The 72,089-nt window shown below is 31.5% G+C and overlaps 1 long non-coding RNA gene across 1 annotated transcript; it reads right to left on the reverse strand.

Annotated features, from left to right (window-relative positions):
• Positions 1-14,521: 14,521 nt before the first annotated feature.
• On the reverse strand, positions 14,522-20,432 carry LOC127721704 (uncharacterized). Its single transcript, XR_007991405.1, has 3 exons — positions 19,296-20,432; positions 18,338-18,433; positions 14,522-15,668 (listed from the first exon to the last, which is right to left on the reverse strand). It is a non-coding gene; the product is annotated as an uncharacterized LOC127721704 (long non-coding RNA).
• Positions 20,433-72,089: the final 51,657 nt, after the last annotated feature.

The raw sequence follows: 72,089 nt of genomic DNA on the forward strand, positions 1-72,089 counted from the left end.
AAAAATGTAAACAAAAATTGACTACGACCTGTTAAATCTCTTTGCCTAAGTCTGTCAACAATAATGCATTTTTGTCGCCATATTTGTCATTAATTTTGCAAAATGCGAAAATGGCGACCATTAGCGGAAACCCTGATTGTTAGCAGTAGCACTCTCTCGATAAATCATGATAGGATACATGTGTCATGGTATATTTACCAGCAAATAGATACATACTTAAAGTGCAGACGCTTCTTGAATGTTACTTCATAGTTATGTACAGGTCACAATTTGAAAATCAAAATTAAAGCAAGACCCTAACAGTTTTTCTATACTCTCATAATAAATGTATGCCACTTGCTATAGTGATCATCAACTGACAATCATTCCAACATTTAAGTTTGTAATATAATATTTTTTTCAAAACTTACCAGTGCAAACCATTGATAGTATATCATTGTATCCTTGACTTACTAAGTCAGAATAACTAGAGATCATCAATACATAACTTTCATTTGATGCCATCTTATTGAGTTGAGTTATGTCAACATTACTACCGATACATACTGCGAACACAATGACTCCAAGCTGATGAAGTACACTTCCGGTATATTGAACTAAAGATCGACCGTCTGTGAAATATATTCAAATTTTTAGTGAGAAGTGACGATTTTCATTGTTGGTTTGAAACATATTGTTTCTTGTGAAATTTAATGCAATTTCAAAATCTTCATTACCGGAATTTATATTGTCTATTTTAGATTTAATGCTGGCTTTATCGTTGCAGTAACTGAAATAAAAACCATTCCCTATAAGCTGATGGAATGTAAATACACTAATTTTTACATAACTGTTCCCAATATCAAAAGCGTCCACACATTTCTTGACAAAATCGAGATTGACATTTAAGTTAGTTTGACCGACACTTCCTGACTCGTCAACTAGAAATCCAATATCTGCTGGTTGATCGGAGCACACTGCAAAACAAAATTCGAAATTTTAAAGTCAAGTGATGTATGAATAGATGATATGTACATAGACATAATTTGATGAATATAGAGTCTTCAACAATAAGCATGTGTCTAGCCCATACTCTGTAAAAGCGTGGAATGATTAAAAAAATAAAAGTCTAAGATTAACCACCATACTCATTATCACACATTATATTTAATCATCGAAATAGTGAAAAACGTCAACTACTGACTAATCCATACTACAATAGGTACATAAAAATATGGCAGGGTGTATTATGTTGAACGCATCTATCCCATTCAACTAAAGACAAAGGATACAACAGATACAGTTAAGTCTGCCTCATATCTTGACTTACATCTAGAAATTGACAATGAGGTTCGGTTGAAAACAAAACTTTACGACAAAAGAGATGTTTCGAGCTTCCCAATTGTGAACTGTTCATTTCTTTGAAGCAACAATCCAGCAGCGCCTGCCTACGGAGTATATATCTCCCAATTGATACGATATTCCCGGTCTTGTATTTCCTTGTTAGAGGGTTGCTGCCCACAAGGTAGCTATTAAACCAAGAGTTCCAAATGGTTATGTTGAAATCGTCCATTCGTTATTTTTATGGACGCCATCACGAGTTTGTTGACCGTTATGGAATATCCGTTTCACAGATGATATCGGATATGTTCCTTATTTCTTAACTACAATCCATTCCATTTTCACGAATGTGACCTACCGAATTATACTATTTAGAGGATTTGTAATAACATAAGCAACACGACGGATGTCACACGTGGAGCAGGATCTGCTTACACTTCCGCAGCACCTGATATCACCCCCAGTTTGGGTGGGGTTCGTATTGCTTAGTCTTTAGTTTTCTATGTTATGTCTTGTATACTATTATTTGACTGTTATTCTTTTTCTTTTTTAGCCATGGCGTTGTCAGTTCATTTTCAAACTATGAGTTTGAATGTCCCTCTTTTATCTTTTGCCCCTCTCTTATGTTAAACAAGTTTTATCCATCTTCCTTTCAAATTTCTATTACATGTAGTATATTACAAATATAACATTAACGAACATTGATAAGGAAAATCACTAAGGTCTAAAATAATGTTATAACAGAAATATACAATAAACTATAACAGAATTACTAAAGAAAAAAACATACCCTCAACAGCAATAATTCCTGACAGAAGAAGAGGGAGAAGAAGACAAACAATCATCATTTTTATGAACCTTGCTGAAAAAAAACCAACACAATGTGAGTGTGATGCATCATATTTTGAGAATTTGTGAAAAATTCATTGAAATTGCCAATGAACATAATATTTTTTTTTCTGAAGTATAAGTCCGTTTCCATTTCTGTTACATGATATCAACGTAAGAATGATCTCGTACTATTGACCTGATAATCAATTTCCTGGATACGTTTTTTTTGGCCATCTCGTATACAATAAAGCACAAACTTACCTGTTGTTTAAACAAAATTAAAAACAAAACTTGAATAGTCTGTATGAATATATATGTTCTGACCATTAAAAACTACTTTCAGAACTTACCTGCTTGATAAACATCCTCATAAGGCTCAATTTAAGAACGAATTATGTTACCAATTATCATTATTTGCATACCCAACAATACATTGTCGCACAGATAACTGTAAACTCACAGATTATTGCGAGGTATTTTATCAATGCGAATAATGCTAGGTTATGATTGGAATAATAGGGACTTCCATTCTAATGTTTGATATACATATCTATATGCAGGTTTTCTTCAAATCGCAATAACTAGTTTCACACTGTTGCCCGTTCTTTACAAATCGCAATAATAAAGGCATGCAACAATTTCTTATTTTACAGTATATGATGTTTACTCACATAATAATACTTCATGTTCATGTAAATAAAATTGCATTATATATATATTTATTGTTAGTGAGACTTTTTACCTACAGAGACACTGAGTTACCGACCTATTTTTACAGATCAGGGGATAGTAGTTTACTGGTGTCGTAAATTGATTAAGATTATTACATTAACTTACAAAAATTGTAGAAAAAAATGCACTCAGACAGGGGTGAGACCGGTTATGCGTATCCTGATATGCATGCACCATCCTCCATTATTTAAGAATTGAACGCTTTTTTTATCTAAATTCATTGGGGTGTAAAAGCGTTGACCGAAGTAAATTTTGTAATTACATGTTTTCGCTATGGTAATGAAAACACGATTCCTGTAAATGTTTTCCTTTTATTTACCTGTGCACTTCATTATGGAAACGTGTGTCATCATACATGTTTAATTCATGCAATTAATTTAGAAATGAAGAATGACGCGAGATTGCTGTTAGCCAATCAACATAACGTATAATAATGAAAAATACTTCTAATGTAATTATAAATCTTTACAAATCAGTCTATGTTCCTATCCTGCATGAGACACTAAACTATCAATATAAAGCACGCAGTAATAAAATGTGACGTACAAACGGTTTCAGTGATAACCTACATGTCCCTAAAGTCATATAAAGAACAAACAACTAGGACACGATCAATAATAAGCTTCTTCATTACTAAAACTATCCATTCAGTCGGTGTTTCTTTCAAGAATGATAGGCGTCAAGACACATGGTCATGAGATATTATGCAAATCAGATTTCAGTGAAATTATACGTGTCACTGCAGCTATAATACATACAAACGCAACCCAATGTTTAATAGCGACTTTCCTAACATCGAAACAACCCTGTTTGCAAATATCGGGTCTGGTGATTTTATATAATGTTGCAGTCAAAACTAAATGTATTTGAATATTTCTAAAGCTGTGATTACCATTTGTAAAATAATCATTTCTAAAATAGATATAGAAAGATGTGGTATGAGTGGCAATAAGACAACTCTCTCTCCAAGTCATAATGTGTAAAAGTAAACCATTATAGGTCAACATGTCTGGAAAGTAACTAAACTGTACGCAATGCACTGCATATAAGAAACTCTTAAAACATTATATCCGACTTGTTTTATGTTTTTATGTGCCTGTTTTAAGTCAGGAGCCTGTAATTCAGTGGTTGTCTTTGTTACTGTGCTACATATTTTTTTCGTTCATTTTGGTTTTTTTTTGTACATAAGTCCCAAGTCAGGAGCTTGTAATTATGTGATAGTCTTTGTTGCTGTGCTTCATATTTGTTTTTTATTTTTGTTTATTTTTGTTCATGCATTAGGCCGTTTGTTTTTTACATTTTTCAAATCGGGGCCTTTTATAACTGACTATGCAGTATGGGCTTTGTTCATTGTTGATGGCCGTACGGTGATCTAAAATTGTTAATTTTTGTGTTACATGTATGTGGTCTCTTGTGAAGAGTTGTCTCATTGGCAATCTCACCACATTTTTTTTTATAGTTGTACATGAGATAAGGTTTAGATCAACATTTCCGTATCAGGTTAATATTTTTACTAGTGATTATGATTTACTAATAACAATCGTTTTATTTATTTGTATCACTTTAATGTTTGTTAAAACAATTTACTGTGGATTCATTTATATCGTGGGAACCAAGTTTTTTAGTTTGAGGAGAACTTGCATATTCATGGATATTTAATTTCGTGGTTTTAGTAAAGTCTAAATATATTCCTTTAGAACATTTGCAATTCGTTGAACATTTAGATTCGTGGTTCCCGTGTTCCCACGAAATCCACGAAAATTGGTATCCAACGAATATTATTGAATCCAAAGTATAAAGACTACTTTGAATAGGTATATTGCATACTGTTTTCATAGCAATCCGTGTGGATGGCCGTTATATAGTATAAACATAAGTTTTATGAGATTTAAGATATATACGATTGATGAGTTTGACTGTCCCTTTGGTATCTTTCGCCCCTCTTTTTGAAGAATGATATCTGTTTATACATGTTATAGAAATTCTTTAGAAATTTCCAGAGAACAAAACATCGTTGTTATTGTTTTTTTTTGTTTTTTTTTGTTTTTTGTTTTTGTTTTTTATTTGTAGAATCTTAGTTAAATTACCTTATGATGCTTGTTTGCGATTAAACACTTTCAATTTATCATCAAGATAATTTAGTATTAATCCTTACTTAGGACAGAAACATACATGTCATACATGTACAATTGAGAATGAAAATGGGGAATATGTCAAAGAGACAACAAGCTGACCAAAGAGCAGAAAACAACCGAAGACTACCAATTGTTCTTCAACACAACGAGAAAATCCCGCACCTTGAGACGTGCTTCAGCTGTTTAAATTTAAATAAATTACAAACACGAAACAGTTCGGTTTCTTATCTCATATTCCATAATGCAGTTTTAAAAGATAACTGTTAGTTGTGTTTACTAACTTATTATAAATTGAGCATATTATCAATGCTCTATTTTGGAAGCTTACTTTAAAAAGAAATGTTTTAATTATAATTGCGTTCATGAAACATAAAAGTACAAGTCTTTTGAAAGGTATATAAGACGTCGATTTCTCGTTTTAAATCAACTAAAAAATAGTCATCAAGGAAGTGAAGTTTCTCAAATCAAAAATGGTCTGCATATTGTATCGGTTTATTTTTCTCGTTTTTAATATATCTGATCTCCTTACAACATTTACACAAATGACCAATAGTACACCTGTCATGCATGATAAGATACAAAGTTTGTTTAACTGTTTTATCTATTAAGGCATATATTCAGCAAAGTTCTTAACCATATCTTTATTGAAACTCAATAACCTATAGGCTTTAATTTTAAAGTATATACAGTTTAAGCTTATACGACGTATCGCTCATTAAATACGACATGCTGCTTGCATAATCTATGTTTTTTGAAAAAAAATACTATTTGGTTTAGATAATACTGTATGGTTACATATTCGATTAAAGATATTACATGTATCTGCATTACACATCAACGATATTATCTGAATATTCTCTATAATCATATATATTTTAATCACTTAAGCCTACTGTTAAGTCTTACCTGCTTATAAACTAGATTAGGAGTCGTCCGCTTGAGGCTCAACTAAAGGTTCTCATGTCATGATTGATAAGATTAAAGAAAAAAAAAAGAATGAAATAAATTGTCAATATCGATTAAGATTTACATTATGATGTCAGCAATTATGATTTTTAGATCTTAATGCATATCTCCAGTGGCAAGTTTTTCATGTTTGTGTCATCTTATTTATATTTTCATAAAAATGTATTTAAAATTAGACTTATGATAAAAAGTTTTAGTTTTAAGTCAACATCGTATGTCTCTAACTGGATACACCATGTGGATCTGGTTAACATAAAAATTAATAATGTACAGCTTATTTAAAGTTATAACTGTCTGTTAGCATAATCGTTCGAAGATCAGTATCAATGTTCTTTAATTTGCTTTTAACATTCATGTTTTTCTTTATATATTTTGAATTATCCTATATGCCTTAAACTTATAATATTACCTACTGTATAATATTACCTGCTTTATAAATTGAATTAAAGATCTTCCGCATGAGGCTCAATTTAAGAATGAATTAACTTACAAAGTATTGTAATATGTGTACATTTTTACAAAGCTGATATCTGTTTACATAATTCATCATTGTACATACTCTTAACAATATTCAAAGATGTATTTTGCGTGAAAAGAAGTATTTATTTCGACAGAAACAATGGGAAGTCACTGTGTAATGTTAAACTACACAAATCAATTCGTGTTTTTATCGAGCGTGATACATCATGTTAAACAAACGCATTCATAAAAAAAACTACGTAATAGTATATAATGTTTCGGTGATATCCTCTGTGTCACTGCAGCCATATAATGCACACTAAAATTGTTTGGAAAAATCTGAGTTGATGATTTCTCAAACTGAATATATATGACAGTCAGTAGAAAAACAATTTGAGGATTTCATAGCAGTTAATTAGCTGCCTACGATATTCCAAACTATATGAAATGAAAAAAAAAATCAAACAGTATTGAAGTTACTACCAGGTAATCATCTTGTGGCGCAGGATCTGCTTACCCTTACGTAGCACCTGAGATCACCCAAAGTTTTTGGTGGGGTTCGTGTTGCTTAGTCTTTTGTTTTCTATCTTGTGTCTTGTGAACTATTATTTATATGTATATCTTTTTCTTTTTTAGCAATGGCGTTGTCAGATATTTTCAATATATGAGTTTGACTGTCCCTCTAATATCTTTCTACCCTCTTTTGTAAGTTCTTTAACAATTATATTTGACTTGTATTCGAAATAAGATTGTTATCATAATTTACGTTTCAGAGTATTATATGTTTGGTTCCTCAAAACTATCGTCAAATGCTACAGAAAATGGGTACATTTCGTACCGTTCTTCAATAATTTTAGCAATTATTTAGTATATTGATCAGCGTCGTTCAATGTTACTTTTCAGACAAATGTCTTCCAGGAATTGTCTTTTGAATTATGTTGCTGGTACTATTTTTTAATTTAGAATGAAAAAAATAACCATTCTAATCAGTCAACAATATATAGCTTATTGGATATGCTTTATATAATAAAGAACTTTTCTATTTGCAAGCACAGTTTTTTTGTTGTAGTTCTTCTTACATATTCTTAACATTTTCCCCAGAATTAGTCCATCTGTAAGGTATTTCCTTTATTTAATTGATAAACCGTGTTGTGTTATAACTGTTTTTACTGTTTATTTATAGATCATACAATGTTTACCATATAGATAAAACATAACAATCTATGTATTGAACTCATGTCTATGAAATAGTTTGATAGATACATCTGAATTTGCATAGCTTCAGTAAAGATCACGCTTTTAGAAAACTAGCTTTCTATAACCAGGAACAATCTTGGATTGTTTCTATTGTTTTTATGTTAGTTGTTAATCCCCGTACCGATTGTTTTAGTTAAGCCTATTGCAACTCATGTGTATAGTTTATTGTAAGCTTGTGCTAACACACCACTGTTCCAGGTTAGGGGGAGGTTTAGCACGGACATATATGTTCAACACCAAACTAGTGGATGTATGCCCCCACAAAGACATCCTGTAAGTCGCTCATGTAAGAACAGATTTGGTGATAAATCTAATTCGGTAGATCATATTTGTAAAACGAGGAAGGAAAAATGATTACTATATATCATTTGTGATCTGTGAAAGACATATTCCACATCGGTCAAACTTATTGTGAGTAATATTTAATCAAGGAATCTAAATAGTCAAGACAATATTTAGAACATCGTATTAACTTGGAGATATATATGCTGTATATGCATGCGCTGATGGAATATTGCCACTTATTTGATGTGCTTGTGCTTTTGATTTTGCCATTTGAATACGGACTTTCGTTTTGAATTTTGCATTTACCCCCAAAAAGAAGAATTTGTGATTTCACATGTCAAACTTATTATTTTTATCTGAAATATCTATATTTTTATAAATTGATCCTTCTGTTACCTGCTCTTTGTTTGAGTAATGTTGACAGCTTCAAATGTATGTTATCTAACAAGTATTTAGCCAAATTTCCGGAGTTTTTTTTGTGAATTTGTTAGGTCTATTTTCTTCTGAAAGAAAACAATGGCCCGAATGATCGACCAAAGTTGTTATACAATGTTGTACAAATGTATCAGTGACACATGAACGTCCTTGAATATGATCATTGCATCATCTGAGTAAATGATAATTTAATTAGTATTACAGATAAAAAGTATTTGTAAATTTTAAATAAAATAATGGGTTTGTTGAAAACAAAGGTTCGAAATTACTTACTATAAATGGCATTGTGACACAGAGGCAAGCACATGGTTCGTCAATTATTCCGTTCTGATAAATATTACCTGTCGTGTACCGTATCAAATTTAAAAATGAACATGAACATATGATATTGCTATTTTTACCCTTTAACACGAAACTATGCAACGCAATATATTGATTAAATATCACTATGAAAGTTTGACATACAATGTCCGCCAGATAAAAGTAAAAAGTGTAATTTGCGATACAAATTGTTTATCTAGATTTTGTTTCGTCTTCAAATTAGAAATTAAATATACCCCTGTATGATTCTTTAACAATTATAGGCATCTCAATATTACTGATACTAATATCTTAATGTTTGTGTTAATAAACAACAGGCGTTGTCATACTTCATAGAAGTGCTATAAGTAAAAAAGAATGAAAAGAAGCTAGCATTCCCCATGTGGACTTAACTCCAAGTTTTGCTTTAAGAATTTTATCTCAATTTTTACTTACAGTGCCTTTATTTAACTTTTCTCTTCTATCGAATCTAAAAAAAGAATGTAACTGATAGAGTTAAATCGGCTTCATACCTTAATCTCCATCTCTCAATTAACCACGAAGGTCAGTTGAAAACATAATATTGACGTTAAAGATGTAGAAAGCTCCCAATCTTTTAACTTTCTGTTGTAAAAAGTGCAAGCATGGACTACATTTGTGGTTTACTTCTCCTAATTGAGAACAAATTTTGTCTTTTATATATTCATTGCTTTGATATAAGATTCCTAATTACAAGGAATTGTCAGAAACAAAAGCGAACAATTGTCGAAGTCATTCGTCCGGAGGTTTACTGACACCATTAGGAGTTGGTTGACCATTATGGAATATATGTGTTACAAATTACCACGTAACATCAATTTAACGAGTGTGGCATCATCAAATGAGAGGTATCATCTAATGTGTAAATACCATTGCAAACATAACGGGTGTAACTAGTGGAGCATGGTCTGTTTAACCTTCAGTGGCAACTAAAATTATCTCTATCTTTTGAAGATTTGTTCTGATATGTGTTTTATTTTTCTACCTAGTCTTTGTCGTTTTGTCGTTTTTTTGTTTGTTTTTGTTGTATTTTGCAATGATGTGTAGCCTTTGTGTCGAATAAGGAGTTCTGAATATCCACGTTTTATGTTTGGCTTCTTTGTTTTCATCTACATTACGCATTGATATTGGTGTGTTACTACTGAAAAATTTGAACTTGATAATAGGAAAAATTGATTTACTGTCAATCTTTAAAGAAGAAAAAAAAACTATCAAATAACGCAAAATGTAACATACCGCCAATTGGTCTCTTATATTGCCATCAGCATTTCATCAAATGTATAACACGTGTGGCAAAAAAAAAAGCAAACTAGACAAGATATCAATATTTGTTTGGATTCATTGATATATTTAATAAATATTATTCATGTTCGAATCTATTCGTTGTTGTACATGTTTGTAAGGAAACATACATTAAACAGACAACAAGTATCGTTGTTATTATTTTTCTTAATTTTTGTTTTAAAGGCATTTATTTTAAGTAGCTTACACAAGAGTATTTTATTAACAAATATAATGTTAAAGATGATACCTACTACGCAGATAATACTTGTGAATATCTTATCGGAAGAAAGTAAAACTTGTAAAAATATGTCTGTATCATTTGACAAAATAATTAGAATATTGTAAACTTTATTAATATTTCCTTCCCATTCAATAGTATTCTTATTGACTGGGGATCAAGTAATGGTTATCACTTTTCAAGATATCACGGTGTTTCCTTGTACCGAAAAAATAAATTTGATAGAAACATAATGAACACATAAATCAAACATTGTTAATAACACATATGACAGATAACATTTTAGGAACCTAACGCTTTTCAAATAATGTCATGATCCAACAATGAAGATAAAACCTCGCCCATAACATGGATTATGATATATTACAGGCTAATTGTCAGAGATATATAAATTTAAATATTATCTTTCAAAAAGCTATTTATAAAGTTACAGATCATCTCGCTTATTTGAATCAGACATATAAATATCGTGAACGAATATTCCTTAACCTATTCATTTAATTAAATCCAAAAAAAGGGAGAAAAAATCCCTATGATGCTGAATGTTTAAGCCATGTCACCCATCTGTGAAAGGCAGTATTTCGCAACAAGCATCATTTTGAACTTTACACAACAGCAATTTCAAAAAAAATATCTAATGTCATCACACACCAACTATGGCTTTAGAAGGGTTTTATTTCCCGATATAGTTTCCAGTCTTTTAAAAAAATGTGCATAGCCATTATGCAACAAAAGACACACATGCAAGAAATATGACTATCATGAATTGTTTCAAAATTATATATCATTAATCATGTTGTTCTTCTGAATAATCTATTGAAAATTATTTGGAGACAAATAATTTATGTTTTATCAACAAATTGAGAACCTTAAAACATTATGGAAAACATGCAGTATTAAAAAGTCTCGGAATGGCAAGAACGTCATCGTTGGTGGGATTCGTGTTGCTATCGTTTTCTGTTGGACTTTTTTTGAGCCATGGCGTTGTCAGTTTGTTTTCCAATTATGGGTTGGAGTGTCTTCTGATATTTTCCACCTCTCTTTTGTGTAGAGATTCAACCCTTCAGTGACAAAAGGAATGAAAATAACTATTTACTTAACAAGATGACATGAGATTCTACATGTTTTTTCATATATGTTCGTATATATACTTCAAATGATATAGAGGTCTTTGAACATGTACATGTAGTATTGGTCTTTAACGTAAATAATGTCAGACAGTAATGGTATTTACGGAAATGTGCAATTTCAATACTACATTAAGGCATGTCAAGCTAAAACTTGTCAAATTATTGAATATTAGAATGTTGACTATGTGTTTTAATCAAAATGTATGGAACCTTTTTTCATTGTGGCAAACCTGTTTTCCGTTACATATCGTAATAGGTTCAAATGCAATTTAGATATATGAGCTTTTAAAATGAAAAAAAAAAAAAGACAATTAACGCATTGTCTAGAGAAAACAGACATTGTTATGATCATTTTAATCGCATTAAACATGATAAAATGAAATATTTTCAAAATTTCTGTTCAAAGTAAAACAACGTAACGAACAAGAATGTGTTATGTCAAACAGTGTTATTTGTAATTATGTTATTACAGTTACATAACAACAAACATAAAAGCATTACAGTTTGTCAATATAAAGTATTTACAAAGTTAACTACAACCATAGACATGATAGAATCATTTTAAAGCACAAATATCGAAACTCATATATTAATACAATTTCAACATGTAGGATGCGTATGTAGGGATATTCAGTTATTCGTATTGAGATAATACAATATGTTACTACGTTTAAGTATGTGTCAACAAAAAAATCATATAAGTATGTGACAATTTTCCTATGGATGTTCTCCATCGGATAACTTTGGATAATACTAGATGCTAAATTCACAAATTACATTTGCTAAATTAAGCCTAAAATTGTTAGATCAGTAATGTTTGGTATTCGGTAGCAAATGATTGATGTTTACTCAGTGGAATTGAACTCATGCTTCTGTATAATAAACCAAAAAAAAGTCGGTGCCATTGTGTTTATCTGAAATCTTTTCTTTAACTGGTACAATTGAGGAGATGCATCTTGGTGGCTAATTAGACTATAAATGTATTACATGAGTAAAAAGGATACGGTATGTAAATCCACAATACGCTTTACCACCAACGACCAAATGACGCAGACACAAGCAAAGGTAGGTCACCATGATAAGCAAATCGTATACCACAGACAAGCTATGAAAGGCCCGAACACGATAAATTGATTGATTGTTTTGTGTTTAACATCACTTTCAGCACTATTGTTCTATTTCTTGGTAGTCAGTTTTCTATTGGTAAAAAGCAACCAACCTTTGGTAGGAAAGCTGACGATCCAAGTCAATTAATTTTGAGATCGAACGGACCTGATACGTGCAAAATTCGAACTCCCAACCACAGTGTGATACAATAGTTCGACTATGTAGACCACTCGGCCACCGAGTCCCCACCTAGACTAGAAAATGTAAAAAAATTCAAACTACAAAGCCGACTGCAAGATCGATGCTCCTAACCTAGGACAGAAAAAAACATTGGCGGGGCCCTATATGTTTGTTGGGATGAACAAACATGGGACAGAACATAGAAACTCAAAAGACAGATGGCATACCCAAGTTATTATTTAATATAGATTGAAATATTTTAATTGATTTTCAAATTAGATTTGAAAAAAATCTATTTAAAACTTAACATTTAGACTACGTCATCGCACGAAATACACGAAAGAGAGGTAACTCTACACTTTAAAAAAAAACCACAAGCATAATCAAAGTTCTGACGCACTGTTTACTCGAATAAACTTAAGATCTAATGGTTGGCTAATAACTGTTATATATTTCCATCTCCCTGTAGTTTACCAGAATAAAATTGATGTTTATTTTCATTAGCATGAACTTACAGTAGCTTTTCCAAGTTGAGTTTCAAACAAATCAGTGGCTTTTGACACGATAACATACAACATCTAAAATTTACCATTAATTAAATTTGCTAGGTATTATGGACTCTAAGGGAAAACTAGAAATGGATTTTTTTTACTGTTGGAGACTGGGAAATGCATTTAATGAATGTTCATATTTTCATTAGACGTATGTATAAATCAGACCACCCTTTTCCCAAACCAGACTGGAGGTGTTTAAGTGACTATAGTTCTGTATTCATGTGACGTAATGATTGTGTGAACATAATGTGTTGTTGTCGGTTTCCTTAACATGTCACAGCGTAGAGCTTTCTTATTTTCAGCATAGTCGTTTTTGTTTTGATTTCTTTTAAAATAGTTCTAATTTCAAAACCAAGACCACAATTGTTTTCTTAATTATATTATAGTATCATATTGAATTCGTGTATACTCAATGTTTTTTATAGTAATTGAGCAATCTTACACAAAAGGATTAACAGACCCTAGACATCTGTTAACTTTTTGAGATATTGACATTCAAAATCTATTAAAAACAGTGTTTAGGCTGTTTACATTTATAACTTGGAATACATGATTGATACAGTTAGGGGAGTGTAAGCTGTGGCAAACACTAGACTGCGCAAGGAAAAGAATATATGTTTTCTTAAGAGCCAATCTGCCAGAAGACCATGCAAAACCGTCCGAATGTCACTTTTTCCAAATGAGTTCATATTTGGCATATTGGTGCACCTTAGTAATGTAAATAACCACACACATTTTTTTGGGAAAATATTGAACCGATCTGGATATTTTTTGAGCGCCATGTTTTAACAGATGAAATTGCTCGAAAACAGCAAAAATAAGCCTTTTTTGGCATATTTCGCTGGTTTAAATAAAAAAATATGGTAACATTTATAATTTTTTGATAGTTGTTCCTAGTAATACATCACTTTAAGTGTAAGAATGCATAGAATTAACAATGCTGTCTATTATGTGTATGTATAATCTAACTGTTTCAATATGTCTTATTTAGCTACATGTCCAAAATGGCTGATTTTGGTCATCTTTCAGAGCCAAAATACTCCAAGACCCGTTTATTATTGTAAAACAACATATCTACTTGCAAAGTATAACTATATATACCCAATCAAAAAAAATATCAAGCTCGGCAAATAATGTTGGTGTCTGGTATATGCCACAACAAAATGGGGTAACCTGCATATTCAAATTTTCTCAATTTTGCCGTCTAATTTGTAACTACTGACATATGATAGGATCTGGACTTATAAATAAGTATAACAACAAATGGAAAAGAATAATTAATGTTTCATTTAATACATTAAGAAAATAATCATACATAAATACAAATTATTCATTATAAATCTAGAGGATCCCAGGAGCCGAAATAGATCGTATTGACAAATTGTGCACCTAAAACGATAAAAAACACATATTTCAAACGCAATCAATTTAAATTAGAAGTTAAACAATTCAGAATAAGTTCAGACTGTAAAAAAAAAGTTTCTTCTGACCACTTTTGCAATTTATTCTTATAATATATTGATATAGTTGTCGGATAGTAGCAGAAAACTGTGAAAATTTGTAAATTTACACATTTCAGGGACAATAGCTCATAGATGTTATGTCCAATTTTTCAGAAAAATGTTGGGTATTTAGATCTTGTCATGTTGATAGTTTTTATCAATATATATATATATATATATATATATATTGAAAAGTGTTTAAATTTTGTATACATATGTATATGTATGACACTTCTTCTAAAGTTATTAAGATGATGGTTTAAAAGTGAAAACTGTAAACAGATGATTTTAACAGACACTTGTTGATGGAAATTTTTTTATGCCCCTTCGAGCCTAGTATGCTAACAAGGCAAGATTTGCCAGGTACCTATATCTATGTTGCTGCAATGTGGTCAATGCAAACATGAAAATCATAAATGCTTCTAAAAAAAAATCCCATAACTAGACGAAAAACAAATTACTTAGTCTATATATACCAGTGCAAAATTTATAAAGAATTTTAAATGAAATTGGATAGCTGTTAAGATTACTGTACCTATAATGCTCTACATCACATCCTCGGAGATAACAGAATTAAAATAAGTCATATGAATCTTCAAATTTCAATAAAGTTGAATGTGTTTTTTTATACTTGAACGGCTATAGGTTTTACTATAAAACAAGTGTACATTAATTTTCTTCTAAAAGAAAAACCATAACATTAAAATCTCCATAAATGATGAACTGTTATTTTTTGAGACATCATCCCATGGAAGATTTAACTGATGTTTTAAAGTCGGAAAGTTTCTGTTGCTTGTTTGGTTGGTTGAGATTGTTTCTGTTAGAAACATTATCAGTCTCCCAATCTGATGTTGACTGCTGTGAAAGTTCAGTTGTTGTTGACACTGACAGAAAGGTTAGATGCGAGTCTAGATCTGAAAACCACAAAACATACATACATAAATCAGGCTGTTAGTTTTCATATTTTTTCATTTTCTTATTTTGGGGCCTTTTATGGCTGAATATATATGCAGTATAGGTCTTGCTCATTGTTGAAGGCCATATGGCGTATGAAGACCTATAGCTTTACTTCTATGTCATTTGTTCTCATTGGCAATCATACCACATTTTTTTTTAATTTCATATATACCACTGACAGGAAATAAAATTGACAACTTTTACTGTAAGTGGATGCAATTACAAAATTCTCCCAACTAAAGCCAAATCATTTTTGCAGAATAGTTATTATCCACTCCTTTTAAGCATGTCCACATAGCCCTTAACATCCTTACAATAATAAAAATTGCGTCCATTTCGTTTGGCATGTCAAATTACCTCTCAATATAATTTTACATTGAAAACAGACAATGGTGATAATTTGACCGCTTTTAGTGACAATCTTTGAAATGGTGGCCATCTTTATATCTGTTCTCTGTGTCAAAGTACAGCTAAATATCAATATTCTTTAAAATCAAACTCAACAAAATTGAAAATTTTACCCTTTATTTGCTGTGTCCATCTTTAAAAAAAAATTTCATTGTTTTGTTGGCATGTCAAAAGTGCTATAATTCCTTAATGTCAATTTTCATATAAGGCCATCTTGAAAATGTTTGCCATTTTGGAAGAAAAAACAACCTTACTTTGTTTAGCAAGTCAAGCTACCACGACTATCCCTAATTAACAATTTTCATTAAATTAACCAGTGTTGAAATTTGTGCCATCCTTGGTGGCCATTTTGAAAATGTTTGACATCAGATAATCATCCATATATTGTGCTTTGTTTTCACTTAAGTTTCATTTAAAAAGATAACACCAGTTATCTCAGAAAAGGACAAATTTTGTGGAAGATGAAGAAAAAATGCAAGTATGGACAGAACATTCAAGCTACACAATGTATAACAGCTCTAAATTTGTAATGGGATTAAATATTTGACAAAGAATAGGTTTCTAACACAGAATATATATGGTATAAAGATAAAGTTTAATAGATTCAGCATATCAGAGAACCCCAAGATCAAATTAAGATTTAAAATTTAGTTTAATTTTGGACCCTTTGGACCTCAAAGTAAACCAATTTCAAAATAGGGCCCAAAAACTAAATACAGGTTAGATTCAGGCTGAATCAGCATCTTTAAAATTATTGTTGAAATCAAACACAGTTAAATTATGGACCCCATTTGAACCAACTTGAAAACTGGGACCAAAATCATAAATCTAAGTACATATTTATATTCAGGATATTTGATTATTTCTATTTATCATTCAAAGAACCCTAATTCATTGTAATTAGAGTTCAAGTTTTGTTAAAATTAAACTAAGTTAAAATTTGGACCCTTTGGACTTTAAAATGTGGACAAATTTGAAAACCGGACCAAAATTAAAAATCTAAATATAAAACATTTGCATTTTGTATATCAAAAGAACCTCAAGAATTCAAGTTGTGTAGAAATAAGAAAAAAAAAATTTGGTCCATTTTGAAATCAATGTGAACCAATTTAAAATGGGGCCCAATTGCAACATCATAAATTATTTAAATACATTGTTAGATTTAGCATATTAAGAACCCAAATAATGTATTTATTTTAATTTGTTCTTGTCCTAAACATGCATGAACTATTTGCCATTGGACATTAGCATTACCAACAACCAATCAATTAATCGAACAGGTGAAATATCTTCAAAAGTACCAATAAAAATCTCCCCCTTTTATATTTGAAAAAGTAAAATCACAAAAATACTGAACTAAGAGGAAAATTCAAAAAGGAAAGTCCCCAATCAAATGGCAAAATCAAAAGTTCAAACACATCAAACGAATGGATAACAACTGTCATATTCCTGACTTGGTACAGGCATTTTCTTATGTAGAAAATGGTGGATTGAACCTGGTTTTATAGCTAGATAATAAACCTCTCACTTGTATGACAGTCGCATCAAATTCCATTATATTGACAACGATGCAAGAACAAAACAAACAGACACAATAGGTAAAATTGTCAAAAATAGGGGTACAGCAGTCAACATTGTGTTATCATCTTAATCACTATAAAAGCAAACAAATGTAACGAAGAAGCACAAAAAGGCATACATCAAATTTAACATCCTCATTTTGCTTATATTATACGATTTTATATATCTATGTAAAATCCACCCATAAAGGATGGAAGGTTTTAAGTACTGGCGTAAAATCGCGCGTTTGAAATTCGCACAGGTAGACATAAAATAATTTTGTCGTTCAAAGTATGACGGGATACAAAATACAGAGTCACGTAAAATGGATATCACAAAAAACAGACTTAACAGTAAAAGTAATACGTATTAATAAATAAAATAATTGAAATGGAATGTATGAACAGTTCATTAGTCATTGTTAGTTATTGAATGGAAACTATAGGAGCCGCCCACTATAGTACTACAAATTAAAATTAGCAAAGTAATTTTTCAATGGGAAAACCAAGTTAACAAAGACCTGTTTAATAAAACTGATCTACAAATGTATAACATGTAATTGTATAATTATGTTATTATATAAGTGATTACATATACTTTGTATGATTACCATGTTATACAAACAGTTAAATTATTATATAATTTAATAATAACTTACCAATATCTTCTTCTATACATGTATTTAGTTTGACCTGGCTATTGTCACTTTTACAAAAAATCATCTTAATTGAGCATTGCTTGCATATATATAGCCCTAAAAATAAAAAGTGTTAAACTATTAAATAATTCTTCAATTTTGTTTTACATGAAATAAAATATATCAGACAGGAAATGTAGGGTAGTGTAGCATCACTGTGCATGTAGTTTAAATGTAAGTTTTTTCTTTTAAAAAGGCCTCTATAAGTAATCTACATACATGTACATGTACATGTAGGGTCCTAAAATTAAACTTTACAAAAGTTTGCAATGCTTTTGATTTTTTTAGTCTCCATGGCCTATTAGTTCATTAAAAAAATATTATTCTCTGGATAAAGTTGTCTAGTGTTACATGTACAGTTTGTTGTATGTAAAACATGTATTTGTAGGAGGCTTTTCCACGAGATAAAAGTTTTTTTAGTAGACAAAGACCTGAACAACTTCCAGTAAGAACTGAAAATATAACTTAGGGGAAGAGAATAAAAACCTGACCTGCTAAACGTTGAATATGTTGAAATAGATTTTGATTATTATCATGATTCTGGTCTATAAATTGATTTTTTAAAGCAGAAAATAAATATATATTGTACCCTGGTTAATAGCTTGAAAATTAAAATTCTGTCCTAAGCTGACAAGGACATAAATATTTTGACCATTCTAACCCCCCCCCCTTGCTTTTTTAATCAAATGGTCCCAAGACAGAACAATGTATATACAGATATAAATTATTTGCTTGCACTTTGCCATAGGAAATAAATAAGATGTCTTAGAAACAGGTCAGGTGTAAAAGAATATTCACATGCCCCTTCAACACCCACCCCCCCCCCCCCCTTTTTAATCTAGCTAATGTATCAATTGTTGGTTCCCTAATTTCAGATTGACTATATGGAACAAATGAAAATTGATTGTAAGATTTGTACCTGTTCCTACTGGAATAACTCGTCCTGTATACAGCCTGCTTTGAAAGGGTGAAGATCCTTGGTCAGCTTTGGCTTTGCTTGAAGAGGGTTGGACGAGATGTTGACATCTTGCTTGACTATCATGTCAATGAATTCCATAAAAGTCCCTGTACTTCAAGCATATTCAAATACAAGATGATGTAACAACCATGGGAAAATAAACCACTCCTTGTCTTATATAAAATAAGGAGTCCTGTTGGAAATTCTACACCATAGTTTTCAGTATTATTCAGACTTCCTTAATGTAGATGAATGGTAGTCTGTATCTGTATGAATATGTTTGGTTACCAATGCTGGTTTCAATACCACGGTAGAGAGAGTGTCGTTGATTTATTGATGGTGCGCCAGAGCAGTTTTGACACTCTCAATCTCAATTTTGGTGCGAGCAAGGTGGTTCCACTCACTCACCTTTTTTTTACGAAGAATGATTTAGAATACTTTTGTTTTGCTCGTTGAAATCTAAAAACACTTTTTGCTGTTCATGGAATTATTTTTCCAATCAATATTTATCATGTTTATTCACTAAATTATTGTCATGATTGTCAAATTTCTTGGCAGTACATTTTAATTATTTTTTTTGGAAATGCTATTTTGGTCTTTAGTGCATTCAGATATCTTAATTAGTTTGTAATATGTAGATGTATAAGGCTGGGATAGCCCACATGCTCATCCTAGAATTTTAAAGTCACAAACTTCACTGTAAACATTTGTCTGCCAAACCATCAATGGGAGCTGACATATTTGAGATCTTACCCAAGGGAGATAAGTCAATGGAAGAGCATAAAAGATGGACTCCCTGGTTTCAGACAATTTATTGATTTTTGGACTTGCAGTACAAATACGTCTTATTTCATTTTTCAGGCAAATTGATTTTACTTGTTCGAATGATTTTATGAGCCATTTTAGTACCAATTGTGTTTAGAATTTAATTAAAATCAAAATCAAAATGTGTCAATTTGGGACTAAAATCACCATTCTTCCAAGGCATAAATTAACATATAATAGTCATTTGCCAAGCTTAATATTTTGTTTTGATATAAAACATACCCCATAGTTAAAACCGATATAAGTTGCAAACATATCCGGAATGGGTCTTGCAAGATAGAAGCGAATGAAAACCACGTAAAGTCATGTATGAAAAACCCCGCCTTTGTGTCCCTGCTCCTGGCAATGTGCCAAATCGTTTAAATTTTCATTTGTATTGATCATAACATAGTAAAATGGATGAGTTTCAGCTGACATTACTCTAAAAACTCAACTTCCCCATTTAATATGCTTCTGGGTCATTCTTAAAAGGCATAAACAAGTTGGATTTTTCCTTGGTTTCATTATGAATTTACAGAATTATGCAAATGAGGCTGTTGCTTAAAATAGATACGATTCTGGGAAAAATTAAGTGGTCAAATTCTTTTATTTTATGTCAAGGATTAAGATGATGTATAAAAATTTGTCAAGTTGTGATTGTCGATTTGGACGATTTTCTGATTATTGCATGGTTTTCTGGCGGATTGGCTCTTAAATAATCTACAGTTTTATTTTGTTATACATGAGTATAATACCGACTTAACTGTAAAATTTGAATGTCTTGTTTTGGGGTAAGAGTGGGGACTAATTTCATTTTGAGCTTGTTACATTTAGGAGGAAATCAATTATCACTATCAAAACGAGGAGGAAGATACCATTGCGACAATCAAAACTCATAAGACGAACAGAAATTAATAAATCCATTACACAATTTGAGCATTTATTCAAAAACGACTGTTTTGAATAATTTTATTAGATTTGTTTACGTCCGTCGATGCATTTATAAAATATTTAACATTGAAAATTTTGTATCAAAATAACTTCAATCTAGCAAAGTTTATCGCCGAATATTATACAGAAACATGTTGATTGATTTTTTTTTAATTACGATAATCACAAAAATTATATGGACACTCGGATTTTGACGCTATAAGTGGAAATAATAGAATCATGATAACAGGGTAAGTTTGTCATACCTCTTTCCTTACATCTTAAATTCGACTTTTTTTTGCAGTAATGCTAAGACATAATGTTAACCCCAATGCGAAAACCACGACTAATGACATGTATAATTACAAATATACCATAGCATTACTTCTTACTTCAACATACGAAAAATTAATGTGTTGGAGTTAATCATTATTACGAGCGCTGAACCCCTTCCTATCCTGGGACGTTGTGAAACAGCACACAATAAGGACAGACTGAAGAAAAAAAAAACGATTAAAATTTGCATGATTCATCAGAACGACAGAAAAACAAAACAAAAACTACTAATTCAAACAAAAAAAGACACAAAGTACCAATTCAAGCAAATTATAACTAATGAGTAAATCATGTGTTTCCAGACAGTTGTTTGGGAATACTATTACAAATTTAGAGAATCGAGGAAATATTTTGACGGATGCTTGGCTAGTGTGGGCAGAACGAGATTTTTTCCAGAAGCATGGGTTGTTATCCAGTCTTGACATTCACTGAAACTGTAACATACCGTAATAGAATGATAAATGTTACGAATCGAATAAGAATGTAAAAGGATTTTTGTTATTGCCATTTACAACAGATTCAATATTAATAGATTGGTAGTTCAAGGTATGCAAGAGTTTATTAAATTCCATTTTTAGAGTAAATTAATATTTCCTGCTTTTCTGTTTGAAAAGATGCAGAGTTGTCTTTCTTATCATATTTACCACGATTAAATAGTGCGTGTGTCATTTGATTGTTCTTCAAGTAAATTTGTAAATAGAAAGAAATTTTTCAATCGATATTGTATAACAACTATGGATATGGCGTTAATCTAAATCTTAAAATCAAAATGTCGATGAATATTTACTGTTTATATATATCTGATATACATTTTTAATTAAAAAGCAACCCTAATTTAGTAGTTTGAATCATTTAGCCATAAGACGTATATTATCAACAAAGCTTAAATCTGGTTGTTATTTTCTGATTCGTACAGTTCACTAACAAGGCTTTTCAGATGTCTTGATCAAATTACACTTGGTATAACATATCTTTGTGAAATCTTTAAACATTTTATTTTAAATTGGACATAAAAGTTGTGAATTTCCACACAGTTTGAGGTAAGACCTGGAGAATCTAACCTGTTAAAATTTAATATGCAAGGATTTTCGAAAAAAATGTATTGCCCGGTAGACCTTTGCAGAGACATTTATTTTGACATGGTCAAAAGAGATAGATAGAATCAGATAGCATATAACCAAAATTACTACATCACTGATTGAAAGCGATTTAAATTGATAAAACAATAGCTATCTTTTTTGTCATGAAGCTAATAATTTTTATTGATATTAATTTTAGATATTTAACAACCAAATGGATGTTTACACTTTAATGCATGACGCTCGTTTGTAGTTTATGATTTAATTTATATTCCCCTAATCAAACTAAGGAACTTGTTTTTGTCATTGTTGAAGGCTGTACTGTTGCCCATAATTGCTTACATCCACTTCATTTGCATGTTGGTTGATAGTTGTCTAATTGACAATTATACCACACCTCCTTATTTTCATATCAATGCGGTAGGTTATGTACGTTTATCACAGTGAAATGGTCTTTCCTAAAATTGAAACTCGCGTTTTCCAACATATATAGAATATATTGGAATGTTTATCATATATCTAAATCAAGCAATTTGCTCTAGACGCAAAGCAAGCAACAATCAATCCAACAATCCTAATCACATTTTAACGGAACTATAAAAACGGTTATACCAGAGGAGGTTTAGCTTGCCTTGCTATATATAAAACCAGGTTTACATTTGTCATTTCGGGGCCTTGTATAGCTGAATATGTGGTATGGGATTTGCACATCGTGGAAGGCCGTACGGTGACCTATAGTTGTTAATTTCTGTGTCATTTGGTCCTTTGATGAGAGCTGTCATATTTGGAATAATATCACATCTTCTTTTTTTATATTTATCACACAATTTTCTAAAAAACATGACTGTTTGGAATATAAATATAGGTATCTACTCGTTTCGTTTGTTGTTTTCATTTGATTGTGTCAGTTGTATGAGCTCGTTGTTTTTCTTACATTTGTTTGTAGCTTATGCAAAAGTGTGTCACTCATAAAAAAACAAACTTGATATAGTTTCCTATAACAACTAATGTCTATCAAATATTAATTTCAGTAGGTATAGTGTCCGGCTAGGATCGTGGTTTTTCGAGTGGATCGGTCCGTTTTTTTTTTTGAGTGTATATCGGGCTTTTTCGAGTGATAAAACATGCGATAAGATCAATTAACTGCTTTTTCGTAATTATAAAAGTTTTTTACATGACTACCCATCTAATTTTGAACACTATACATGTTTTGAGGAACAAAGAAGAACAATTTCCATGTATTTAACCCCAAAAAATCAATGTTTGTTATTGTCCGGGCTTTTTCGAGAGCAACTGTGAAACTGTCCGGGATTTTCGACAAATTGTCAGGGTTTTTACAAAACAAATTTAATAAGAAAAAAGGTATTCTTGACTTTAAAAGATAACCTTTTCTAGTTTATAATTGTAATTAAGTGAAGGGCAATATCATGTTTTCCAAAAAATCACCAAAAACATAGTAATGCAAATTTTCTGTTCGGAAAACGTTCTGCATCAACCTTCTAGTGTTAAATTAGAAATTACTGGATCTTTATAAACCAGCCTTGAGTGCAGGGGACTTTTAATCTTAAACTTCATTTCATGCTCCTTTTGTTTTGACAGTTAATAATTTTTTTTAAAGGAGAAACAAACCTACTGTACAGCAGTAAAGAATCAGAAAAATGCTATGTTATAAAAAGCATACTACTAAATAAGACCTGCCACCGCCCCACAAAAATAAATCCATCATTTAAAAAAAACCTCACACTATAACATCCGCCCCATTTTATTCCCATTGACAATAACATTTAAATTAAATTTCATATATAACTAATAATGAAATGAATCGTTCATCAGCTTAACACTATATGTATGTACGTCTCAACCCAAATCGTCTATCCTTACATTTTACATTAGATTGTTAACATCACGAATAAATACTGTACAAGTAATTTATAAGATGGGACAAACAACAATATATACAATGTGAACGATACTTGTACATAAAATGTAAGTGTTTTAAAAAAGAAGATGTGGTATGATTGCTAATGAGACAACTCTCCACAAGAAACCAAATAGGCCACCGTACGGCCTTCAACAATGAGCAAAGCCCATACCGCATAGTCAGCTATAAAAGACTGCGAAATGACAAATGTAAAACAATTCAATGGAGAAAATTAACGGCTTAATTTATGTACAAAGCAATGAACGAAAAACAATTATGCTACACATCAACAAACGACAACCACTGAATTACAAGCCTCTGACTTGGGACAGGCACGTACATACAGAATGTGACGGGTTTAAACATGTTAGCGGGATCCCAATCCTCCCCCTAACCTGGGACAGTGGTGTAACAGTAAAACATAAGAACGAACTATAAAAATCAGTTGAAAAAGGCATAACTAATCAGATGGATACAATTAGAAATACATCTAACATAAAAACACAGATTGGACGTGGCCGGGTACTTGTATATCCCCAAAAAACAAAAAGACATTAATCTGAATGGCATAAAAATAGACAAAGATAACCTCAATAAATTACTAGCAGACAAGCTTGAACATAGCCTAAGGAATGTAGAAGCGAATAATACAGCTTCTATTGACTCTAACCCTGTTAAATGCTTGAAATGTAAACGTAACTGCAAAACTAGGGCATTACAGTGTATAAATGGTAACTGGGTACATTACTCTTGTGAAAAACTATCACTCACATAAATTCAAACCTACTACATATTGACTGTTGTTGTAAAACATGTAGCAAGCAACCTATTGCTGTACCGTATGCTATGACGGCTGCTGAAGTTTTATTAAAAGAGGAGACGATAGATGATGAAAAATGTCTAGTGTGCAATGATGAAATGACTGATGACAAACAAGCTTGTCCAACATGCAACCACATTTCTCACAACAAGTGCTTCAACACAAATTCTGATCAATGTTACAGCTGCCATGCAATGGAAGAACAACGAACTCTTTGTGAGATTCAAACACCAGTAGAAAATAATAGAAAGATCGACGAAGTAACTGACCACCAAACGGATGTAAGTCATGTTGACACAACAACCATTATGGCAAGCAAAAACAACTTCTGCAGTGGCCTACAACAGACTATACAGACAGCAAGTGACCAAGTGAACAATACACCACAAACAGTCATATCAGAAAAAGAAAAGATGTCTACTACACCAATGGTAAACAACAAACTAAGCAACAAGAATTAAAACAACAAGAACTTAAACTGAAAAAACGAGAGGAACAACTACGTTTAAAAGAAGCTGTCGTAAATGATCAATCCAAAGACAAAACTAGACTGTACTACAGCTATATAAACTTGAAGCAAGAAATAATGAGCTTCAAAAAACAGTCAAGTCCCTATATCACAAGATCAACAATGAAGACAACACAACGAATAGAAACAATGAAACGCAGGAGAATAGTAGGTCAGACTCAATTTCAACAAGAAGCAACAACGATAGTCTAGCCAATGCTATAAAGGAAAAAGTCTCAGGATATATATTAAGAAAGGTAGACAAAAAAATAGAACATCTAATAAGACTAGAAGAAAATGTAAACAATACTCCTGCTGAAACATACAACTATGGATACTATGACTATCCCTCTATTCCAACTCATAGTCAACAAGACATTTACTACAGTAGTCAGCAGCAGAGTTACCATTACCCCTATTATCAACATGATAACTGGTCTTACAACCATCACTACTATCCTGATTGTAATGAATATCAAGAATATAGTAATAATAGCAACATCATAACAGTACAATTAGAACAAGACACAGGAAATATTGATAAAGAAAGGAACCAGTCACAACAGCAGAACGACGGAATCAACATGCACAAAACAACTCAGAACTTGCCACATGACCAGGGGTCGAAATCAGCACTGGTCCGGTGGTCCGAGATAGTAAAATTTGCGTCGGACCAGTAGATTTTGTCGGCTGGTGGTCCGACGAACCAGTAGAAATTTGTCGATAAAAATCACTGATTGCATCGCAATCTCGGGTTGGTTACAAAAAATTCTTCAAAATCAATTACACAATACTTGGGGTACTAAGTATTACAATTGAACAAGTTACTTCACAACAACACAAAATGTGGAAATTTTTTGAAAAGTTAAACCACCGGACAAAAAAAAAGGAAGATAGGAATTAAGTTTATGAAATGACAAAAGGAAACGTAAATATCATAAATCCTTGGAAAAAGTTCGCGAATGGTTAAATTATATAGTCGATCGCAATGAACTGAATTGTATAACATGTGAAAAATTTGCTGCGACAGACCTATAGATAAGAAATGTATTTTTGTAACGGGATCTTCAAATTTTAAGTTAGATTCTGTAGTTGCTCATGATCAATCAGAACAGCCCAAAACGAGAAGAAAACACTTGCTTGTCTAACATATGTAAAAGAAAGCATGAAAATAAAATTAAACATCTATCATTTATATTAGTGTTTGTCAAATTGATGTCATTTTTGTCAAATGGGTGTCATTTTTGTCAAATGGGTGTCATATTTGTCAAATGGATGTCATTTTTGCAGGACCAGTAAATTTAAAGCCTGATCAGTACATTTTCAGTCCACTGGTCCGGCTGGACAGTACACAAAAAGCTTAAATTCGCCCCCTGCACATGACCATAATATTCAAACAGCCCGTCATTCAGAAACTCCACAGTATGGCTTTACAGGATTGAACAAGAGCAATGCTCCACTTACCGAAGGACAACCTATTTATTACAGAGATCAAAGCAAAAATCAGAAAACAAATTCAGAACATTTTTTATACCAAAAAAGCCTCAGACAGCCGCCATTATGATGAAAAGTAGCAAAGATGAAAATACAGATGTAAATAGTAGACAGTGCCTGAATGTTTTATCTTTTAATTGTAAAAATGTAAATACTTGTGGACTATTATTTAATGATGTAAATAAAATTGCGGATATATGTTTGCTACAGAAAACATGGCTATTTAGCTGTCAAATGGATATGCTTAATGAATTGAACCAAGAATATATTGGAATTGGTAAAGCCGTTGACTCAAAAGATCCCATCCCACTAACGCATACGCAAAAGAATTGTACAATGACCTTTCTGAAATGTTTATGACTATATCCATTGATTAAAAAGACAACATCTTGATGGTTTAATGTTCATACTATAACCATAAAAATATGGGTTTTTTTCTCGAAATTTCAGGCAATATTATAAGAACCAATTAAGACAACAGTAATTTACCCATGTTCAAATCTCCTAAATCGATTAAGAAAGGACAAATAAAGGGAACAAACAAAACCCGGGGAAATCGCACGATCTCCAAAAGGAGTATAGATAAATTGTTCTGTGTTTATTCAAAAATGAAAAAAAAGTGTTGCAGATATTTTACTCACAACTCTTCCATTTAAAAGAATAATTATACATAAAAAAGACGGAGATGTCAGTCCTCTTATTTTTTAAAACGACCTTCCTTGAAAATACAGCAAAATGATAATACAAATATCAAGTGTTATCAAAATAACTGAAAACAACTTATCGTCACATGTAACGAACAAAATATGAGGAACAAGAGCAACAACTCTTGATAATTTGTAATTAATATTTTTTCATTTGAAGTTATAAGCATGTATGAAACTGATTTGTTTATTCAAAATCTATAATTAAACAACACTTTTTTAATGTGTGCTGCATATTTTTGTCAGGTATTTTGTTATCATTGAAATGAAAAAAAAATAAATAACAAAAATACTGAACTCCGAGGAAAATTCAAAACGGCATAAATCAAAAGCACAAACACATCAAACGATGGGACAACAACTGTCATATTCCTGACTTGGTACAGGCATTTTCTTATGTAGAAAATGGTGTATTGAGCTTGGTTTTATAGCGCTAAACCTCTCACTTGAATGAAAGTCGCATAAAATTCCATTATATTGACAACGATGCGGTAATAAAACAAACAGACATAATAGGTAAAAATGTCAAAATAGGGGTAGAGCAGTCAACACCGTGTCACAACCTTAATCAAAACAAAAGCAAACAAATATTAAAGAAAGACGCACAAAAAAGCATATATCACATTTAGCAACCTCGTTCATTGCTTACTTATTTTTGTATTTTATTTATGTATGCCAAATCAACCCATAAAGGATCGAGGGATTTTAAGCACTGGGACCGAATCGTAATTTTAACATTTGTATAGTATATTTAAAGATGAATAAGATGAATAAGACAAAAAAATGTATGCGACAGTGTTGTTTTAAACGGGAAATGAAATTCTTTGTTCAGTTGCGAATGAAAATGATTTCAGAAACACTTTTTTTGTAAATCCTTTTACTTCTTACAAATCACAAGTACAACATAAGATTGCTGTAGAAACACGTTATAGCATGATATTTTGTATGATGATGGCGTTGGAGAACACCAATGATTTTCTTTTAAAATTGGGAACTGTGTTCATCTCCAAAATAGGAATTGTTGACATCAATATTTTCGATCATGGAGTGTCAAATTTCTAATTTGGGATCCATTCAAAAGTATGCCCATACTAATTACGAATATTTGTTATCCAATATATTTATTGACTTCTGTGTTTACTGTTTCATATTCTGTTGTTATTGTTTTGGTGTTATTATTTATGTTTATGATAAATCTTTTTTTTTAATCTAACTCATATAATCCACCAGTTCTAGAGTACGTAGCTGGTGCATCCAAAGTCACTATCTCTGTTATCTACGTTCTGTATCCCCGTTTTAGAATTTGTTATCCTCTATAATGTGAAAGGCGATATTCTTACGACGTGTATTTGAATTAGGTAGTTTCTTTCTTTGGTATAACATGACTGATAATTATGTAGTCTGATGTTTATTTTAATGAGATTATATGTTGATTGTTGCTATATGGCCTTTTAAATACCGTTTCGATTCCTTACATCACTGGAGAGACATTAATTGTCGAAATCTGGATATGGTGTACAAATTTTTGCACCTCATGTTTGCGGTATACCATCTTTTCCGCAAGCTTATTGTTTCCTGTTTGGTATTAAATTAATATCTAAGATCCATTTGCTACATCTTGTGATCCCTTTATTTGGCCATCGTCATTGGCAGTCAGCAAGGTTTAAGAACATCCGTTGTTCGACCTGTTAGTCAAATGCGATTTGTTTAAATATACTTTCTATTTTTTTTTGTCTTTTGGAAAATGTTGTTTGTGCTGTATTTGGAAAATGTTGTTTGTGCTGTATTAAGACCCCTCTACCAAGAAATTTGTTTTGCATGCACACGTATAAAAATTGCAGTTTTTATCCAACAGAATCATGGGTTTGAACGTTATTTTCAATTTAGATTTATTTATATTTTTTTCGTTTGGGCTTGTATTATATTTGCCTTTGGGTTTATATGATCCGTGTTTTCATTTATGCCCTTATAAAAAAATAAAACATAGAATGTGTCACTCATTTTCCCTACCACCACTTGATTCCAGTAACTCAGGCTTCCGTTTTGGAGTCTTACAGTTTTAAGAAATGTATTCCTCCTCCCAAACATCAATATTGGAAAAAAAAATTACCAGGGTATTGATTATTGATAATTTGTATAGCGTTCAAGATTTTTATTTCAGTTTGACTACCACATGTCAAGATAGATTCATTTTACATCTTACTGATGAAGGATATTAGTTATCTGAAATATCTAAAATTTGTTCATGATTTTATTATTTTTTGGTGATGTTGTACCCTTTTAGACTTGTTATATATTATAGTTTGTAGTGTACTGAATCATAATTTTATGATCAATCGCCCCGTAAGATATAACGTTGGCTATTATCTAGTCATTATATATATATATATGTCTATATATGTGTGTGTAGACAGAGGCATAATTTACAAAGAGTCTAATGAAAAACTATAAGTTAAAGATAAAAAATAAATACTTTGACCAAACAAAAACAAAAATGAATCAAAGATTTAAAACAGTCTACACAAAACAATACATTAAACTAAACACTGCAAAACATGAAAAAAAAACTATACATGAAACTATTAACTGAGAAACACAACTTCACTTGAAATTGTGGATTATCTCATATGCGCCATATTGAAAACTTTAGAAAACAATATGCTTTTGTATAAAACTGACAAACTATAACACACGCTCGAGACTTGTATTCTGCTTGTGATTAAAGAGGAATAACTCGATTTCACCAATGTACAATTGTATCTAAAAAAATTATAATATTGATAAATTACCTAAAAAGAGTTTGAAAGCAATGACTCCCATCATAATTATAATTCATCTGTGGTGAATCAGGTTCGTTCTAAAGTATGTAACAAATAAAAGAACTTTAAAACATTTTCCCTGGCGAAATATTGACGTTTAGTTTTACAGCGATACAATTGAAAATTAACGATGCAAATATACGGACCATAAATTTAGACACAAATAAACAAGTACACACATATTATATGACATTTTTCGCGATAAATATGTAGATAGGAAAGTGAATGCAGCTTCTTGTGCGACACAAATCGCAGTTCCTAGTGATCAAAGACGGCAACTATATTGATTCAATGGTTGTAACAAAACATGCGAGTCATTGACTAGTATTGTCAAACACTAGTCTCACTCTGATCAGGATCGATCAATTTGTGATAATGAAAAATCGTTATCATTCACATATGACTCTTCTGCATAAATCATGCTTTTACATTGTACGAAAGATCTTATATACAACGACGCAATATTGCAGACAAAGTAGTGACAAATCATGATGTTAATAATGTTTTAGTCTTACGCAAACCCAATATAAATGTATGATAAGACAGATTCGATGCTCAGTGCTACTGCTTTAAGGAAAAACCCTTCATCGTGAATGGTCATGAAAATGCATTTAACATTGAAGAATGTCTAATCCAATAGGACTAAAACAAATAAGCCAAACGTTTTCGTACAATTTCATATCTGTATCATTTATCCATGGCTATATCTAAACTTTTTTTTAGGAGGCAGCTGATGCAAACAAATAGTGTCAAAGGATACTCTGAATTTATGTGCTATCGAAAAAAAAATCGTTAGCATTTAATCATAAACACAATGTTATTATTTTTCCATTATCGATTTTTTTATTGATACTTTTGGTTGTATATAAAACTCCAGATTCGATAGATATTTAAAGGATATCTCACAAATCTGATTGGAGAATGATTACAAGTATTTGGTGAAAGAGAGGCTAAATATACCAAACTGACATTCGAACTCATAAGTCAAAAAATAAACTGACAACGACATGGTTAAAAAAGAAAATGACAAAATGACAAACAACAGTTAACAAAACACAAAATAAAAAACTAAAGCCTGAGCAAAAAAAAAATCACACCAAAACCTAAGGGGGATTGCACGTGCTCCGGAAGGGTACATAGATCCTGCTCCACATGTGGCACCCGTCGTGTACAAACTCGGTAAAGATATGAATCAATTTAACATTATTTATGCTAAGAAGTGTGAAAAAGAGAAGAAGAAAAATACAAGAGAGTGAAAGATAAAAGAGCATGTAAAGAAAACGGTAAGTTTATATTGTCTTGTGTGTTTCACACTCTTTTCTAATTGCGTCGCCATCTAATACTATTCTTTTCCCAGCTTCAGTCTTAACTTTGTACCAATAATCTCATTGACCAGCTATGCAGAACCTACCCTTATCGATGTATTATCAATGTGTTCTCGTTCAGAATATGCTTGAAAGATATGACAGCTAACTATTAAGCAAACCCCGTGTTTTGAGCTTTGAACATCATTCAAAAAGGGGGGGGGGGGGTGGGGGTGGGAGGCAATAATCATTTGTCCTACCTACACCAATATCTAACATTAACAGTTCATATTCCTATTTTAATTTAATTTTCATTTTGTTGCAAAAATAAATACAAAAACTTCTCTTCCAAAAAGCTGCCATGTTCAACCAGATTAAATCGTTAATAATCAATGTAGAAGGGAAATTTCCATGGGGGAATTATTATCCGTTTGCGTATTTCTAAAATTCTAGGAGAACTGAATTGGAGGATAAGAAAAACGCGAAATTTAATCAGCGTAAATTAGGATGATTTTTGTACTGTACTTTGATTAATGTTCCAAGGAGGTTAATTATTACCTTCTTTTCGTTTTATTTGAAAGGGAGAAGAAGGTTGGCCTCTCTGTTTATAAATACATTGTATACAATTGAAAACATATAACAACAAATACTTATGCGTTATACTACAAGCAATAGAAGAGGGACGACAGATACCAGAGGGACAGTCAAACTCATAGATCGAAAACAAACTGACAACGCCATGGCCAAAAATAAAAAGACGAACATACAAATAATAGTACAGACGACACAACATAGAAAACTAAAGACTAAGCAACACGAACCCCACCAAAAACTGGGGGTGATCTCAGGTGCTCCTGAAGGGTAAGCAGATCCTGCTCCACATGTGGCACCCGTCGTGTTTCTTATGTTATTACAAATCCGGTAAGAGATATAGAGCTTTAATAAAGTTCAAAGGTTTGTCTATCGTTGATTACCGTAATGTATCAATTCTTGTTTTTACTATTATATCGCTTAATTGCAGGACAGACACATCTTATTTATGGTTGTCATATTAGTCTTTTTATTCTGCAATTCTGATTTGATCTGATCCTCCGTAGATGTTTTGTAGAAACAGCACATTGCAGCATAGTAAACTTATCTGAATGACGTTCTGTCTTCTAATTTCAAAAACACAACGTAGCTGAGGTTTTGATCAACAATACTTTCAGTTTCGACAGGATGATTAAACGTTTTATTTATATCAAAAACCGTGTAACAATTTCGTGTAACAAGGCGTTTTTTAGTTTTCGACAACTAGTTTATTGCAGATGCAGTCGTCTCAGGAAAATATCCCAACTTTGTTATATTCTTAAAAATTGGCTTGTATTAACCCAGCCATAATTTCACATGACCCATCATAAACATTTAAATTATAATATTGCTGTTAGGTTTAGGTTATAATAGTAAAATGACTGGCATGGTAATTCAATAATCAACAGAAAGGTAATGAAGAACAGTGTTGGTAATTGGCTAAATATCCAACAAAAAAAAAACACTGTTTTGTAACCAATCACTAAGATTCTCAACGATGCCATTTCATTATGAAGACCTGAAACAAAACTACTCTGTGTACTGCTAGAAATATGTTTGCCCAGTTCCACTGTTACGATTTTGCAAAAGCAAAACACGATTGATCATAAGTGATAATTAACACATTGCTGATTTGTATTCATAGAATGTCGAATCATTGTGACAAATTTGTTCTCTTCGTATAATATTATTCAATGCTGACTGATTATAAAGCCGGATGACCATTTGCCTTGGCTCTACATGCGTGGTATGCTGTACAGACATACGTAGTGTTTTCATTATGATCTGCCTCTAGCCATTTTTTTTATTCTTTTGTGAACTTGTTTTATTGTTTAGGGATAGAGTAGCACAATTGTCTAACTATACCCGGTTGGAATATAAAAAGAAGATGTGGTATGAATGCCAATGAGACAACTCTCAACCATAGATCAAATGACACATATATTATAATTAATATATATAGGTCACCGTACGGCCTTCAACAATGAGCAAAGCCCACAAATGCATTTATGGTTAGACAATTGACGGGATGCAGGTACCTCAAACGATTATCATTAGAGGTAAGTATGAAAAACATGGTTATAAATAATGTGAGCTCTTGGTTAGTATTAAGGAAATATGCATATCCTATTATATGGTAAGAATTGTTGAATATTATATATTTTAAAGTTAAAGCAATAATACGAACAGTTGTGCTGCATCATAATATGTTGCTTAAAGTATCAGAGAACATAAAGAAAAGGCATATATCTTATAGCATATTTGCCAAATTAGACTTAGAAAATGGTGCAATGTTGAAATCGTCGTACTTTGTTTCGATACAGTAGTTGGACTCTTGGTGTTGTCAAAATTTCCGCGGCAGCTGTTGTTTAACCACTATGCTACTGTGAAGAAACACTTAAAATTCACGTAATAACAGAAAATTTAAAACTGTTTAACCTCATATAAGGGATATTTGTTTATTTTGATATTTTATGGCAACCACGTTGAATAAGTCCACCTTATTGAAATTTCAAGGTGGTCCATTTCTAATATTGTTTTAAAAATTTAGCACTACTACCGTGCCAAATTTGTTGCTTTTATCATCAAACCGACAATTTTGTCATCGATCTGCAGGACTAATACGAGATTTAGCTCCTTCATTAGTGTTGTTCTTTTTTTTTCTCCTTTTTTACCTTCAAATGTTTAAGGAATCCGTCCATACATTTATTTTTCACATATCCTAGTGTAGTTGAAAATGTATTTCCCACACAAATAAAAAAAAATGACCAGCAATTATAAATTTAAAAATTGATTCATAACTACTTGTTGATTTTTGCCTTTAACTGATAATGCAAAAAATTATCAAAGTTTTGAATTCTCATTTTAAAACAATAAGTGTTAAAGAGAAACTATACAGGAAAATTGATAAAGAGGGAAAAGAAAATTTACAATTTGTTAAATCAAAAATGCATGACATAATGTTTTTCACATTGTCGACGCTTCATAGGTTAAAATTGCTATCATAAACTGAATAAAAAAAAAACAGCCTTGTCGAATCAATTTAATTGTGACGTCATTAAAGTGACGTGTTCAGGGAGATAGTTTAAATACTAAAAAGAAACTTCTTATTTTACAGTTTGAATTGATGCACATTCATATAGTCGCACACATTATATTTTGGCCAATGAATTTACACTAAAACATTTACGGTATTTATGTGTATTCATATGCGGATTTCGTCACGTAAAGTCACTAAAGCGACCAGGCCAAACTATTGGGATGTCAAAAACAAAATAAAAATATTTAAGATCTGATTATCACTACGTCTCCGGTAAAGCGCCCAACGTCCGAGTAAAAAAGGATAACATATTAATTGCTGCAAAACTTTTAACTTAAGAACATGGAACATCCTCATAGTATATACTATCCACAATATAAATTTTGTAATGTAATATGCTATCGTTAATTAGTAATGATCAAGACAGTTTAGATAAAAAAATGTCAAAAAATACATTTAACGTCATTTTAATTCCTACGACGTCGTTATCTGATATCGTGGTTTGTAATATAAAAAATGCTGAAACCTTTGAAATCATTTCTTTTACGGTGTTTGTTATCTTTATTTATTCACATAAACTGGTACGTTCGTTTTGTTTTTCTTGTTAGTTAAAGTTAATGAATATTCACCCATGTCTCCATTATATCAGTCTTTTTTTTTTATTTCTTCAACACAAATTAGGGTGATATATCTTCCTATGGGCTGCTTACCTTCTGAACTAGTACGCTAACAAATTGACTCAGCATGTCGATCTTGTACAAGGCAGGATTAATATTAATATCGTATTAACATGCTTTCGACCCGAATATGCATATAATTCGCCGCTGAATATTCCTCCTCCTCCTCCTCCTCCTCCTCCTCCTCCTCCTCCTCCTCCTCCTCCTCCTCCTCCTCCTCCTCATCATCATCATCCTCCTCATCATCATCATCATCATCATCATCATCATCATCATCATCATCATCATCATCATCATCATCATCATCATCATCATCATCCATTTCAGGGGCAATAACTCCTATAAGATGTCACTGCATTGTTTCAGACCAAATGTATCATATCTTCATAACAATATAGCAAATATTTTGCACTAATTCTTTAATATATCACATTAACAACATCAGAAAAAATGCAGACACAAGCAAAAAACAAAATTGAGGACATGACCTTGACCTTTGACTTGGACCTAATTTTCTAAATTAGGACCCAAGGACCTCAAATAAAAGGACTTTAGGTTTATACGGCTTACGATTAATGAGTTACAAAAATATAACGACACATTTAATTGGTAATGGTAGATAACCCTTATAAGTATGATAAGATTATCAGCTTCGATCCAAATCAACCAAAAAGGATGTAAGGAACTAATATAAAAAATAATTATGTCGATATCTTTTTTGGTTAGGGAGGAGATACAATAACAAGAAAAACAGTGTTTGGGGAGATAACTCTTACAATAAAAAAGCCTTTGGCGTACCAAAATGTGTTTTAAAAGCGCAATAACTGTTCGATAAAATATCCAAAATATCTAAGCGAGACATTTTGATACCACAAGAAAAAGGGATTGACGGAAGAAGAAAAAAAAATAATTATAATTAAAAACCGATTGATTAGAGAATACTTGAAGGTCTTTCCACATCAATTTTCTAAATAATTGATAGGAAACTACTTCTGGTTTACACAAAGATCCTTTGGGCGTAGAATCGTAGGTTTCGTCATGCTGATTCAATAAATTAATGGTTTCTATTGTCTTTTGTTTGAAATAAGGGAGATGATTGCCTACTTCCAGTTTAAAAAATGTTATTCCGGTCTCATATGATAGCTGTTCTACTCTGATTCCAAAAATATATGGTTCATATATACTTTTGCCTGTAAAGAGGAACAAAATTGCCTACTTCCAGTTCGAAAATGTCATTTCCGGTTTAATATAATAGCTTTATTCATACTGATTCCAAAAATATATAGTTTGTATATACTTATGTCTATAATAAGGGAGATGATTTGCTACTTCCGGTTATACAATATCATTTCCGGTCTCAAATGATAGGTTTATGTATGCTCATTTAAAAATATATGGTTTCTAGGTACTTGTCCATGTTAAAGTGTAAAAATGACTACTTCCGGTTCATTAAAGGTCACTTCCGGTTGATATTTTTCAAGAACAAAGATTTTGCAAAAGACCTAATGGCTTTATCATGTATCAATCTGAAGTAATAATCAATTTACCTTAAATTAAATATTTCAGGGGCAATAACTCCTAGAAGATGTCATTTGATTGTTTCAGACTAAATAGATCATATCTTCAATGCAATTAAGCAAACATTTTACACTAGTTATTTTATATATAACTTGAAAAGTGTCTGAGAAATGGCAAAAACAAGCAAAAGGCAAAATTGAGAGTATGACCCACACCTTTGATCTTGACCTCATTTTCTAAATTAGGACCCAAGGATCTCAATTTAAAGGACTCTAGGTTTATACGCCTTACGGTTAATGAGTTACAACATCATTACGACAAATTAATATGGTGAAGGTAGATAACTCCTATAAGATTCCACCAGATCGCTTCGATTTGAATTAGCGAAAAAAATCCTGAGGATATAACAAAAAAATGTGAGAAAGAATTGTGTCGTAATCTTTTTTGGTTACGGAGGAGATTCACTCACAAGAAACACAGTGTTTTGGGAGATAACTCTTACAATAAAAAGTCTTCGGCAAAAAAATGTGAGTTTCAAAAGCGCAATTAATGTTCGATATAATACTAAAAATATGTAAGCGACATCTTGCAAAACAAATTTTTATCGCAAGAAAAGAGTTTGGCGGAAGAAGAAAAAATTTAATATAAATCAATTGTTTTAAAAACAATTGTTAACGGTCTTTCCCCTTCCAAACATGGTTGTTTGATTGGTTGATTGATTTATTTACTGGTTGGTTGGTTGATTGATTACTTGGTTGTTTGGTTGGCTGGCTCATTAAACACACGGGACATAGCCTCTAGGAGCAAGAAAAACAGGAATTGAGAACCTAGTTTCCCTGTTTAAACACATGGGACCTAGTCTCTAGGAACAAGCGAAAAAGGAATTGAGAGCCTAGTTTCCCTGTTTAAAACACATGGGACCTAGCCTCTAGGAACATGCGAAAAGGAATTGAGAGCCTAGTTCCCCTGTTTAAACACACGGGACATAGCATCTAGGAACAAGCGAAATAGGAATTGAGAGGCTAGTTTCCCTGTTTAAACACATGGGACCTAGCCTCCAGGAACAAGCAAAAAAGGAATTGAGAACCTATTTCCCATGTTTAAACACATAGGACCAGTCCTCTAAGAACATGCGAATACGGAATTTAGAGCCTCTATCCCTTTTTAAACACATGGGACCTATCCTCTAGGGACACGCGAAAACGGGTCTTTGCAACATGTTATTTATATTTAAATTATGATATTTCTAGGGAGATGCAAGGATTTAAACACCCCTCCAAAAAATATCCTTGCATCTTGCTTTATAAATGTTTTTCTTTTGTTTATTTGGTTTCCCGGTGTGCATTGTATTCAATTTTGTATATAAAGGAAATCGGACCTGACCTGCAGGGATCTTTTGTTTTTAATCTACGAGCACATTTCTAATTATTTTGGGAAAAAGAGAAAACCCCTATTTTAATTTAGGTAGCACGCACTGAAGATTGATATGGTGTGATTGTGACGTCAACAAGCTGATATACACAAAAAGACGTCAAGACCAGACCTGTATATAAAGATTGTGCTAACGGGTTTTATTTTCTTTCATTAAAAGGTTAATGATGTTTGATCGTTGATCCTTTAGTGTTCGTGCAATACATGCCTTGGTGAAAATTTGCAATGTATAATTTAACAACACATTTATCGATTGATATTTACTCCTTTTTATGTGAGGCCGTTGAACAGAGCACATGCTTTTTGAAAAATGTTTTCATTTTCTGTGAACATGGTAAGAAGATGAATATCGGAGGCTCATACATGTAGATGGCAAATTATCGGCATGCGGTTAACAGGGATGTCCGTGAAAGCTATTGGACGTCAGATAGACCCACTTTACTGTAGTCAGTCGGCTTGTGAGAAAACACAACTTAACCATTTGCGTTAAAAACTTGTCAAGATCCGGTAGACCACCAGTAACATTGCAGACTGGATACAGGCCACTGCATCGGCTGATTAGACGTGTTTGCAGCAAGTCATGTTCTAAAACTACAATGGTTACCTAATATACGTCTTTAAACCAATACAGTGAGAAACGGATTGAAATCAGCAGATTGAAGTAAAGGATAGTAATTAGACGTCTTATATTATCTGATTAACATCATCGATTACGTTTGGCATAGTGTGATGGACGAATGAGAGTTTCACACCATAATTGAATCAAATAGAGCATGTTTGGACATTTCAGGTCGTCGTCTACAGACAGTTGATCATCCTTTTCAAAACTTAAGTCTGTTGGAAGATACAATACACCTCACCGGAAATAGTGACAGCTATCACAGTTAAAACGAAATCGACTGACTGGATAGATAAACGTCTAGGTTGAGGCAACCATCGAAGCACGTATTGATTTGCACTCGATATTGAACTTTGAACAATGAATATGCTTTTAAAAGGTTTGGTTTGAATATTATTTGCTTTCGTTTATATATGGTTTTGAAATTTAGACTGATGTGCAGACATCTTGAAAATGATCGTCATATTGGGTTTTGCAGAATGGGTCCATAGCTAAAATTGACAACCGAATATATATCTATAATTGTGCAAAAGTGTCCTGCTTTTATCATCAAACACACAATTTTTCTAGAAATATGCACCAATCAGGTGGATCATGGAAGCAATTCGCTTGCAGTCAATTAAGACATATTAAGAATGTTCAATAGCGACAATTAACCTGTACAAAACAACAACATACTAAATTGTTTAAAAGGGTTTTCACTGCAAGGAAATATGTATGAACAGTACTGAATTGAGCATTTCTCTGCTCGTGTTGTCATGTTTTTTTTTTTTTTGTTTTTTTTTTATTTGGGGGAAATTCACACAACTGTCATATTAGGGTTACTTGATTTGATCAAGTCGGTTAATTCATAATCAGTCATTTTCTAATACTTACTGATTATTGATAATGTATGTTTTCAACACTGCTTACTTCATCGATATTTTGAGGTATCTGTTAAAATAATTAGTCGCAAATTTAAATCTACAATGTGTAATTTGAGGAATACATTATTTAGAGATTGTTACACTAAGTACGTATTCTTTTAAATAAAAATAATATTATACTTTTAGGATTCACATAATGATTCCTGAATGCAATCAAATCAATTTAATACAGTATATAAATGAGAGACTCGAGCCCTCTAAAGCATACCCTTTTATGTCTCAGAAATTTTAAATGGAAAAAGTATCTACGTGAAGCATAAAGATCCAGTCTTATATACCATAGGTTAATAGATTCGATCGGTATGAGATTGGGGCTGTATGTTTTTGGCAATTGCCGATCGGTCAGCACACATTGCTTACAATGCAATTGAGTCTTGTCCTTGTTACGTACACTATCTATTTACTACGGTTACCACTCTCTACAGAGGGGTTTCTTCTTAAACATGTTTAAGAAAGGTAAAAAGTATATCATGAATGCATTGTGATCGTGTATTTAAATATTTTCTTAATATCCTTGTCAACCAAATGGTAATTCTATTGAAAATCGAACTTATTCGATTACATAGTTAATGATGACATGCAGCTTTATAAAATGAAATATAGAAGTTCGGATTTCAACAACAAATGGTTTAAAAACGGGTGTCATACACCACTTCGCAGTCATATTCATCTGCATTTAAAGAGTACTTGGTTTCATGTAATTGTAACATTGTGTAATCAAGGACAAAAAAACACAACAATAAGGTCACCATACTGTTTAAAAGAAACAGTCTATAGAAGATATTGATAATTAATTGCAAATTAATAGTTCCTTAATTTTATGCTACTTTTTCATCTTCAGATTTTTAGATAAAAATAATATTAGCAGTATAACAGCCAATGCTTTATATGTATTAGAATATCTAAAATTGTATTTTGACTGGATTAATGCAAATTAGCAACCAATACAATTTTGTTAAACAAGGATATTAGACCGTTGGGTTTTTCTGTTTGAATTGTTTTACACTTGTCATTTTGGGGCCCTTTATAGCTTGCTATTCAGTATGAGCAAAGGCTACGTGTTTAAGGCCGTACTTTGGCCTATAATTGTTAACTTTTTGATACATTGTGACTTGGATAGAGAGTTGTCTTATTGGCACTCGTACCATATCTTCTTATTTATATATAATTTGCTTGCTTTGCAGGTACTAGAAAGTATAAAGAGAAATGTTGCAGTTCATCATATCATGAGTAATGTATTGTTTATGCGTGCATAATATGCACTTAACATAGTGTTTTCTACTTGTAGGACGATAACTCAATCTTAAAAAAATATTCTATCGACAATTGCACTAGACGAATCATGCAAGTCTGACACTTAAGGTTATATAGTTCTTGAGTCGATTTTTCGAGCCGTTTATTAAGTACCCTAAAATATATAAACCCTCACGAAATGAATATATATATATATATGAACAGTATTGTACTTTTAGCAAAAGTTAAGATGGTATCTTCTTCATGCTAAATTGACATTATACAGTTGTTTATATTATTTCTTTGCCACAATTAATGTTGATGCTTGAATGTATCCTATTGGTTAAGTACCTTTGACTTCTACAATTTGGAGCCTGGTATCCTTTATTAAAAGTTAATCCAAGAAATCAATTTTCTCTATGACTGAAAGAGTTGTATGGTTCTGTGTTTGCAGATATCTTCTATACAATCAGTTAACTAGTTTACCAGTAGGGTTTTTTTCTGCCAACGTTCATCTACTTAATGTGTAAGTAAGACAAATTTTACTTTTACGTCTAATTTATTGTACTTTTTATGTACATTTGGATATGGACACATTGGCTGTTTTCCTTGCATATATGTCTTATTTTACAGGTATAACTCATCAATATAAAATATGAGAAGGTTTACAGCACAAACTGGTAAGTTACTAAAGAAATTAGGTCAAAAACATCGGCTTGGAAAGACATTTTGTCTATTCAATGTGAATTATGGAATATTGTGGTGTTATGTCGAATAATAACTTAATTATATTTTAGTGCATGTAATCACCTTAATCTAGTTGACTCATTAATTTGGTCGTTATGTTAATACAAATGTATATTTAAGGAAGTACAATTCAAACTCGATCACACAATTCATATAACTGTACACAATAAGAACAACACTACATAATACAAATCTGATAATGGAATGTACGAATATGTAATATCCTTTAAAGGTGTAACTTTAAGTTTTTTTTTTTCATAGTCAATAATTCAATTACAGGAATTTATAAAACAATCTTACCATGGGATTGGCAAATACATTTAGGTCGATATCATCTATAACTACATTGTAAGTATGTATATGACTGTAACATAAATAAAGGAAGATGTTGGCCAGTGGCGTAGTTTGACTCCTGTTCCTAGTGAGACAGTTTGTAGCGTGGGAATTATACCACAGAGTGGATCAAAGACCACGATGCTGCTTTAGAGTATACAGTTAAATGGCAAGATCTTCGTAGCAAAATTTTTTCAACAATGACAGATACAAATTGCGAATTTGATGCAAGATTTATCGATTGAATGCTAGTTTGTCATTTAACATCAAATTGCAAAATAGAGCTTGAAAAATCAGAACGAAAACAAACCAATATTAAATCTAGATGGTAGGTTTTGCAAATGAATCGACAAGGATGAGGGAAGGCAAATCATGACTGCTAATGATAAAAGAGATAATTTTGGGTAGTTGAAAGGAATGTTTCCTTGCATTAGGTTACATATGAACCTTTCAAAGAAGTGGTACAATAGTTCTTCAACATGTTCAGAGCGTAACTCTCTCCATACATCTAACACTAAACGTGTGTTGGTTTGGAATACGTATATCCCGCATAGACAGATAAAAACCCCTTAGACAATATTTTATTTGTTGGACGTGAAGAGGCAAGGTAAACATATTTTTATATCTTAGTTCACCCTTGAAGTCTTTTTTTTATAAATTATAAAGACCAAGGAATAAGTCAAGGAAGATACTATGGGGACAATAAAAAACAACATGTCGAAGAACATCAAAGTTTCTACTTACAGTCCAATACTACTACAAAGAAATATAACACGAACCGGAAATGAACGCTGGAGCGTTTGAAGGGTAAGCAGTTCCTGATCCACTAATGATACCATTGCCATTTAAAACAAATAACTTGTAATATACTCAAAACCTTTTGTTCATATCACACAGCTCAATGTGTATGTTTTTATTACTTCAAAAATTACATGCTCTTGGTTCGGTAAATTTGCTGCCTAAAAATCCATTGATTCTATTCTCTACATTTCTTTGTAATTTCTTTGCATATCTTCATGCTAAAAATATGATTTGTTGAAGTTGGATATATGTAATGATTATTCACGTTAACATTTATGTTTGTATAGGAAAAGACGTCACTAAGTAAAACAAAACTTGTGTTTGATCTATTTGTCCATTTGAATAATAAGCTCTGTTTAAATTAAACTCATCATATTTATAAGTCAGACAATAAGTCACATTTGGTGATACCAAAAATCCTAATTTAAATGGGATTTTGTCTACAAACAGGTGAACATATTTCCTGTCGTCTCCGACACAAATATTCTATATCGGTTTACCAAAGTCAAGACCGCCTCAGTTAAACTGTTGTCTCAATGGAAGCTACGCCACCATGGTAAACGCGGTAATAAGCAATTGTTTAAAAAAAAAAATAAGGTTGGTCAGTATAAAGGTACACAAGATACAAAAGAGTCTTTATAGAACATCTATGGAATATGCTCTTCTTTCTTTTTATGAATATTAAGTCTAACATACATGATGCATCGTGGACTATATAGACAAAAGCAGTCCGTTTGGTTGATTACAATTTGGCAGCTGTTTCCTGGCATTTGATATAAAAAATCTCAAATAGTTATCTGGTTATGATATTGATAGTATACACCTATTGACTGGTTATGAGGGTAATAGAACGTTTGTTGTCCCTGAGGTACCTACTATTGCTCGAGGCGAATTCGAGGGAAAAAGTTAGTACAAAAGGGACAACAAACTTGCTATTACACTTATAACTATTCATTAAGTGTTTTATTATACAGAACAAAACATCTTTCTAAAAAGTTTACATACACCACTTTGAAAAAACACCCAAATAGTCACTTAAACATGCACAAGATGAACTGTTTGGTTCCTTTTGCCCGTGTGGTATTTGTAAATATCTTATTTACTGTAATCAAGACCAGAAATCTTTGTGTAATAATTCCCGTGCATATAATAAATGCTAGCTAAAATAAATTACCGTATACCAAAGCAATCACAGATTATGAAGTCGACGACAGTCCCATACCATATATTTGTTTTGTTTTAGATCTTAAAATATGTAGTTTTTCTTTTTCTATTTTAATTGCTTCTGGAAAGTAATATACATGTAAATTTGAAATTACGACGACAGACACATACAGATTATAATGTTTACGATATTTCAGAATTGAACGTGTTGCCAAGCGCCCAAATCAAAGCATAATAATCAATGACTTCATTGTTGTCCAATGAAAAATTAGTATTAAAAAATCCGGGAAATATGTTGATAAAACTATTAACCGGGGTAATAGTCTTTGAAACTATTGACTGGCAAATAGTCTGTGGAATGAAATAGCACAGTTACTTCATTCTTTTTTATATAGAAAAAAACATACTGAAGTATAATAATTGCTACTAGTAATATAAAGAAATAGATAACAATCTAAGTTTCTATTCTTTTTTTTAAATAGACTATACACATGTAATCGTTTTTCCCTTCATGCACGTATTCTCAATGCACAACTTGAATTCAAATTGAAAAAATCGTTCCAACTTTCTTTTATATAAAAAAAAAAATAAAAATGGCCACCTCTTGTTCCAGGATTGGATCAATTCTTCTTTGTAAAAATGAACAATCGATTCTCTGGATCTTGCACTTTTAAAACGTTTGAATTTTTCCTGCCACTTGGTTCTTGTACTCGTATGAGAAAAACTTGATACAGGGAAGTATAAGAGAGAATGACAAGTAACATGCATTATTCTTTTACTTCACATACATATATAAAGATGATGTTATTTCATTGAAAGAAATCAAAGTTAGAAAAAATTTTTAACGTAACTATCGTATCAAACTTGAAATAAAGAATATACCATATACAATCTATTATGAACATAAATAACCAGCCAAAGGTAATCGGTTCTATAATTATTTGCATGTCTATTTGATGAATTTACGTAAGTTGTAATATAAAAACGGGATATATAGCAACCGTAACAAAATTTTACAACCAGAAAACATTTTCGAATTTCAATAGTAACAGTCAATTCAGGCGTTGTTGAAATGAGTCCATCTGAGGTGTTTTCTTCTGTGGAACAGAAAGGTATAAATCTATAATTACAATTGTCTTAGCTCTCATAGTTAATAAAATAACAGTAATACAAATATCAATTATTATAATTATAATGTGAACATGAAAAGAATGTTTTCGAAAACATCATGAACATGCTGACACGCTACACACAAGAAGTGAAATATTTATCAAAAGCAGATATACATTCAATTAATTACATTGTTAAAATTAAACAAGGCTAATAAAGAAGTACATGACGATCGATACTAAATGAAAGAGGGCTAAATAAGAGGAAAATTAACGAATTGTTATGTATTTCTGTGTATGTTTGTATAAGATTAGTTTCCAATATCTCAGATTTAAAAAAAAGATACCCTAAAGAATACAACTAAACAAGAGTTTATTATCATGAACAATATTTTTTGTCTGAAGATAATATTTATAAGACATTTAGCCAGTTATCCCCTTTATTGTTTTTGTTAAGAATAGAAGAGATGTATTTTCTTTATCTGAATGGAAGTGTTTTGTTTCAATCAAATCAAATCAAATTCTCGAACAATTTTCAGCAATTGGAGTGAGGCTCATTTATTAAAGTCTATGGAACTGAGGACATGGGGCACTTAAGAAATCGCTATATTTAATGATAACAGTTGTTTCCAAATTTGGTAAAATCTTTAATATACTAACAATTTTAGATACAAATAAGGATGAATGACAAATTAAATTATTTTGAAAAAAAGAGTAGTCGTTTACATGAGACTTAAAAAAAAATAATATCCAAAGAAAAAAAAGGGAAAGTTTGTTTAAGACAGTTTTGCTTAACATGAATATGGGCGCTTTATTGTGTTTCAACTATCAATAAAAGTAATGGTCATTCGTATAAAATCATTAGTTATCAAGTACAATAGATATGTTGTGCCTCTGCAATCTATATTTCTGTTGAACAAGAAGATATGGAAATACAAAAGTCTAAAGAAAAGGTTTCATGGTTAAATTAATAATAATGATAATGATATTATAAATAATATAAGTAAGCATGTGTTTTAGTTGATTTTAGTCTCTGATGCATGATTTTTTATTATTAATTGTTTTGGCTTTTAACTAGCTGTCAGTAACTGTCAGTAACTGCGAGTACTCTCAAATCGTACTTTCTTTTTAATTTGACCTGTTGATTCTATTTGTAATGCGTTTTTGTTAATTTAATGTTAACATGGATCTTGTCTTTATAACAGCTTTGATTATTTGGAATTACTACAAATTTTCACTTCTTCGTACTATGAACATCAAAATGATTTCAGTTCTCCTTAAATACTGTTCTTCAACCTGTACAGGAAGTTTTATCTAGCACTAATTGTATAGTTTTATTGTTGATATTCACCCCATATGTACCAAGTGTTAGATTAGTTTTATTCATATAAAGAAATTCCTTGGTGTTCCCAAACGGAAGATTTTATACACACAGAAGAAGAAGTTTACTTAACAACAAAATTATTTTCATTTATCTGTGTATAATATGACGCAGGTTTTTTCAAAAGTGATGATTTTCTAAACAATGTTTAAAATGTCACAGTGGTATCATACTTTAACTTTGTTTAAACCTGTTTATTTACTTTTGACCTTAATTATTTATCCCTTATAATTTTTATTAACTTTGTATTTGGATTCAGGTATCACAGATCAAATGTATTCGTTCATTGCGTGTTAATTTGCGTTTTTTTTATTAAGTTAAGCCTTCCAATTGATATTTTACAGTGTGTCTTTCTATGTTGTGATGTTATTCTATTGTTTCAGAAAAGGGAGAAGGTTTGGTACCATTAAAACGTTTAACCCCGCTGCAAATGTTTGCACCTGTCCTAAGTCAGGAATCTGATGTACAATAGTTGTCGTCTGTTTATGTAGTTCATGCGTGTTTCTCGTTTATCGTTTTTATATAGATTAGACCGTTGGTTTTACACTAGCAATTTAAAAAACATATACGGATACGGTCTTTGTACGGCGTGAATTGCTGTGAAGCCTATATCATACATGTATAAGACAGTGAACTAATTCAAGACAATATATTTCCAGTATTAAAAGATGGGAAATCAATTTAAAATTCATCGAAATAATGAGCATTAAAGATTCTTGATCTAGGATATTTTTAATAAAATAAATTTCTAGCTATTTGTTAATGATTGCTCGGTCTGGTTTTTTTCATAACAAGTCGTTATTAATTTGAATGTGAGTAAGGTGCATGAAGTAAAAACATTTTCAATAACATGCAGTTTGTCATAAAAAAATCGATTGCATGACTCAGACATATGCTACATACATTCAGATGTATACCGAACTAATGAAATATTTAGTTTAGATGCCGAACTCATTTCAATTTGTTTTCACATTTCAATTCATTATGATATACTTTTTTTTGAAAAAGAAGAAACTTTTGCCGAACTTGTACATTTCTTACTGATCTTTATTGCGGTAAAATAATTCTATAGTTAGCTAATTTTTTTTAGTGTTAATACTTGGGATCGTTCAATATGGAACATTTACAGTGTCATAAATATAGACTATAATTGTCCAGACTGCTGTCATAAGACGTAAATTAATAATCTGATTTCAAATGATTGTTTAATCTTACGAAACTGACCTGTAGCTGAATACATCTATTTCATATTTGAATTGTCCTTTATCTAATCTTACATGCAAAGTAAAAAAGACATGTTTGTGAACGCTAAAAAGAAGAAAAAAACATAAAAAAATTGCAAACACAAATTTATTATTTTTTTTAAAGAAATTATAGTGTATTGTTTAAGATTGAAGAACGTCATTAAAGCAAATTCTAAATGCCAACTTTATAAAGTTCAATAAGTAAAATCAAATTAAACATTAATAATAAATGCTGTAACGTAACGGTATTTTTATAAATAGGGTGTTCACGTTTGACATGTTTCAGTTTGGTTTTTTTCTATATGTCAATATTTAAAAGAAGAAACGTTTACCGAACTTGTACATTTCTTAGTGACCTATATTTCGTAAATGTTTCTGCTCGAAGGAGTTCAATATAGAACATTTTTAGTGTCAGGGATATGGACTGTAATTGTCCAAAATGCTGTCTTTAGACATACACTAATAATCTGATTAAACAAGGTTGTTACTCTTCTGAATATTACATGTAGTCGAATACATTTAAAATATTCTATACTTTGATTGACTTTTTTTCTTATCATATATGCAAAGTAAAAAAAAGTCATGTTTGAGAATGCATTAAAGAAGAGAAAAACATAAATTGCTGTACAAAAATCAAATATTCTTTTTTTAAGAACTATAGTGTACCGCTTAAAACATTACAGAACGTCATTGGAGCAATACTTAATGTAAATTTTTCAAATTTCAATAAATAAAATCAAAATTAAAAATAATAATGATACTGATATAACTTGACGGTACCTTTAGGGATAGTGGGTGTACTTTTTACATTATGTCAGTTTGGTTTCTTGTATACTTCAATGACACTTAAGCCATTTTCAAATACTGACAAAGAAAAAAATAATTGCGCAAGAAATATTTAAAGTCAGTTGTGTGTTAATAAAGATGCAAAATACCTAATTAACAAAAAAGACTTCGAAGGTAAAAATGTACCGTTGGTCATACGACCAGGAACACGCATGCGTGATTATTATGTATTTAATACTACACTTTATCTTTAGAAATAAACAATTAATTATTTTAAAAGGTCTCACATAATGGTTATATAAAATGGTACAATTCTCGACCACAACGAATTCCAATAGAATTAAGTAGTAGAATTTGTGTAACTTAAAAGAATAACAGAAAATCCCATGTTGTTATTTCAACTCTTCAATTTATCAAATTCATTCAAACATATTCACAATAATTAGATATACCAGCGGGTGGTGTTATTATATTTGTGAAATGGTATTCAAAATCAAACATTACGGCAGCATAAATACCACGCCACAAATACATGCATTTAATTGCTTTAACATAATACTATAAAACAAATTTCATAATTCAAATATTTAAAAGCAACATTTTTTTTAACTGATTAAATGTTACGTTATTGCAACAACCTTCATTATTGTAATTGATTATTTTAAGATCTGACTGATACCTCCTGACTTGTACTTTACCTCTAACATGGTATGTATTTAAAAACAAACCAAGTAGAGTGTGTATTGCACTATGAAATTCGAATATCAATAGTGTAAACATACAAACATATAAATAAATATATAATATAAAAGGATGTGCCAGTTCACCTTTATCCTGTAAATAGTTCAGTGTCTCTTGTTTTAATTTAATTATAATGATTTAAAAAAAAATATGTTACTTTCGACGGACGGTGTTGATTTATCAATCACAATCAGCTTAACCCAAAACGTTTCACCCAAACAAAGAGAAGGATTCACGTTGATATATTAATAAAGCAAATGCTTTTTACCTTTTAATATGCAACAGTCCAGTTATGAGGTCTGTACTCTAGGAATATTATAATGTCACCCTTTTTCATATTTTACTTACGGTCATTTTATATTGTTTTTGATATATACATTCGATTCCATTGAATAGATAATATCAAAAATATGAAACAATTTTTTAAATTCTTTAACAAATACCTTCTTTCACAATCTGTTGCATGTTACTATGAATAAATCTTCAGAGAAGTTATATTGTTAGTTTTATATATAACATGTAAAGAGCTACTTTTTTCCCGGTGTCAATTGAATTTTGCTGAAATATGTTATATCTAAATTAATGTATAAAATAATCTATACCTCCACTGTAATTATAGAGGTTATTCCTAACCCCAAATGCATCTATAGTTGATCAAAATATATGTGTTGCTATATGTTATGATGTTTTCCTTATTGTAGAAACAGTTTAAATATTTTTACCAAACGTTTCATCATAAATGGATGAGAATGTTTTATAATTTCATTAATCATCTTTGTATGCCCATTTAAAACTTTAAGACTGAAAACAATACAAAAACATTACATTATCTATGTTTTCTAAAATATAGTATTTTGTCTTGCAAAATGAGATGAGGGCAGGAGAATCCCACTAATTTTAGCATTATCATCATTGATAAAACCAGTTAAGCCATACCAGTATGATAACCGGTAGAGTCTCTAAATAATGTTTCATATTCTCGAAACCCTCAGGACACGCAGACATCTAAATGATGTTTCCAGTGTATTTAAAAAAACCAAAACTTTACTTTGGTTAATTCGTTTGTTAACTATACCATTGACATAGTCTGGTGGTAGACAACAAAAGCTGTCAAATTTATTTATTCGATATAATGTTTGGTTTGCTTTCTGTTTTGAAGTCAAATATCCTATAACCAATAGTTTTCCTCTATCAGATTGTATGATCATCTCACAATTAAACATGATCAAATACTTTTGAAAAAGTTTAAATTGAAACGGACATATCTTAAACGTATATATATGTCTCATCTGACAATCCCACAAATAGTTTGTACAACTTTAAACATAGTCTATTTCATGACATTATAGTACCATTTAGCATATTAAGTAAATGTTTACTATTTATTCTTGACTTCTTTTCTTCTAACAACATTTCTTAATAAAAAAAATCCTTTTTCTTTGAAGTCCGTGTTCGTTGCTTTTATAAAGATATGAAATTCTAAACTTCATTTTCATAATATTACAAAAAAGAATAGGTCTTTTCGTTTGTCTTCAATACTATGTGTTATGAAATAGAAAGCAAATACAACCGAAATTTAGCCAAAGGAACTTACTTTAAATAAATCAAATATAAACTGTAATAACTGTCCTCTCCAAGATTGAGATATTTCAGTTTTACACGGGAAACTCTGCACTAAAATTTACGACAAAAGGGACGATGTTTCGTTCCCTACTGTTAATTTTTTTTGGATGGTGATGTTCCTTTGGCACCATCTTACGGTGTTTTTATATCAGAATTCGTTCGCTATGATCGTGTCTGCTGTGATGTTTTGAATTTTAATGAACGTAAATTATGTATTATTAATAAATCATTAAGTCAGGGATTTCGTCACCACAAATTTACCTAATTCTTCCATATATATAATGATTCGGTTTTGAGGTTTGGTTGTACCTGTAGAAAATGTATTTCCAACAGGATAGCACATCCTCATTTTTACGGTGATGCTGTTTACCGTGCCCGGAAATTTAGAAACGATCCGGGTAAACTTATCGATCCTTTAAACAAACTTATTCTAAAAGGTTACCAATTCAACACTGTAGATCTTTGAATATTGTTTTATTGGTCTTATTATTGATTATTGATTCTGTTATCAGTAAATTAAAAGCAAACTAAATACTGTTGTTAAATAGATATACACATTAATGGCTCTGAAATATGCCGATACCTGTATCTTGGCATTGCTCAAAGTCATGTTTTTTTCCTGACTGTTTATGACGTCTTTACACTTAATCCATTGGATGTTGGATATGTACTGATTAATAATTTAGTCTTAGATGCATGTTTTTTTTTTATAAGTCTTTATTGGCTTTGAACTAGCTGTCATTAACTGCGAGTACTCTCAGATCTTTGAGGTTTGGTTGTACCTGTAGAAAATGTATTTCCAACAGGATAGCACATCCTCATTTTTACGGTGATGCTGTTTACCGTGCCCGGAAATTTAGAAACGATCCGGGTAAACTTATCGATCCTTTAAACAAACTTATTCTAAAAGGTTACCAATTCAACACTGTAGATCTTTGAATATTGTTTTATTGGTCTTATTATTGATTATTGATTCTGTTATCAGTAAATTAAAAGCAAACTAAATACTGTTGTTATATAGATATACACATTAATGGCTCTGAAATATGCCGATACCTGTATCTTGGCATTGCTCAAAGTCATGTTTTTTTCCTGACTGTTTATGACGTCTTTACACTTAATCCATTGGATGTTGGATATGTACTGATTAATAATTTAGTCTTAGATGCATGGTTTTTTTTATAAGTCTTTATTGGCTTTGAACTAGCTGTCATTAACTGCGAGTACTCTCAGATCTTTTTTAGTGTCTTTTTGTTTTTGGGATGTACAAGTACCCGGCCACGTCCACTCTGTATTTTTGTTAGATGTATTTCTATTTTGATCAATTCACTACGCCCGCTAACATGTTTAACCCCGCCGAATTCTGTATGAGCCTGTTCCAAGTCAGGATCATGCTATCCAGTGGTTGTTTTGTGTTGATGTGTTACATATTTGTTTTATCGTTTGAATAGTATTACATTTGCCATTTCTGGCCCTTTCATAGGTGACTATGCGGTTCGTGATTTGCTCATTGTTGAAGGCCGTGCGATGATCTATAGTTGTTAATTTATGTGTCAATTAGTCACTTGTGAAGTGTTGTCTCAATGGCAATCATACCACATCTTCTTTATTATATAGCCTAGATTCCATAGTTATATTTTCATTATCAAAACAATATTGTAATGGTCTCAATTCAATTCATCTCAAGAAAAGTAATGTGGTTATTCTACGATTCTTAAGAATACAACTACATATATAATTAACATTGAAGTAAATAGCACTTCTACGTTTTAAATTACAAGTACAATAACATGTCATATTGAGCATGCATTTACTTTTTGCTTTTCATACAAAGATGAATAACTCTAACGTTTGTCAATTTTGTAAGATTCTAGTCTTTAAAAGATGTCTTATGTATCCGTTTTTATTCTGTAGTTTGTCCCCACTTCGGTTTTATCATGTATATCTATTATATAGTAATTTTATAAAATTTACTGTTTGCAAAATTATAAATTATTCTAAATAATAAGGATGTTCTTGTCCCACACAGAAAACCCTGGCCGTGTTAGGCGCAACATTTTGGAAGTTTTGGTCCTCGGTGCTCTTCGGCTTTGTACTTGTTTTGGCTTTCAAGCTTTTTTCATCTGAGCGTCACTGGATGGTCTTGTGTGGACGAGTCGCACGTCTGGCGTATTGAATTTTAAGCCTAGTACCTTTTGTTAGCTATTATTCGTGTGATTCTTTGTCCTATATGTTCTCCCATTTATTTGTATTGTGGTCCTGTCATGTGATGTTGTCGTTTTAGTGTTGTGTTTGACGTTGCCAATAAATCGGGAGGTTTGGCATGCCACAAAACCAGGTTCAACCCACCATTTTTTTCTTAAAATGTCCTGTACCAAGTCAGGAAAATGGCCTTTGTTATATTAAAGTTCGTTTCTGTGTGTGTTACAATTTAATGTTGTGTTTTTGTTGTGTCGTTGTTCTCCTCTTATATTTGATGCGTTTCCCTCAGTTTTAGTTTGTAACCCGAATTTGTTTTTATCTCTATCGATTTATGAGTTTCGAACAGCGGTATACTACTGTTGCCTTTATTTATGGATAACTGTTTTGCTTTTCTTTCTTTAATGGACTGCGTCATTATATCTGAATGAATAACATTTAAACCCACAATAAATGGACCACACATATTGATATGCTAATTATGGCAAGATTATCAACAGAAAATGGAATTTCTGCTTTCAGATATCATTTAAGGAGCTAATAGACAGTCAAACTATAGAAACCTAAGATATCCGCCTAGAGGTATATGCAGCTAGAAAATTATCTTGTTAGATAAATAATATTAACTGTTTTCAAAGCTACTTTTTATGTACTACATGGGAACTTTGCACGATACAGGTTGAAAACAATCAAAATATCATGTACAAAAGGGAAATGGACAAAATACAACATATTTAAGAATTAATACCTATTCACATGAGTCAATCAAATACCAGACATCCTCAAATAAAACTGTACTATAACAGAAATGAAAGAATTTCACAGAGAAAAGATAATATATAATATCCTTTCTTTCAAGTTGACACAGACGAACTTGTAAAAAAAAATACTGCAAGAAAGGCCATCATCGATAACTGAAATTGGTTTCAAACACTTTTTCCAGATGTAATTTTTTCCTACATTCTCGACAGTCTTACATAAGCTTATTATTATGACTATGGGCCATATAACGTTTACATAACTACATCTCCTATGCCTGTAGTTTAGTGCTTGTCTTTCGTTGTTGTCTGTCATATTTGTTTTTCGATTATTGTTTTGTCATAAATCAAGCACTCCCACTGTGTCGTGTATGGGTCCTTTATATCTGATTAAACGCTACGGGTTTCGCTCACTGTACGAAAAATAACTAATTGTTACTTAAATCCACTAAATTTTGGACACTGTTGCGTATTTTTTTTTAAATTTGCAATTGAATCACGTCTCCCTGAACTGCACATGTGAAAGTACCTAGTATGTTTCGGCTACCAAATATACACGAAATAAAACGTCAAACATCATTTTAGTCCAGCTTTTAGAATATGAAGTGCTTTATCCACTTTTGCAGTTTAGCGAATGAAATAATCGGATTATATTTATTTTGGATTGCTAAAACTCTTTGTATGTTATAAAGTCATATTTAAAATCATTTTTTTAAGTTGGTTGACATGTTTGACTTTTCAGATCTATACACTACAATTCCACACAAGAAAATGAAACAGAAAAACAAAAATTCTTATGTATTCAAATATACCTATGAAAATTTGCACATTTATTTTCTGCAAATCATATACAGCCTCTTCTGATATGATCAGGTAAATATTCTAGACATAGAATCTGTAGAATCTGTAGCTGAATGCCTATATCCAGAACTGTGATGAGATGATTTTTTTTTAAATTTTCTTCTTGACAATATCTACGTTTTGGTGATGAAATTTTTCAAGAGGTTGTAGGTATGTAGGTTCCAGTATTAGTATGCTACTAATTGAATAGCCAAACGCAGTAAACATCCGTCAAACGTCCATTTGATTGATGAATTTAATTAATTTAAGCACTACCTTAATCCTTTTTTGATTAATTAATCAAGAAATTTCTAATTATTATGCAACGATTCATCCAAAGGACCAGTCTGTACATAAGTGTAATATAAAGAGCAATTATTGTTTCTTGCTTGTGACATTTCTGTTCTGCACAAAGATACTCCATACACAAGTTTACGACAGAATTGAGATTTTGTTACCTGTTGTTAGTTCCATATATTGGACGTTAATGTTCCTTGTACCCTTATCAAGATGCGTATGTTTCACAACTCGTTACCAATCCTCGTATTTGTACTGATGAATAATAGCCATGAACGTAGTCTGTAATGTATAAGTGGTACAAAATTAAGATAGAGATTGTTTAACTAGAAACGTCTTTAAATATTTACAGTAGTCTAGCATACATACACTATTCGGTACAGACATTTGACAGTACATATATAGGGTTTGTTGCAAGCGAATTATCACAACATTTATACAATGAAGTTGTTTGCCGAGTTATGTGTTTTACATACGATCTATGTATACACTTCATTGGAATTACTTTTTTTACATTATTGAGTATCAATTTGAATATTTAGTGTATGCTGTTAAATGTTTGGGAGGGTTGGGCGCTTACAAATATGTTGAATCTGGCATGTATGTGTCTGCCCGAAAACATGAGCATGTAGTATAGTGGTTAGTGTTTGTCTCTGTGTTTACTATTTACATATATATAAGCCGAAAAAGTAACATCAGTGTTGTCAGGCTAGTGATACAGTAGTTGGACTTCTCAAATCTCTTGGCCACCGAGGCAACATTTCCGAAATTTGACCTTTTCTTTGAAGGTATCGGATAACATTGAACATTCTGTCTAGATCAAGAAAACTGTAAAAGTAAAATTTTCAAAATTGTCTGTAATATTACTTTAACCACGTATAGTACGCTTTAGACGTATCATCTGTTTAGTATTTGTGTAGCTTTTGATGCAAAAGCAAAAGAGAAATATGATTATTTGTGGTAAACGATTATTAGCATCGACTATCATATGTCTAAAGCCCTACACAAGTTTCTTTCTTTTCTTAGATATATAAATATTTTAGAATTATCAATAAATATATCACAAAAGAAATTTCATTATGTCCCATTTGTTCGATTACTCTTCCCATTCCTCTTGTAACGCTTTTCCTATACATTGTTTCTTTTTTCGATATTTGAAAAAAAATATAGATATATTTGAATATAATGATTCAGTTTGTAACACAAAGGTGTTGCTGTACCCCAGTTTTCGACGTGTTTGACTATTATGTCTGTTTGTTTTGCACACATAATGTTGTAAATACAATATATTATATCCAACTGTCATACAGCCTTACAAGTGAGAAGTTAAGCTAGCTACAAAATCAGATCTACCCTTTTCTACATAAAAAAAAACATGTACCAACTCAGGAATATGACAGTTGTTGTCCATTCGTTTGATGTGGTTGATGTGGTTGAGCTTTTGAGTGGACGATGTCGGGTACTTTTAGGGTACTTGTACATCCATCCCAACAACAAAAAGGACACTAAATACAGATCTGAGAGTAATCATAATTACTAACAGCTACTTCAAAGCTAATAACAACTAATAAAAAAGCATGCATCTAAGATAAAATTATCAATCAGTACACATCCAACATCCATTGGATTAAGTGTAAAGTCGTCATAACCAGTTAGAAAAAACATGGCCTTGTGCAATGTCAAGTCTTTACCTCACATTGTATATTCATTAAAAATGATTATATGTTTGTAAAAGTTGAAAAATCTTTAATAATCTTACAAAAAAAGAAAATGTTGTATGATCTTGAATTTAAAGTATCCGTTTGCACAAAACCCTCATTGTCATAGTTATGTTTGCATTCGTATAATCAATTAATTCGTTTCTTTTAAACGATAAACTGACATCTTTAAGTGTCGAGAGAGCAGATTTAATAATAACTCACTATTACTTTTTAAAGTTTATAACCCTTTACAAATTATAAACATACGATTCAAACTGTTAATTATAAAAGAAGTCCATTGTTCCGTTTATTTTCAATCACTGCACTGATAATATCAAATGTATAATCTTTGCTTTTTTTTAAAGTACTCACCTATTTAAACATCTTTCACATAATCATGTAGTTTTCAATGTATTAATAAAAGGAAAATATAGGGTACATGAGACAACAACCAAACGAAACGAAATAACGTATAATGTTGTTTTCCCTTGTGATTTGAAAAATGTTTGAAATTTGAATTATTTATATATTATCTTTAATGAAATATCAATCATTAGGAGTTACTGGTAGAGCACAGTAGTCGCAATTACATTTCAAATGGTGGTGATGTCTTATTTTTTGAAGTGTGAAAGATTTTAAAAAATCTAAACCTTTACATTTGGTTTGTTATTAACAGTAGTATTCTTGTTTGTAAACTCGCACGAAAAAAAACGATGGGTTTTTTATGCATTTGAAACATTCGGAAATAAAAAAAAAGCCTATGAAATAGGCATTCTATAATACAGATAATAGATATGATTTCGACTTTTGGTTGGGTGCATTACACCTCAGAAGAGGCATTCATTTTCATTTCCTTTTCAGCGTAAATTAACGGGATCAAGATAAAACTGCCGATGGTATCCATCGCAGTTTGCTATTTCTGATCACAGTGGGTGTATATAATATATATTATAATATAACGTGCTTCTTTCGCTTTGTAAACAACACCGTTATGAAATTCTCGGTATATCTATACCTAGCACAGACTCATAGATGTGCATATTGGTTGCTGTTACTATTTACCTCTCACATAATTCCACATGTTTCGAAACCTAATAGTATGCGCAAACATTATGTTGATTTCGTTGTGTTCAAATTGAAAAAAAAAAAAAAAAAAAACGTTATTACTATTCTTTTGCATAACAAAAAGAATCAATTCACATGCAAGAGCTTAAAAATGTATAAAATCAAAATAAAACAAAATATAAGCGAAATTCATGAATGATCTCGGCGCTTTGATGTCATGTCATAACATGACGTCATACGAATAAAAACTCTCAAGCTGAAGGTTTTCCTTTGCGTATATGGAATTAGTTTGGATAATATTGCATTAAACAGGAGTTTTGAGGTAGATGTTGTTTCATTTTCTGTTCTATTGCATTGTCGATTATTTAAATTTATAGAATTTACAATTTATAGAATTCAATTACACATTTGAATGTGTATTCGCACATTTGTTGATTTCAGCAAGTCAACATAGCGACTCACTCCTTAGTTACGACATGTCAATTCTGGATTTGACTGTAAAAAGTAGCCAAAGAAAAACAAATGTTTTGTTAAGAATTATGAGAATTGAACACATTTTTTCTGGATATCATTTAAGAAATAATTCATGTAAGACTTAGATTTTTTTGACATCTGTAGCTTTTATCTTACAGGGGTAAAATAAAACAGCCATACATACGGCAATCTTACCTTCGCTTCAGTCTTTAAATTACCAAATTTGTCCTATTAGAATCGAAATAATTCATGGAAGCCATAGATTTGTTGGAATTTACACATGTCCTGGGCCGTGATATTTGTTAATTTTTTTCCCTCGCTAACGCTCAGGATAAACTTCGAATATCACGGCCCAGGCCATGCGTAAATGTCCAACAAATCTATGGCTTCCATGAATTATTTCTTAAATAGTACATTGTTATGAAAGGTTGATGGTCTGATTTGTGATCTTGATTTTAGCCGAATTTGACTAATATTAATATATTGCTTTGTGAGTAATGCACGAATCAGATAAACCAAACAAAAGTTGATACTTTATCTTAAAACAACTCCTTTATGGTTCCTTATGTGTTGTGTTGCAAGCCCACATTTCTGTCCCCTATATCCACTATATCCTCATTTCCAATGGCAGTCAATTTTTTCTCGACCTTCATCTCGAACGGCCTCTATAAAGGACTGATTTATTTAAGGTATTGTTAATTTGTTCACGTCCTGAAAATTCATGAGATATTTTCTGCTGGACGTTGAGCCAACAATCAATCAATCAATCAAAAACAACAATGAGTTTTCATTTTGGTTAGCATATAGAGATCGACTTATTATATTGTCATCCAAGTTGGCAGACGAAGTTTGGTAAGGGAGTTTGCTCTGCATTAACAATTTTAGCGATTTGTTAATTACCTTCAACTGACAACTGTATTACACTGAATCAGGAAAGGAAACATGCAATGCACTAGCTATAAGAAGACACATTGTCTAAAACTGTTAAAGGTAACAGGCAATACACTAACTACAAGAATACAATATGTCTGAAATTGGCAATGGTTACAGGCAATACACAAGCTACAAGAAGACAGTTTATTGAATGTTTATCAAACATTGTCACATCAAATTATCATTATACTATTTTCATATAAACCAAATTTAATGCAGAGAAATTGAAAACAGCAGAATTGATCAAGAAGCAAGTTCAGACTCACAAATGATTTATTGGCTCTTTCTATCTTGTGATTACTGTTAGTGGATGCTTATGTTATTGGAAATAAAAAAGGGGTTCCTATTATGTTGCAAACATATTTCATTATCAAAGATTTTGAATGAACTGAACCCCTGAACTGAGAAAAATATTCTTTTGAATGTGAGTATATTATCAGATATTCAATCACTAACTGTACAATTGATGCATTGCGTTTCTCATGACTCTTGTAGACATAAAAAAAGGTTTTCAACGAAAATAATCGACAGTGACAAGTATGTAAGTAATTTGATAAATCATATAAAGGGAGGTCACCAATACCTTTTTGTTGTTTATCCCAAAGATAAACAGATTTACCTCTCTTTGAATAGATACATGATCTCAGGACTACACAATTACTACATGATTTATTTTCTGTAAAAAATTGTATTTAAAGTATGAGTTTGCACGAAACCTTCATTGTCATAATTATGTGTCAAGGCGTATCATTATATTTATTTTGTTTAAATAATTACCTTACATGTTACAGTTGTTAGGATTGAAAGATCCAATGTAAAAGGTTTGCTAGTAGTTCATTTTAAATGTATAGTGATCGCCATTTACAAATAATTAACACATGATACGAGAGACTAATAACAGATCTAGTGAATTGTTAAATTAATTTTCAATCATTGCACTGATATTATCGCTGTAGAATGTTTTTTATGTTTAAAGTATATCATTACCTTCATTGAGATGTCGGTCATCCCGATTTACTGATGAACAATGTTGTTTCACTGATGGAAACATAAATTGATGATTCCTCTACATGCCTGTGCCAGGAAATGGGTAAGGCTCGAGCTAGGTGAACTAAAACAATATTGGACACTTTATCTGAATACTTGTAGATCAAAGATGTTTCTTCATCCATTCAAATGCGCATCCAAAATCTACAATTTACTATAACATGTATAAGCTCAGATATTTCTGCCCTTAAAAAAAAAGGCGGTTTTGGATTTATATTCTCTCGTCACGACAGCAGACAATGCCACAAAAAGTATTGTCTTTTTTATGCAAAACCATTAGTAGGAATGTCTCATTAACGAAAATTTAATTATCTGCAAAACTGGAAACCCCACAGACAATTCTACAACATTCACCAAAGAGGAGATTTATAAAACGAAACAATCCTTAATATGTTCATTAGATAGAACAATACGAATCTCCAATCTTTATACTGAATACCCAAACTTCACGGAAATCTTACATTTGATATAAAAGTTTTGAAGCACTCTCATTTTGCCGACTGTGTTTTCAATTAATCAATAAATAATCATCAACGTTTATGAGTCATATCAGGAAAAAACCAAAAAGTGTGACTATGGACTAGAGTATGGTAACTCTTGGTTAAACCCTTGGCATCCGTTTTGCTGTGCGGGATTTACAAGTCCGGTATGAATGGTGACGTACAATCAAATGCCTCTTGTAGAGAAAGAACCATTCTGTCGTGAATTCAATCTCTCTATAACAAAATTACTGAATTGATTCCGTACGTTCACAAAAGCTTTTTCTGAAATGACCTTCATCAGGAACGCGCAAACAAAACAACATTTGAAAACCGATGATGTATAAATGCCTGAATATTTTATTTATTTATTTTTTATAGAGGTATTTGACCCAATGATAAATACAAACTATAGCTAGAATGAGTCAACTTTGTCCGAGGGAGTAAAAACGTAGTTTTAATTCATTTTAGAAGAATTTAAGAAAAGTATATATCGGTCACAAAGATTTACTTGTAGAGCCATGGTGTTTCACTGATATAATGATGATTGCAGTCGAGGACTCTGCTAAAAGTTGGATAGAGCGCGAGCTAGATGAACCAAATCAAAATTTGTCTCGTTATCTGATTATTAGTAGATCGAAGCTGTTCGTTCGTGCATTTAAACGTGCATTCAAAAATTACGACATACTATGAGCTCACATATTTCTGTCCTTTTCAAGCACCTCGAGAATGTATACTCTTTTCACGGCAATATACTATTGATCCAGCCGACAATGTCTAAACATGTATTGTTTGTTAACCATAAACTGTTATTTGGAACGTCTCACATACACATATTGGATTCTCTTCAAAACTGAAAACCACACACACCTCTACAACATTCACAAAAGAGAAGATTTAGAAAATCACAAATCCGTACTTCTATTCTTTTTTGTTAGCATACAATAGCTATATATTTGACAATTAGAGTCTCCCATCTTTATACTGAATACCTAAACTTCACGGAAATTATACGTTAGTAGACTATACAATTTTTAGGTCACTCTTTTCTAGGCGAGTGTGTTTTTAACAAATCAATAAATAAGCATCCGCATTTACGAATCAAATCACGAAAAAATACAATGAATTCATACTTTGGTTAAAATATGTCGATCGAATCTCTTTCATATAATCAAATTTGACAGACTACTCCTTTTACACTGTGCTTAAACGGATGTGGGTAACTTAAGTTACCCACAGCCCAAGATGGCAGACTCGCAATCAGTTGATATATAATTGATACAATATCTACTTTTTGATACGTTTTTCATGTTCAATGTAAATATTGATAGGATTATTGAATAAAGAAATCACTTACCATCACCATTAATTTGTTTATTTTGAATTCACTTTAGCACAAGGCCAAGTTTAAAAACTACATAAGATGTCCATAACGTATTATGTCCGTAACTTTATTATCGGATGTTGGTAACTTTTTTTTCAAAATTGTAAGATTGACAATTACAACAATTAAAGGATAATAAACACTTTCAAACACCCTAATTATTACCTAGATTTATATAACTACGATATGCTTCAAACTGACCAAGAGAAAAAAGAACTCAGCTATGAAAGAAACAGACCAGAGTATCACGGATTTACCATAATTTAGAAAAAAATAATTCCGATTTTCATCTTCCGCCAATACAATGGATCGTGAAACGCAGGTATAAGATGGATCGACTGAAGAATCAGCAGTAGATACTACTGATACCATTGTAGTGGTAAGTACATTTATCATGCCAAACTCTTTTTTAACATTCAGACGTTAGATAAGTTGAGATATGAGTATTCTATACAGTACACCGATAAACAGTCCAATATTCAGTTTTATAGAAACTACCCACAGGTCTTTCGGGTTTTATGGAAATGATAAACGGCAATCCTTTTAGATTTCTAAGTAAAATTAATAGACTACTTTCGAGTTCGTTGCAGTTCCGTAAAAAACTTAGTTTTAGTGAACATCAATCGTTTGCATCTTCACTTCCTTCCCATGTTGGGCGAGCGCAATCAGAACTACTTGCCTTCAGGTTGCACCGAAGAAATTGTACTGCGAAGCGAGAGTGGCCGAGTAGTTACGATAGGAGAGAGCGGTTGAAAATATATGATGCTATATTGCACAGATTATTCGGCAATTTAAATTTGTTTACTTGATAATCAACACTGTTATCATTAGGGATTTGTAATTAAGAACCAAAGGAACAAACATTATTTCTAGTTTATCCAGCATAATGACGATCAAGAAGACGTTTGACGAACTTTAATAGTGCAAAATATATAGGCGATCATATCCTTCTAGTAAATGACGCCATAAAGGCGCACATAATTGACGGACTTTTCCGGTGAAGGACATAACTCGAAAGTAGTTTATGGATTTTTCACCTATATTGTGTTTTATTCTCAGTATGTCTCCTGAGGTATAAAAACAAAGGGTGAAAGGGGGAGTATTTATATGATCCATTATAAGATATAAATGTTTATTCTTAGTCAATATGTATAGTGAAAAGGCAAAGAAATAATTGAATAAATTTGTTGCAAAATTCGTTATATAACCCAATCTTTGTTATCAGATGACTTCTGAAACTTATGTTTAAATATGTTCTGAATAAAAAAGGATAACGTTTACTGTAATTTAAAATGTGCAAATTTTAAAGGATGTTTCACTAAATAGTATAACTGGTATGTATACAAGTTTATTGTTTGTTTCTTGTTATTAAACTTTCCAATTTCACTCAGTGGCCGCATAGAAGATTCCATTGTAATTTTTCAAAAGTGCAGAGTTGTGCTTTGTTTACAAGAGGCCAACATTTCTGTTTGTGTGTCTGAAATTTCTAATGATAAAATCACAAGTAGTATTTTCACAGTTTTATTAATAGCCGCTTGGACAGTAAATTTGCCTACAAAAAATTATATGCAGTTACTGTATAAATCTTTATGAAAAAGGCTAAAAGGGAAATGTTGGCCCTATAGACAAAGAAACTTAATACTTATTACAATTCTGCGTATTAGATCCTAGAGAGTGGAGTTCTAATGTAATAAAACGGTCCAACTCCTTTTTGATCATTTTCACTTGTATCTTAACTATAAATTGCCACACAAAGAAGGGAGCAACACCAAGGACTTCTCTTCCGTCTCTGCCACTGTCTGTACTTGGAATTTATGTTATATGTTTTAAAATACGTGATGTGTAATTGTATTCATGTTTTGGACTAATTCATTTAAACTTACAGATGTTTGGTCAATTTTGTTGGAACATGCCCAATGGTTTATCTTTTCAGATAGCAAAAAAACGAAGTTCTGATAGTGTTCACAATTTCATCTGAACGTTTTATTTAACATGTTTAATATATAAATTATTATTTTTTTCTATGATTATATTATATATCAACATACAAATGGAATGAGTAAAGAACTTATTCACATATCATCAACTTTTTCATGAAATGAAATAAGACAACATGTACATATGGTACATTTTATAACTTTTGCTTATTTTGTAATGATTTAAAGAAAACATAAATCTGTATCTGTATTGATTATGTTTTAGGGAATAATATTTCAGCCTTAGGTGGTTCAGTCCTGGTTTTTTCACCAACAGAAAACAGCACACCTAACCACGAGGGGAAAGTTATCCAAGATTTAAAAGGTATATATTTTGTTCAGTTCAAATAATAAAAATGTAAGCTAGCTTTAAAAATTTTACTGTCAGTTTTCAAAATGAAGCTATTTTTGAAATGGCTGAAATAGACAACTAAGAACACTTTCTACATGTATATTCATTTTTTAACCATGCAGGAATAAACAAAAGTGTCACCGGCCTGTGTGTGTTTTGTCTGAACCATAAAGGAGTATTTTCACATAAATGACTTTGTGTTTTTATGAACAAATCTGGAAGTTCTATGAAATAGATCACTCCTACTTTCATTGTATGCATTATTATGTGTAAAGGTCAAACACAATCTACTAACTAGAACAAAACTGTTTATTTTGCATTTTTCATTAAACGTCTTTTTTTTCGAATGTGATCATATTTAATTTCATCTTTCAGTGTGTGATGATTGTGGCAAAACTATTAGTTCAATGCCTGGGCTCAGGGAGCACAAACAGAGGGAACATGGACAACAACGTTATACATGTGGGCAGTGTAATCAAGGCTTTATGTCCAAAACATTATTTAAGTCACACATCCTGCAACATTGCCAGGTTAATATATTATGTAATATTTATTACCTTTGAAAAAGGATATCCATCAATGAGCATAGCCGAATAAAACAAAAACATGCCGTAAAAAAAGAAATCATCCAGGAAGCGGCAGGTGGTCTTCAACATTGAGCAACGGTCCAATACATAGCAAGCACGTAGTCTACTTTTTAACTCTTACAATCATAAAACTTAAACATTGACTTGTTTATTGAGTCGACCTGGTGTCTTGAAGCCATTCTCGTGACTAAAACTAAATTATATTATTATTTCAGGAAAAACAGTTTAAATGCAAAGATTTTAAAAAAAAATACGTACACAAAAAGGACCTTGATAACCATATCACTGCACAGCATCGTGAGAATGTTTTTTTTCGTGTGAAAAATGCAGTCAAACATTTGCATATCAAAAGTCCGTGAGGAGACAAACTGGTGTCGTGCACAGTGGATAGTGTGTGAGCTATGCACTGTGTCCCTTGAATATAGAGCAAATTTTAATAGAAACATGAAAACAAAACATCAGTAATGTAATAAATACAATAAAACTATCTAACAAAACTAGAAATTTGTAACTCATTTATTCGGACAAAAGGTCAATTTCGTTGTTCATTAGTCCGTATCTCCTATGGGGCAATTTTTTTTCCTTATTTGATTTATGATAGGATCGGCACCCCTCAGCACCTTTGCTTGGTTCTCCGAATGACGAGATGGTTCCACTCTTTCTTTTTGGTGTTTTTGTTTTACGGGCTGGCAGAAAAAACAGTTCTTTTGTTGCTGTTCTTCATCTAAAAAGTTGCAGTGAGATCTTCAAAACAGAATTTATCATATCAATGCAAGTTAGATATTAATGTTAATTATGATTAAGAAAAGATATCACTGAAATGACTCGGACACAAATTAAGATACTTTTATCGTTGTTCATCGTCTTAAAAAGTTGCAGCAAGATCGTATACTTGGAGTTACATACATTTCTTCACAACTGCATTTGGAAGAAGACATGAAGGACCGGTTGAGAAGAATTCTTAGTTTATTGTCGAAAAACTTTTTTTTGCCAAACTGACTATACTTAGGTGGTACACTTACCTTAATTCTATACAGTTTGTTTCAACCTGTGATTCAGATTGATCTTCAAAATTGTCTGTTCTAATATAACTCAAGCAATGCTCATAGTATACACGAACCTTTCATGACGTTTTCATGACAAATTTTTTGAAAAACATGCAAATTATCTAGTACCATTGCGTTTTTATTTTCGAAATACATTTTTGATGATTACTTTCTATGAATTTTGTCAAAATGTTTATAATAAACAAAATAAACAAATCTAAAATACCGTCACCAACAGAAGCATTGCTAAAACCATAGTAAGCATAACACCCAAATAGAGTCAATAAAGTAACTAGTTGACTTAGTGGTTTTAGAGGCAGAACCTATGGAAAGACGAGCGCTAAGTAATAACAATAGGTCTTACCAATTTGTTCGTCCAGCAATATAATAAAATGAACATTATTGTATATATATTTTAATTCATGTAAGGGAATTCTTCTTACCTATTAGCATCGAGCCTTTGTCTAAAAAAGCACACTGCAGATCCTAAAGCTGTAGATATGTCATCTGGTCTTAAAACTCCCGTTTCTTTCGGGTCATAGTCCTATGAAAAATGCATGAAAATATTTTTGCAGTTGATAACTTTTGATAACTTGTAGTTTTTGTTTATGTTAAATAATGTTATAGGTAAAATAAATACTTTCAAATTGATCTTTAAAATTTTCTGAAATTAAGAGCGTTTTAGTTTATTGAAAACAAGATGGCTGGCGTACGAAGACAGGAACTGTACATTCTTCTATAGCGCCTGATTTATTTCCTGGTTTTGATAGATACTAGTATGTTTAGTTTTCACGGTTTCCATATATGTTTGTTTTTGTTCGTTTATGTTTCTTGAATTGTCTGTTCTATGCATATTGTACGCATCTTTGAATACTCCTTAGGCATTTATCTTTATCGTTTAAGGTTCATATGGGCTAATATTACTTTATTGATGTTGTTTTTCCTACAGTACATGTTTAAAAGTAGATGAGTCCACCTTTATTAATGACTTAGATTGACGCTTACGAGAATTGAACCTCCAAAAACTTAATCAGGAACGAAACATTTGAAAACCAACTATTTATAAAGGTTAATTGATGTTCTAATATATCTCTATTGTAAAACGACCAATTTCGAAAATGTCAATTGAAGTAAAACATATGATGCAAGATTTGATGAAATGGATGTTTTTATCATTTAGTAAGGTTATGTTTTATAAAACATTTTAATGATGAACCATATTGTGTCATTGTCAAGATTCGACAGTTACAAGTATGTGAGTATTTTGATAAATCATTTAAAGCGAGATCAACAATACATTTGTTGTGGTAATATGGGAAAGAAGTACAGATTTACTTTTCCTTGAATAGATACACGATTTCAAGGCTAAACAATTACTACATGATTCATTGTCAATAAAAAAAATGTATTTAAAGTATCAATTTGCACGACACCTTAATTGTCATAGGTATGTGTTAGGGCGTATAATCAAAAGAATTGTTTCATTTGAACGATTACATAACAGCTTTTACTTTTGAAAGGTTCGATTTAAAGGTTTACTTTTAATTCTTTTTGAGTGTATAGGGATAACCTTTTACAAGCAAATAAACAGGTTAATTAGATATATTATCAGTAATCTACGTTCATATCCGGATATTTTAACACCCTGAAGTATCCAAGTACACCCTGCGGCGAAGGGTGTAAAAATATCCATATCTACGGATATGAACTCAGATAACGAATTTATTCCCTGGCGATTTTTAAAGAAATTCGACCACAAAAATGCATGCAAATAATCGGCATAATTGGATGAAATTATTAGTGGATTAAAGACATCATGGATAATCTTCAGAAAAAAAATTTGTCAAAAGGAATAACCATGGAACGAATGAAAGCGCGCGTGAAGTTCCTCGAGGGAAAGCAACGTCCGGGTAGATGGGTTTTGTATCGACGTGCGTTAACCAATTAAAATCCAAGAAATATACTAAGCCGGGGATAAAATGAATTGCTACATTAATTTTCTATCACTCTACTGATATTATCTTTGTTGAACGTTTGTTGATAATTTTTTTAAAAGGGAGGATATTTACTTTCTTGTAGGCTAAACGATTATAACATGGTTTATTCTCTCATTAGTTGTAGTAACATTGTGATTGTATATATGTTCATGTGTAATGCCCGCATGTAATGTTAAAACGAAGAATTGACATACAAGCATTGTTCTATAACTTCAGTTCTTGTCACAGTCGTATGAAAATTTAGTGATGTAAACTAAAGCACCATATTCCATAATTGTTTCAATGTCTAATCACTATACGTAATCATGACAAAAATAGCAAATTTGGGGATATTACGATGTACAAAACATGCAGACAAACAACGATTATTTTTTTATCGTACAAAGCAACTTCGCAGAGGATTCATCCGTTGGTCGAATCCTATAGCTAACAAAACAAAATGTCAGAAATAAAAATTCCTATCATGTTTCAGAAAGTCTCATCACCAAAATAAATAGAAATCAGCATTATTTAAGTATAAGGTCTCGGAAAGATACAGAAAAACCCTGTAATTTTTATCAAGATTGAAAACGTGTATATTGCTTTGAGAAAAAATCAAATTTTCTCAATATTCAACTTGCTAAGGAAAAGTCACAACTAATGAAATAGTAATACATATTAACTGTTCAGCTTTGCACTGTTTTTGGCAATAGAAGTTATTTTATTGTATATACTATATAACAAATTGTGAACTATAGTTAATTTTGTCATATTTTATTTGCGCATGATAAGTCTTTGCCTCGTTGTTTATATATAATTAAAATCAATCTTATAGATGATAGAACTTCACAAATCTTACACAAAGAAGAATTGAGAGTTTTGCACGAAACCTTTATTCTCATATTCTTAAAGCGTTTAACCAATACATTGATTTCACTCAAATGATACCTTACAGTATCATTAAGTGTTCAGATTTTTAAGTTAATAAGTGCTTCTATTTAAGTGTGCAACCCTTTTCAAATAATAAACACACAATACATCGAGGAAAATTAGGGATACATTTATTTTCAAAAACTGCACTGCAAATTTCGATATAGAATGTTTGTTATTGTTAGAGACTGAAATATTTAGAAATCGAGGTTTAAATTAACCTATTTTCAATATTTTATTTCTTTGATTTTTTTTCTAGCTGCGACTCTTTTCTCTGTAGGTGGCGCTTTTGAGAAATTTGAACACTTACAACTTTTGCTGGTATTGGCTAATATACTTTTATTAAATAAATGTGGTTTTCCCTGTAGTACATATTTATACAATGTATACATTATTCTTATTCTTCTTTTTTTGTCATTTTCGTATGAAAATTAGGTATTGTGAAGTAGAACACCATATTCCATACTTGCAACAATGTCTAATCACTATACGCAATGATGCCCAACGTAGCAAAGTTAGTGGTGTAAAAATGTACAAAAACAGTCTATCAACTAACTTTTATCGTCAAGACGATACAACTTGGCAGATGAGCTGTAGGTTTAAACCTATAAAGGACAAAAAGTAAGAACAAAAAATGTCCGAAATAACAATTTCTATTAGGTTTTATAAAGTCTCATATCGAAATAGATAGAAATCGACATCATTTAAGTATATGGACTCGAAAAGACATAGAATACCATGCATGTCACCAGTAATAACGTGGTAAGTCACGTTATATATGAACGAGAACTAACACAGGTGCGATTAGGAGGTTTAGACTTAAAGTCGTCAATATTGAGATCTTGGAACACGTGTTTGTAATTAATATTGTGTGTTGCAATTGCTATGGTATAGCTATAAATATGATAGGTACGGAATGATTTTTAAAATAGGGAGGCATTTTTAGGTGATCTAATTCATGATGAAGGATATTGCCAAAGTTGATGACAGAAAGACCTTTGTTGGCAAAGGAATGTTTTATCTATGTTTTTTCCTTTTCTTCTTTACCAATGCTAACTGGTTTGAAAAGTATGTGACTTTCAATATCCGAGATTATACCTTTAAGTTTGTATTGGTTTGGATTGGGTTTTATAACAGTGTTTTACAAACTTAAGTTGTATAGAATATGAAGTTTTACAGGGAGAAATGAATAAAATGAAAAAAGCTTTGTGCGAATGTGATAAAAACAACTTTTGTATAAATGGCAGCAGATCATGGAAAGTAGGTGATGTATAATGACGATGACCATGACTGCGTTAACGTGGAGGAGTAGAGTTCAAAATGTCCATTACATTTACAAAGCTACATGAAAATGTAAAAAAATATATATATCATATTTTTTTATTGCAACCAAATGGTGTTGGAGTTACCAATTGTCGAATCAAGTACTCTGCCTTTTGTCTACGGAGGTATTGCAAGATAAGGATTGTTAGTCCTGTGGTATATTTGTTCGATGATGCGACCGTTCATAATTAGTTTTTCTAGTAAAATGTTTTCAATAAAATAATTTGTAAATTACATTTATTGAGATATCGATCATCGGTAGTTACGGGAATAACCATGTTGTTTCAATAATGAAAGTATATACTGACGATTGCAGTCCATGCCTCTGTCATGAAATGGGCTGAACACGAGCTAGATAAACCACGACAATATCAAACACTTTATACTGAATACATTCCAGAAGCTCCTGCCTAAGGAGTATATTTTTCCCACTTGATACGATATTTCAGGGCTTGTAATTCCCATCATGATTGCCTTGATAGAGGGTTGCTGCTCACACGGAAGCTATCAAACCAATAGATCCAAGTGGTGAAATTCAAATCATCCCACTATAAATTTTACGGACGTCATCAAGAGTTGGTTGACCGTTATGGAATATCCGTTTCACATATAATTGCTAGCGGAAAGGCTTTTAAAGTAGTAACTACTATCCAGCCCCCTTTTTTCCGAATGTGACCTAACGAATGAAATTTATATTTGGGTTTGTACTTACACGAGGGACACGACGGGTGACACATGTGGAGCAGGATCTGGTTACCTTTCCGGAGCACCTGAGATAACCCCTAGTTTTGGTGGGGTTCGTGTTGCCTAGTCTTTTGCTATTTTATATTGATTGTTGTGTACTATTGTTTACCATTGGTCTTTTTTTTAGCCATGGTGTAGTTTTTTTTTGACTGATGAGTTTGAATATCACTCTGGTATATTTCGCCTGTCCTTTAAAACAACTTATTTGAAAGGACTCAAAATATGTTTGTCTGTTCTGAATCATTGACCCGCAGTTGTGTACTTTAAACAAAACAAACATTCTGCAACAGTATTATCGGTGCATTAATTGAAAATAAACGTAGCAATGCACTGCATCTTTAATTAACCTTGCGTGTCGTGTTTTTATAATTTGGCAAGTGTAATACACCTTTAAAAAGACGTACTGGTTAACTTTAAAATCTGAACTTTGAACATATAAATGTGATGGTAAGTTATCATATAAATGAAATGAATATATTGATTA

The sequence above is a fragment of the Mytilus californianus genome, unplaced genomic scaffold (assembly GCF_021869535.1).
Source record: "Mytilus californianus isolate M0D057914Y unplaced genomic scaffold, xbMytCali1.0.p SCAF_12, whole genome shotgun sequence".
NCBI lineage: Eukaryota > Metazoa > Mollusca > Bivalvia > Mytilida > Mytilidae > Mytilus > Mytilus californianus.